This window comes from Gossypium raimondii, chromosome 3 (assembly GCF_025698545.1).
Source record: "Gossypium raimondii isolate GPD5lz chromosome 3, ASM2569854v1, whole genome shotgun sequence".
NCBI classification, from domain to species: domain Eukaryota; kingdom Viridiplantae; phylum Streptophyta; class Magnoliopsida; order Malvales; family Malvaceae; genus Gossypium; species Gossypium raimondii.
The window spans coordinates 40234130-40306218 of NC_068567.1; the positions used below are offsets into that span (position 1 = coordinate 40234130).

Consider the following 72089-nt stretch of genomic DNA (forward strand, 5'->3'; position numbering starts at 1 on the left):
CGTGTGGCTTGGCCGTGTGGCCCAAGTTAGTGAGTTACACGGGCATGGACACAGGCTGGGACACGGTCGTGTGTCCTCATTTCAAATGCCCACATGACCTAAGACATGGTTGTGTCTCTTGGCCGTGTGACCTCTACAACTTTGAAAATTTTTAATGTTTTTCAAAAAATGCTTTAAGTTTCTGATTTAGTCCCGACTTGTTTGTAACGCGTATTTAGTGCCTTGAGGGCTCGTATAAGGGACAATATATATATTTTTGATTGGTTTTATTATGAATATCAATTTGTTATGAAATGTTTGAAAATTTTTTCTGTTTAAATTGTAAACTCCAGTAATGCTCTGTAACATTGTTCCGACGACGGATACGGGTTAGGGGTGTTACAAAGGGTTTCTTAGTATTTATGTAAGGTCACAGGGACATTTATGTTTGCAACGGTTTAATTATATAAACCTAAAAACTATGCAAGGTAATAAATCTAACTAAATATATTATGAACCTCAACTTAGTCAGGTTTAAGGATCTAAGTTGAGCATTGCACTTTTCAATTATGTGTCTACTAGTCATCGTCTAGTTAGGATCGCTCAGCTAATATGAGTGCACCCAGTCACGTATTAATGAATTGAATCATGATATTAATTGAAAACATGATTGATTAAGGCCTAAACATGTTAAACAAGAATAAAATAAATCTTATTGGATTAACATAATCATCCTAGAAAATAGGATTTAAAATATCATTGTTGATGTCAAAAACAATAAACTCAAAGAAAACATAATTAAAATAAATAACAAGAGGAAAGAGTAAACTCTATTCATTTCAGCAGCCATTTGGATCTATTCTGACTTATGCGCTCCGGCGTTCTGCTCGATGCTTTTTTTACTAAGGAGTTCCTCAGGTGGCCAACCAAAGAATGCTTTTGACAAAGCTTTTGTGACTGAAGGATGGGAAAGAGATGGGCGGCTATGCAAGGGAAGGAAAAGGGAAATGAAATATAAAGGAAATGCTAATCAGAGAAAAAAAATGAGTTGTAAGGGATGAGGGATTAAGGGATTGATGCATGGTACTTATAGGTGAAGGTAAGGGTTAGAGTTTGCTAAAAATAGATTTCAAATCCCTTTATTTTCTATTACAGATGGCCGACCACATTTCATGGAGAAGGGGATGACTTAGTCTCCTCATTATGAATTCAAAACAAGACTATTAAAAGCCATAGGGTGGATGGTTTCAATAGCAAGTTGTTGGGCTGATTTTTTATTATTTTCAAACTGTAAGGACCTTCAATTAAATACACCAAAGCTTGCTTTTGGGCGGCCAACTACTTGTGTCGAAACTGAGCTTTAGTCCCCCTTTGTTGAACGGTTTCTCAGTCCAATAATGTAGCAAACATGTCCACCTTTTAGCACATCTTTTACTGGGTCAAATTATCAACCTCATGACCCAAGTTGCATGGTCTTGTCATCCACATGAATTAATTTGTGCGTGTCCATGTTTCATTTAAATTAATCATATCTTCAATGGTCCTCCTTCATAGTGGAAAATCACATATTAATAAATTAACATGAAGTAATATAAAATATGTACAAAAAATCATGTAAGTAAGCACAATTTCACATACTTAATAAATTCATGCCCAATATTACTATTATTTTAATAACAATTACTCAAGATAAATATATTTATTAAGTAAAAATGTGGTAACAATATATAGAAAAATCCTATATAATTTTGAGTTTACACAACCCCAAACTTAAACCATTGCTCGTCCCAATGTTCATGCAGAACACAACTTTTGCTAAGGCAATTTGCAAATTGATAAAGTAGCACCAATCTTCGTACATAATCACGCATTAACAAAATCATGCTAAAAACTACTCTTTATTAATAAGTAGCTCGAATGCAAATACTATTTACAAACTTTATACTAAGTACATCATAATATCAACATGAATCATCGTTTGCATTCATTTTCAAAGTCATACATAACATTTACCAATCAATATGCTTTCCTTATCAACTAAACATAGCAATCCCAAGGTTTAATTAGTGGTCTTCATAAGTTGAGCTTAGTAATTCCTCTCCACTAATGTAGTCAGTATAACCATCTAATCAATAGGTCTTTTATTAGGTTGTAATGCGGCTAGGCTAAAGGTAGGGATAAAGAGAAGTGAATTTTAAGGTTCAATCATCTTAACCCTAACTTATCTTGGACATTTTTGTGTCACAACCTTCATAAAATTAACTTATTTCGATCTCATGCTCAACCTTTACTTTTCAGACTTTTAGCAAACTTTGCTCTTTATTTTTGAGAATTTGAGCAACTTTTCTTTGCTTTTTATTCTTTTAAACAAATTTACCTTTGTTCTTTCATTCCTGTTTTTTCAATCATGTGAAAAGCATGTACATTTTTTCATATTTTTCCTTAAACTTCGATCACCAAGTCAAATTCAATTAAGATAGGTGCAAAAGAATAGGATAAAATCAGAAAGATGATAAAGTGGCTTATATTGTAGGTACTTTGTAATAAATAGGCCATTAAGCTCAAAAATTAAGTTTCAAGGGTTAAATTGATAAGGTTGGCTTGAAAGGCTCAAACGATCCAAAGAAAGTGTGCCTACATCATAATAGATTCTTATACCTCCTAGGATTTCACCTCAAGAAAGTTACAAAGTCAATTCTAAAGACTTAAACCTTCATACATGTCTATTTCTAAAGAAATCAAATTTTCATGGCAAATACTACATAAAACTAAAGATCATACAAGCATTTCGTCACTCAATATAACAAACAAATAACTTAGATAAAATCAGAAATCATGCTTGCATTTGAACAAACTTGTGAACAAAATTCTTTCTGAACATTAATTTATTTCAGCATACTTAAGTAAAAAAGATTAAAACATACTTTATAATTCATGCAAAATGCCTTATTAAAAATTCATGTGAAATGCGTTAGCCCCCTTTAAAAAGAAGCAATGTTCTTATTGTGAAAACAAAGTAATGAATAAAAACTGAAAACCAGGTAGGGTTGCAAGAAAAGAGAGGTGAGTCATAGAGACTGCCTAAGTATCAAGTCTTTCTCCACAATCCAATCCTAAATATGTTCATTCCCATTACCACATCACTTTATTTTTTCTATTGAAGAGGCATTGAGCTTATTTATTCATGATTGCTATTTTATTATACGAAAGCAAAATTCTAACTAAGAAAATAAAAATAAATACTTAAAAAGAAATAAAAACTAAAGATAAGAAATTCCCTCTTTTTATTTATTTGACTTATCATCCTCATCTTCCTTCTTTGATGTTTCATCATCGCTTGCATTCTCATCTCCCTTCCATTACTCGAAGATATAATCTGGGAACTCCAGAACAAAACTTCTAGAGATATTTTTAAAAGTATTTCTTATGAATCATCTATAATCTTTTCATATTTTCAATAAGCCTGATGTTGTTTATGCATAAATTCCATCATATCCATCATAATTGACAATTCTGATTTCTTCACAATGTTTGAAGAAGTGGGCATTGGAATAGTCAACTCAAGATCAACACTTGGTTCAACTGGCTCATCAGCATTTGGCTCCTCTCTTGGTTCAAAGACTTTTGGTTCCTTTATCAGTTTAAGATCATTTGGTTCTTCCTCAGATTTTGCTTCTTCTGTCTTAGTAACTAAGTTAGCCTCCATTTCGTATTCACTCGATGACTCATCAATTTCTAGTTCTATTGGCTCGCTCAATTCACGTGGGTTTAGTTCATAAAAATTCTCCACTAATCTTTCAAGATCATGTGCTGTTATGCAACCTTGAACATACAGGCCCTTCAAGTTTGCTTTTGTTTTAGCTTGGGCCCTTAAGGAAAGTGAAGTTATCAATGATGGGAAGTAAACACTTACAGTCTTCTTTCTAGCACAATCATGAATCTCTTTGAGAATGATCTTCCTATCATAAATAGATCTTTCTGTCATAGTTGCATACAACAAAAGTATTCGCTCCATCGAGATGGTGGAACTATGTGAGATAGGCATGAAGCTATATCGAACAAAGTAGAACCATACCTTAGCCAACGACTTTAGATATTCCCGTTGACAAGAACGGCTACCATACTTTCTTATAATCCATTAGGATCTCAGATTTGTCACAACATTAAGCACTTGTTGAGGAAAATCCCAAGTTATAATTGTCATCATGGAAAAGTAATCATCTTCTTCAACATCTGGCTTAGTCAAGTTGGCAAAGAACTCTCAAACTAACTCCCCACCAGGCAATGATCGTGCATCGCAAAAATAATTCCAATTGAGGGCATAAGCACGCTAACCAGTGTTGTTGCTTGATGTTTAGGCAAGTGCCAAGCTATTGGTTGAATGGTAATATGTTTATTTATATGATGAATTGAAATGGTAAGTACTTAAGTGAAAGTATGCTAGTGCTCATGAAAGAGTGGTAAGGTTTAAATTATGAAATTTCTTATGAAATTACTTATTATGTGATTAATTCAAAAAAGGCTTTGTTTAACTGCACTAGCTTGAAATCGTGATTGAATGATATGTTTATGAATTATGGGTCATGTACATGAAATGAGTATGGAAAGTAAAGAAAAGCAAATGAAAATAAAATAATTTGGAAGAGTTAAAGTTATTTAAAATCCTATTAAGTTTGGGATAATATGTACAAGTGATGCTGTGAATTATTAACCTCTTGAGTTGATGAATATAGCTTCATGTTGGATTATTCTTGATATGTATGAATTTCATATTTGAAATAAATTGATATGATTAAAGATTATAGAGCTTACAAAGAATTCATTTCTTATGTATTTGTTTTTATTTACCTTACAGATTATCGAAAGCTCGAATGGGTTGGAAGCTTGTCGGAGCTATATGACACTATCCATCAGTTCTATTGGTAAAATTTTGGATGATCTAATTCTGGTTATAATGGCATGTATAGTTTATTTTGGTTAAATGTTAGCCTATATGTGTTTTGGTATTTTGGTATATGCACAATTTGCCTTATAATATTGATGTGTGAAATGATTTGTGGTTGAGTGACGAAAGGTAAAATAGTAGTCGATTATGCATATGAGGTGCCTAAAATCATATTGGTTGTATGTGAACATATAGGTATATTAATAATTGGTTTCAAGTAGATTACTTGGTAATAATATACACATTTATGTGTTTGGATAAATAGGTAAGTTTGGATAATTGGATATATGAGAAGATATTTTATGTATAAAATTTGATCCTGGCTTAATTTGAATGCCTTGTAATGGCTTGGTGATGTTCTAAAATGTTTGGTTAGTTTGGTGACATGTTAGGTGAGAAATGAGGCTTGGAAAGATGGCCTATTTCATCCACACAGGCAGAGATAGGCGCGTGTGTCTCAGCCATGTGTGACACATGGCCAGGTGACACGGTCGTATGTCCCCTGTATCTATTAAATTGAGCAAAACATAATGTTCACACGGCCTAGCATGGGCGTGTGGCTTAGCCGTGTGACCCCTGCACTTATTTATTGCAAGTCAGTATGCTCACATGGCCTAGCACGGCCTAGCACACGGGCGTGTGGCTTGGCCATGTGACCCAAGTCAGAGAGTACCCTAATATGGACACCGGCTGGGACACGGTTGTGTGTCCCTATTTCGGAGGATGCCCACAACCTAAGACACGAGCATGTCTCTTGCCCGTGTAAGACAAACGGCCTGACCATACGGGCGTGTGTCCCCTGCACCTTGGAAAATTTTTTATGTTTTTTGAAAAATTCTCTGAGTACTCGATTTAGTCCTGGCCTATTTCTAATGTGTATTTTGGGCCTCGAGGGCTCATATAAGGGACTTTATGATTGACTTCTGATATGAATACTACATGATGTGAAATATTTGTTTACTTGATCTGTAAATTCAGATAATGATCTGTAACTCTGTTCCAGAAATGGATACGGGTTATGAGTGTTACACACATGGCCTACCAACACGGTTTGCAAATTCACACATGGTCATGTGCCCCACAGGGCTTGCAAAAAAACACACAGTCGTGTACCCCACACGGCCGTGTGGTGACACATAGCCTGTCACACGGCCTGCACACACGGTCATGTCATGCTGGGTAATTTCAAAAAACAGACTAGTTTCATGATTAAATCGAGTTTCAGACGAGTTTTTGGGTCGATTTCACACACCTGATTGTGTAATTGATTAACCACGCTATCAGGAATTCACGAATCCACTCAAACGACAATGCCAACACGAGACCTACTCCGCTGGAGGATGTTGATCTCTGATTCCTTCGCACTTGCTCGAATTATGTCCCTACACTTGACTCCACACAACATTTTAACAAAAGCAGGAGATGACAGGAAACAAGAATAAGGTGGAAGAAAGAAAAATTACAAAAAGGAAAAAAGAGCCAAAGAAAAGAAAGAAGGAAAATAGGCAAAGAGAAGAAAAGAAATATGAGAGGGAGAGAAAAGTTGGATGGTTGAAAAGGGTAAGGGAAAATAGGGAATGGGATTTATTTAAAAATAAAAAAATAAAAGATATCCAAACACCTTATTTCAACCAAATTCTAACCCATCCAACCTACTAAAGTTCAAATTGAATTCAACCTCCAACCATATGGCAAATAACAAAAAATACACTCTCACACAACCCACGACTCGAACACAGGACTAAGAAGTAAATTCAAACCTTACCACTGAACCACTAGGTGCATCGTTGTCACAACCCAACAAAGAAAATTATTTAAGCCCTAAGGTACCAGCTTAACATAAAGCCAAAATAGAACGGAAAAATTCAAAACAAGGGAATTGAACTCAGGACCTTAAACATACTTCCAAGGCACTTAACCAACACACCATATCAAATTATTCAACATGCTTACACAAATTAAAATAAAAAAATTTTGGGGGCGTTACACTATGCCAACTAATTCTATAGGAAAACTTTATCCTCCATTAATCACTCCCACATCCACTCATTAATGTCCCCTAAGGGAATTAGCTACTCATGATATTCATAATCTCAATCTCAATGTAAATAAACATGTAAGTAAACACAATTAAATCAAAAGAGAAAAGAGATAAAGAAATAATCTTGTTTGATATCAATGGAAGCACAGAATAGTAAATCTCTTGTTTGGAATAACGATAATCGTAGCTTGTAAAGAAAAATAAATTGAATTACTTCGATATTATAAAAGAGATCTTGGATCAAAACTGATTCCAAGAAAAAGGAACAAAATATTTTAGAAAATCAAAGAAAAAACTAAACTAAAACTAATCCTAAATTGCTAGGGTTTTCAGATGTGTCCAAGACGACTTAGTTACATCAAACCCCAAAGGTCTTATTTGTAGAAGTGTTAGAAGCCCTACTTAGGTCATCAACACATCCTAGGTCTATGTATAAGTTGGATTGTGTGAACAAAAATAGCCTTGAAGCGCTTAGGCTCACGTTAGGTCCTATGTCACGCCATAGACATTGCATGGCGCGACATGACGATAAAAATATGGGCTCTTGAGTCAGTTTCATCTTTTACCGGCTCAAAAAGCTTGTGCAACACTCGTCCTAAGTTCATATGTCAACGGGCTTAGAATTAAGCATCCTGCACACTCAAATTAACAGATTAGAACTACCTAAGGCCCGTGTCGGCCTAATAGGTCACTAACATTAACTTTTACTATCTAACTACTAACTACTAAAAGTGCAATAATTAATAATAAAAGTGCTAGAAAACAAGCTTCTTAAATGCGGAAATTTACCAAAATTACTACCACATTTGACGTCAGGTCATATACTCTCACACTTAAGTATTTGCTTGCCCTCAAGCAAACTAAACAAAAACAAACTAGAAAACCAGAAGAAAAATAAAAATAAGAAATTAATATGCAAGAAAAGAAAATGTAATTGAACTGATATCATACATGAAATTGAATAGAAATATATTAACAAGATAAAGTAAGTAAACATATAACTCTAGAATGATATACAATTGAATCGCAATTTCTAAAATTAATCAGTTGTTCACTAAATTACAAAGCGACAAATAAAATAATTTTAAGTTCAGGTATCCATCAAAATAAATATATAAATATACAACTATGTTCAAATGAATATAAGTGGTAAAAATATCAAAACTTTTCATCCATATAAAACACTACCTAGGTCACATAGGACTTTTCAGCTTGTAACATTTTATGGCTTAGGTTGGTTCGAAATTTGAGAACAAGCTTGACAAAACGACTAAGCACAAAAATAGTTTGGCACAATATATTGTCCTTAATACTCCCCCAAGTGTAAATTTAGCTCACCACCTTATATCCACTTTTTTCACCTTACTTATTTCTCCATCACTAAGGCCTAGTATGGCATTCACAAGTACAATCATCCGAACTTGACTTTTTTAATAAATGTGAGCGTACTTTTTTTCCAACTTATTTTTCTTTTATTTTTCTCTTTTTTTTCTCCTCGAGATTTTCTTGATTGGCATTTTATCTTTTTCTATATATATATATATATATATATATATTACAAGCTCAAAAATGTTGTACTCACTATACCATACAATTTCTTAGTTCACTCATTTTTTTCTTTTCAAACCACTGTAATGTATCTACCTAATCCCAGAATATCATTGGTCAAACATCTAAATCCATGCAATGACCAAAAAAATAAATGATAAAATAAAATATTCTTTAGGCTTAAAGTTTCATGTCTGGTTCATCAAGAAAATGGATTCATCATGAAAATGGATTCAAACTTCAAAATAGGTACTAGGGAAAATATTTTCAGGATAGTTTTTTGGCTCAAAAAACTGTCTACCAAACAATGCCTTAGGTTGTCCCTAGGTAATTCCATACATAGATTAAACCAACCAAGTCTATCAATTTCTACAACTTATAATTCAAGTAAACATGCATGTTATTTATATGTCCATTTATCATTTGGTATACTTAACATCTTAAATATGTTCAAAGTGTTATAAATTGCACTAATTAGCCTAAAACTAGGTAATTTAGAATCAATTATTATCAAACTAAATTTACAGTTTATTCATAAAATCCTATTAACATGCTCCTAACTAATCGATTGTATTTCTACAAGCTCAAGCACATATAAAACACAAAATAAAAATTTAAAAACTACTAAAATAACAAAATAACAAAAATTTTAAAAATTTTTCCTAAGTCACCCCCACACTTTGTTCGTCACATTGCCCTAATGTGCAATAAAATATAAAGGTAAGAGGTTGGTCGATTAGCTTCAAAAGTCCATCACAAATGGTGGGACTAACTCCTCCTTGCAAATTTAGCTTAAATTTTAGTGCCTTCAAAAATTATAGGGTTCCTACAAAGAAAAAATAAACACACAAAAATATATATAATAAAATATAATCATAATTAAACTAAACAAAATAAAAATCATCCAAAAATAAAAATGTAGGTCCAAAAAAATGTTCAGAACAAGTCGGAATCAAGTTCTGACTCCTCCATAATCTTTTCCATGACCCTCTCATGACCCACCGATGCTTTAGAAGTCTTCTTTCCTAAAGCCTGGGCAGGGTTGTGTTGGCTCATGTCGTGGATCGCCACGCCCTTAGACGATGGGCGTTCTGGTCAAGACACCCTCTCATAATTTGGTGGCACGATAGGGGTCTCCTCCTCGTCATCATCATTCTTCTCTCCTCCATCGTCATCGTCTCCTCTCCTAGAGGTGGGGGTCTCACAAAGATGTTCAAAACTGGCGTTGGCATTGACTTCCATTTTGTTGCGCGAAGCGAATCAAAGTATCGCCCATGTCTAGCATCCAACGCGATCGCCATTCCGAAATTGGCATGTTTGTCAATCTCATCATCCTTTACGTCTATGCTTTAGTCTTCCTCTTAATAGGCCTTTAAGGATCCCTTCTATGTTTTGTTTATTGTTTTGCTTCCCTATTTTGCTTCCATTAGAGCTCCACGAATTGTCCATACATGTTGTCTCTAATCACACTCCTCGTTGGTGCGTGAGTGGCTCGATTGGAGACATTGGAACTTCTGTTCGTTAGCATATGGCTATGATTAGACCTAGTAATGGGTCAGGCCACCCATCCCAACCAAAAAGCCCTCACAAAAAATGGGAGGGTTTGAGTACAAATATAGGCCCAAAAATGGGCCTGGGCAAAAAAATAAGGCCTGTTTAAAAAAAGGGATGGGCCTTGAGTAAGGTGTTTTTGGCCTGGCCTGAATTCACAAAAGGATAAAAAAAATCTGCTTTTTTGTTGTTTTAATGTTATTTTATTGTTTTTTTCTCCCTATTTTGCTACCATTTCACTATTATGTTACTACTATTTTGTTGTTATTGTTTGGATATTGTATAACACTTTTTTTATTGTTAATGTTGTTATTATTTAAAGGCATTTGCTTGTTAAGCTGCATTTATCTTAGTGTTATTTAAGTATATATATTTTTTAAATTTTATTTTATTTTGTTAAGAACTATTTATTTTAATGTTTTTAGTATTTTTATTTATTATATATATAAATTATATAAAAATAATATAAAAAAATTAATACAAGCGGGCCGAGCCCAGTCCAGGTTTTAGCATTTTTATCTAGTCTGGGCTTAGGAAAAACTTTAGGCCTACTTTCTACGTCGGCCCGAGCATAGAAAATGGGCCTAAAATTTTGGTTGGGCTCGGCCCATAAACACCTCTAGCTGTGATCAAGTGCAGAAAGTACATGTTTTTCTTGCAGCTCTATATGCACTTTAGCATTTCTTTGTAAATCCAATGCCAATGCAAATCTGATCTTTTTGTAAAATAAAGTAAAGCATAACGCTATATACGCGATAATGTCAAGTGCACTTTATTTAGGTGCCAAGTGGCTGCAAATAAATTGCATCAAAATCATTGCCATTTGAGACATGATGGCTTGGTTAAATTTCAACGGCACCTCGGTGTTGTGATGGCAACTCCACTCACCACAACCCTCTATCAAATAATTAACTATCCCCTCCATATCTAGTTCCTTAAATGTAAAAAAAATAAATTTTCTAGATAATGTTAGGTGTAATACGAGGCATCATAATATATACAGATTTCTCGAGGCGCAACCAACATCTCTTTTCTCTGGACAGTAGCACGGCTAATCGTCTCACCACTTTTTCTATGATTCTCCCTATCCTTTAGGGAGGCATAAAATTCATAAACCACTACGTCGATCATTGGTTTGGTTGGGTTCGTGCAAATTTTTTTCCATCAGTGGTACTCTACCAATTCCAAGATTTCGTCACAGGCAGACATGGTGGGATTAAACCCGCATACTTGAATAAATGAACACCCACTCATCTGGAGATAAAACCTCTCTACTTCCAAGTTACAGAAGTGATTGGCATCGAAATTAATTGGTGCCTCAGTGGCGCGTATTTGTTTCCTGGGTGCAATTAGAAAATTAATAGTAAAATAACAACCCAATCGATAAAATGAATGAAGAACAAAGTTAGAATTCTTAACCTTCCATTTTTGCCGAAAAATATCATTTCGTGACTGATCTGAAAGCTAAAATATGAAATTGAAAGAGGAAAAATAGATAAATACAAAGAAAAAGAGAAAAGGAAGAGAGAGGTTGGAAACATGAAATGAAGCTTAAACACGGAGAAGGAGGTGCAGCGGATAAAGGCTCTTGCTACTCTTTCTTTTTGGTACTTTGGAAGTGTGATTTTTAGGTTAGAACTGGTGGGAATAAATAGAAATTCCAATGAGCTTTTAGCCTGAAATGCATTGAAACACACTAAAAACGCAAGCATGTCGTGCCATAGCTTGTGCATGGTGCGACACAACACCCTAATTTTCCCCAATTTTGGTTTGAAGTGGTTGTGTCGCGCCATAGCCTATCCATTGCACAACACTTCATGAAATTTTCCTATTCTCAATTTCACAAGGGTCGTGTCGACCCATAGCCTTGGCATGTTGCAACGCGCCCTTACTTCCACTCCTTCAGAATGTGTCAAAGTCCTCCGGTCATCCATTTTTGTCCCCAGTTAGCTTCTATTTGTCTCGTTACATTCAAAAACTTGACTCTTCCAATTCTAACATGTAATTAAAAATATCAGTCCTAAAACCTAACTACAAACTAATATTATAATTAATTTACACTATTTACAAATTAGTTTACATCTAGTGGTTTGATCTATGTGATTCCATCAGACTTGTCAAGTGTACGATTCCAATGCTCCTCAAATTACCATGCCTCTCCTTTAATTTCTAATATTTATCTACATTCTAAGGCTTGTTTTTCAACTTTTAATTCAAAAGTACCTCCAAAGTATCATTTCAATCATTTTCTATTCACTAGGGAGTTTTTTCCATCTTTGGTCATAAGTTCCACAACACCATAGGGGAAGACTCGGTCTATCATAAATGGTCATGTCCATCTTGACTGTAACTTGCCTAGAAAGAGTTTTAATCTAGAGTTAAAGAGTAGTACCTACTGGCCTGGTGAAAAGGATTTCTTTTTTATCATCGCGTCTGCCTCTTTTTATCCTTTTCTTTGTAAAGTTTGGCATTTTCATATGAACAAAATCTGAACTCTTTTAACTCATTTAACTAGAATTGTCTTGCTTCCTTGGCTAAGTTTGGATCCAAATTAAGTTCTTTGATTGCCCAATATGCCTTCTTTTCTAATTATATTAGCAAATGACAGTTCTTCCCATAAACTATTTTATATGGTGACATACCTAATGGCAAATAACAGTTCTTCCCATACAATCCTTGTGGTTTGGATTTATCACCTTTTCCAAGATCTATTTGACTTCTAGATTGGATACTTTAGCTTGCCCATTGTCTTGAGGGTGATACACTATGGTAATTCGATGTCTAACTCTATATTTGGCTAATGCACCTTCCAATTGTCGACTGTAGAAATAAGAACCTTCATAACTGATTAAGGCTCTTCGGCTCTAAATGTGCAAATATGTTCCTTCTTAAGAATTTCACTACTACTTTTGTGTTGTTAGTTGGTAAAGTAGTCACTTCTACCCACTTCGAGACATAATCTACTGCGAGAAAAATATATTGATTTCCAAAAGAACTGGGAAATAGTCCCATGAAATCTATGCCCCATACATAAAAAATCTCCACTTCCGAAATCCCATTCTACAGCATCTTATCTCTTCTTTAAATGTTCCTTATTCTTTGGCATCTGTCACATCTTTGCACAAACTCATAGGCGTCTTTGTTTATAGTAGGCCAATAGAATCTGGATTGCAACACCTTTTGTGCAGTTCTCTTGCTTCTAAGGTGGCCGCCGTACAGAGATGTATGGCATCCCATTAGAATATCTTCTACCTCTTCTTTAGCCACACAACTCTGGATTAATTAATCAGCACATTGTCAAAAAACATATGGTTCCTCCCATGTATATTTTCTAGCATTGTACTTAATCTTCTTATTTTTCGTCCATGCTGCGCGCACTGGAAGAATGACTTGGGATAAATAATTGACAATTTCTACATACCATGGTGCTTTGGAAATCGCCTTGAGTTGGAATAACTGCTCATCGATGAAGTTTTCATTAATTTTCATTTCCCCTTTGCCTTTAACTTCTAATTCCAATTGCGACAAATGATATGCAACTTGACTTTTTGTCCATTTTCTATCAAGAATCCATAAGTCAAACTCTTAAAGAAATAACACCCATCTCATTAATCTTGTCTTTGTTTCTTTTTTTCTTCATTAAATACTTCAGTGCTGAGTGGTCCATATAGACATAAACACGGTTTGCCATCACATACGGTATGAATTTCTCGCATGAAAATACAAGTGCTAACATTCCTTCTCCGTAGTAGTGTAATTGCATTGATCTAGATTAAGTGTCCTACTTGCGTAATGAATGACGTGAAAAACCTTATCTTTGTCTTGTCCCAATATTGCTCCAACTGCAAGTTCACTTGCATCACACATAATTACAAAAGGCTTTGTCCAATCAGGGCTAACTATAATGGGTGCTGGAACTAATTTTTGATTTAGAATATCGAAAGTTTCAGTGCATTTTTCATTGAAATCGAAAGGGACATGTTTCGACAGTAGCTAGCTCAAAGGTTTTAAGACTTGTAAGCCTGCGTGTCCTAACAAATTTCTCACTCTTCGAACATTTGTTAGGTACATTAATTTCTCTATAACTTCAATCTTGGCTTTATCAACCTTCAGACCTTTTTTGGAAATCTGATTCCTGAGAACAATTCATCCTTTTACCATGGAATGAAAATTTTCCCAGTTAAGCACCAAATTGGTTTCTTCACATCTTTCTAAAACTTGTTTGACATTGTGTAGACATTCCATGAATGATTCTCCATAAATAGAAAAATCATCCATGAATATGTCTAGTCTTTCTTCTAACATGTAGGCAAAGATAGCAGTCATACATCACATGAATGTAGTTGGACCATTACATAGTCCAAAGGGCATCCTTCGAAATGCATACGTTCCAAAAAGACATGTGAATGTGTTCTTTTCTTGATCATTCAGATATATAGGGACTTGATGATATCCTAAATATCTATTAAGGAAACCATAATATTACTTTCCTGCCAATCGGTCAAGAATTTGGTCTATAAATGGCAGCTAAAAATGATCCTTTTTAGTTGCATCATTCAGTTTCCTATAGTCAATACATACTCGTCGTCCTGTAACTGTCCGAGTAGGAATCAACTCATTCTTCTCACTTGTCTCCATGTTACTCCTCCTTTTTTAGGAACGTATTGTGTTGGGTTACCTATTCACTATCAGAGATGGGGTAGACAATTACTGCATCCAACCACTTTTTGAACACTTTCTTAACCATCTCCTTCATTGCTGGATTCAGACGTCGTTGAGCATCAACTACTTGTTTCTTTCCTTCATCCAATCTTATTTTCTGCTGACATAGAATTGGGTTGATTCCTTTAATATCAGAAATAGTCCACCTAATAGTTTTTATATAAGGTTATAGCATATCCAATAGTGTTTTCTCCTGCAATAACTATTAGTAAAGTGTTGTTGTCACCCAAATACCCATATTTCAAGTGCGTAGGAAGTGGTTTTAATTCCAGCACAGATAGTTTGAAAATTGACGAAGTCATCTTTTTTGGAAGATTCTCTGATTGATGAAAGGGTTCTTTATATTGTCTTTTCCAATCCAGTTGATAAATGTGTTCCAACTACTTTTCGAGCAATTTTTCAGAAAATTCGCCTTCCAGGATTTCTTCAATATTTGAAGTGCAATCTTCATCTTTCCTCAATTGCTCTTTCATACTTTCCTCATTGTCTTCATCCACCTCGTCGATTATATTTCTCTTATTTTTCTCCAAGTATAATCGTTAATACTCACTCTCTCAAGGAGCATAACAATTTCTTGAGCTATTTTTAAACAAACACTTCCTCCAACCATTATGCCAAATTGCTTTTTGCTCTCCTGATCTAAGCCTACATAAATTTGTTGTAATTGAATTTTATTAATTCTGCCCCCCAAAGCCTTTTGTACAATTATCTTGAATCTGTCCCATGCTTGACCAAGCATTTTGATGGGATTCTGTTTGAATTGAAATAACTCCTCATTTGTTTTTAACATCACAAGCATGGGTATGATCCTTTGTAAGAACTATTGTACAAACTCTTCCCATGTTTTAATAGTTCCCGAGGGTAATGCTTCTAACCATTCTCGAATATGACTTCCAAGGGTGAAAGGAATCAACAGTAATTTGATTGCTTCTTTTGAAACTCCAGCATATCCCACCGTGCTACATATTTGATCAAATCGTCTCAGAAAAGCTATGGGATCCATGGTTAAATCATTGTTAAACTGCACATTAGTTGATAACCAAGTCGATAAAGTTGGATTATTCTCAAATGGAATTTTATTATTTACTGGTCTAGCAATACTAGGCTTTAGCCAATCTGTATCAAATATATTTCTACCAACAAAGTTGCCATCATGTTCCTTCACTAATTTCATTAAATAATATTAAAATAAAGGCAAATATAATATCATATCTATAGTTTTTAACTTTCCAACTTATTCTATTAATTGTAAAGATATTTTCTAAATTTAATGTCGAAACCTCCCTAGCGATGGCGGCAACAACTTGACCGCCACCAAATGTGTGAACGTTTGACTGAAAAATACTACACCAAATTTATATGAAATTAAAACAGCAATATCTGCATGTATACGGGTCAAATTGTAATATAGTATTGTGTTACAATGGAACATAGGGAAGTAATCTAAGGTTCGTACCCAAAGGAGGATGAATTAAATCTATTGAAAACACTTTTACAATAACAGGTCTAAATTGTAATAATTAAATACTATATTATGACAACCAATAAACAAAGGGAACATCATAAACTAAATAACTAAAATAAATAACCAAAAGTAAAACACAAACAGCTAAATCAATTAAACCAATTAGGAAGGTTAACTCGTTTCAGTGGTTGTAATTAACTTTAGACTCGGGTTTTAGGGTGAATTAGCTATTAACTAACCAATTATTACCTCTCGACCTCTAACTAATTAATTAATTGATTGATACTCACTTATCTCTCGACCTCACTTTCTCAACCAGGACATCTCCCAAACTCGTTTATCCTTTGATTACTTCTTAGGGTTGTCAAGCCTAGGATTTAAGAATGCGTAATCTATGCCAAATAATTCTATAAGAAACCCTTAATCCTTCGTTAATCACTCCCACATCCACACTTAATCTACCATTAGGAAATTAGCTAGTTATGATATTCATAACCCTAATCTCAATTGAAATAAACATGTAAGCAAATACAATTAAATCTAAAGAGAAAAAAGATAAAGAAATAATCTTGTTTGATATACATGGAAGCATAGAGTAGTAAATCTCTCGATTGGAATGACAAGAATCTCCGCTTGCAAAGAAAAATAAACTAAATTAATTCGATATTATAAAAGAGATCTTGGATCAAAATTGATTCCAAGACAAAAAAAACAAAAGAGTTCAAAAAATTAAAGAGAAAACTAAACTAAAACTAATCCTAAACTACTAGGGTTTTTAGATGCGTCCAAGACAAGTTAGTTACATCAAACCCCTAAGGTCTCAATTATAGAAGTGTTAGAAGCCCTAATTAGGTCATTAGCACATCCTAGGTCTTCGTATAAGTTTGATTGTACAGACGAAAGGAGCCTTGAAGGGCTTGGGCTCATGTTAGGTTTTATGCCACACCATAGACATTGCATGGCATGACACGATAAAAATATGAGTTCTTAAGTCCATTTAATCTTTTAGTAGCTTGGGAAGCTTGTGCAACACTCGTCCCAAGTTCTTATGTCAAATGGGCCTAGAATTAAGCATCCTACTCACTCAAATTAACATATTAAAACTACCTAAGGCCCATGTCGGCCTAATAGGTCACTGACACTCAGAAAATGTGTTAAAAATACTTATTTTATTAATTTTTACTACCTAACTGCTAACTATTAAAAATGCAATAATTAATAATAAAAGTTCTAGAAAACAAATTACTTAAATGCGAAAGTATACCAAAATTTCTACCATATTTGACTCAGGTTAATAGTACATGAATCATAGTGATATTTCCTCTAAAAATTTGAGCAGTATCTTCCATGCATCATGATATATGAACATACATGCTTAACATTGGTTAATTCAGGGACATCTTCTCTATCATCAGACAAATTCACAGGTTGTAAAACTGCAAAATATATGAACATACATGCTTAACATAAACTTGAGACAAACATAAATCACAATTTACCCATGCAAACTATGTAACTAATGAATCTAGTGACATAAAAATTTCTTATGGACTAAATTTGTAATTCAATTATATTCACTTTATAATAGAATTATAATTTTGTTTCTAAGATAAAATTCTATCAACATGATAAAATTATTAAATTGATTTTCATAACTCTTGTGGATAATTTTGTCATATATTCCATACATCACACTAGATAGATATCATATTCATGGAATACGACTCATATTCCCCAAAAGTGGATCCCACTCTAATAGCTCATTGATTTTCATAACTCTTGTGGATAATTTTATCTTAACATTAATAGCCCATTGTTCTTGCATTTGATTGTAACCTTAGTAATGGTATTTAACTAAAGATGTTGTGGGTAGTCCTTAATTAAATAAAATTATATAAATCACTAGGTAGTAGTAATCTAATTCAAGTTCATTATGCAAAATATCAAATGTCTATAATCCTTATGTGATCTTAAAGACAATATATAATTTTATTTAAGGCTTAAGGGTGTAAAAGCCCTTAAACTTAAAAAAATAAAACAATATTAAGCCCTCCTTTTAAAATCAATAAGCTTAATTGTTTTTTTTTTAAAAAGGTTTGAGGGTTTTTTTGATACATTTTAAAAGTTCAAATACCCAAATGAGTGCAAAAAAAAAAAGAGAGAGAGATAGAGAGCAGGGTTTTGATTTTTTTTTTTAAAGTTTGAGAACTTTTTGCACCCTTAAACATTTATTTAAGTAAGGTTGTTGTGGTTAATTCCTAATTAAATAAAATTATATGCATCTATTCTAAATTTTATTGCTAAAATTTTATACAATAAATTTAATTTTATGCATTTATAAGATTTTTCAAAATTGTATGCATAAAAATAATTAGACAATACATATACAATAATTAATAACTCAAATAATCAATAAAATTTCCTAAAATTTTCAAAGAGACCCAATAAAAATCCCTATAATATATTTCTATAGAAAACTTAAGATTTTAAAACACAAAATTTCCCAATGATTCCTAACAAAATTTAAATAGAAAACTTCACACGATTTTTAACCATTTTTTATAAACTCAAACAGAACAAGGCAGAGGCAAGAAACAATGCTCTGACAACAAATGTTAGCAAATTCAAGCAATTCAAAAATAAAATAATGAAAGAATGATCAATTATTACCTCCAAACATTATCGAAGTAAAAAAAAAAAAACCACTTGAAATGAGAAGAATTACAACACCAAGGAGCAGGTGAATTTTGCAATATAAAATAAAATCGTCAAAATCTTCTAAACATTTGAAAACACCTCATTAAATAGTATAGTTTAACGACATGAAATTGTTTTTTGCTTAAGGACCTTGATTCGCTTTTACACATATTTATACTAGTTCTATTATTAAGAACTGCCATAATCATTTTCTCCTAATTTCATGACCATAATTAGAAATTACGAGTATGTAAATGAGAATATAAGAAGTGCTTTTATATTCTAGTGGTCCTACTAGAGGTGCCCATGGGCCGGGCCCAAAAAAATTCGGCCCGTTACCTAGGCCCGGGTCCGGTCCGGCCCGAAATATAGGCCTGAAATTTTGTCTAGGCCCGGCCCGAGAAAAATTCCTAAGCCCGAGCCCAGCCCGGCCGGACCCATTTTTTAATAAATACCAAAAATTTATTTTAAAAATAAAAAATAAAAAAAAGTATTTTAAAATAAAAATATATATGCCAAAAAAGTGGTGCCCGAGGCCCGGCCCGTTTTCTAAATAGGCCTCGTTTTTTTGCTCAAACCCATATTTCGAGCCTATATTTTTACCTTAACCCTCCCATATTTCGGGCGGGCAGTCGGGCCAGGCGGCCATGGACACCTCTAGTCCTCACAATATGAACCACTAAATCCACTTAAAACAGTTCTCACGTTAAAAAAATATATAACATAATATAATTAGAGAACAATATTCAAACTAATGGTATTTTGTGTACCATTAATGAGTCCTCAAGATAATTTATTATGTTTTATTGGTCTGGCAATGAATTTGGTGGTGAAGTGAAGGGTTGGTAAGGGTTTTGGTCTCCTTAAAATGAAATTTTTTATTTAGATTTCTTTATAATTTATAAAATTTTAAATTAGTAATGATAAAATGATACTTAATTTAATCTTTTGAAAATTATAAAATAATAAAATAATAAAATAATATTTTTAGTATTATAAAAATATAGAAGGAGAATGAAGTTGCCAAAATTTAATATATCATGTTGTTGTTTTCTACCCAAAAAGTGGAATTGGAGTTGCTAAATTCTAATTGATTGATAATTCCATCCTACCATTTCCATATTTCTTTGACAATTAATTTCCTAGTTTTGACAGCTTACTAAGGGCAAATATATGGGAAATGATTTATAAGGACAAAATCCAAATTCCTTCTTATATACATGATTCTTTTACCTTTATGTTTATATTTCAAATTATGCCAACTTTTAACTTAAAAAAGGCATCCCTGTTTCAGGAACGAAACTTTAAACATTTCATATCCATTTTTTCTAACATTTCACACAATCTTAAAAAGCTGCCGACTTTTTTTTTTTTTTTTTTTAAAAATAAAGTTAGAAAAGTGATGGGTTTTAAAATATAAAAATTTCATTACAACTAAGAAAAAGGAGTCAGGACTCAAGAGGTACCTTGGAAATTGTCTCCTTTTCCTTCCCAGGGATTGTGGATTAAATTTTAATTTTGAAGCATATTAGCTTGTATATGATTAGTCTTTGATTTATAAATTTTAAAAAAATAATGTTACAATGTGACTTAATACACCAAAATTTGTAACTCCAAATGGAATGTCTTCAACATTACTATTTTATCAGTATGAGTTTGGCATATATAGAGAAACCAAGGAAATAGAACCTAAGAGATCTGGGAATAGGCCTTGGAGGATTCGGCCCTGAAAATTAATCTTATTTGGACCACAACATTTTGCAATCAGACCCAAAAATGGAGCACTAATCTTGGAATTTTGGATTGCATTCTAATCTCAAAAACCAAGTGCGTCGTCGTTTCTTACCGACCTCTTCTATAAGTACATTGTAAACCCTAATTCCTTTGTCTCTCAGAGATCTTCTCAGGTATGTTGTATTTGATTTTCAAATTCCGGCAGTGTTAAGCACGAAATAGCCCCTTGCTTCCTAAAGTTTTTAGTTGCAAGGAATACGCGAGAAAAGGGTATTGTGCAAAATTGAAGTTTGTTGGCGCCACATTTCAGTTTTTTGTTTGAATTTGATCTCACTAAAACGATGTTTGGTGCCAGAAAATTGGGTTTTCTTTCATTTGTTCAGTTGTTTTTTTTTTGTTCAGAATAATTGCAAAGCAAAATGATGAAAGTAATTTAAAAATCTGAATTCTGTGTGGGAATCCCATTCTGGGTCTTCAAAGTTCTCTGATTGCTTTGCGGAACTATGTGTTTTTCTTCCATTTGTTGTTTGCAAAGATGGGTTGGTTTTATTCTCTTTTTTTTTTCTAATAAAAAAACTGTATAGTAAGCAAGATGAGGAGATCCGTTTGACAGCTGAATTTAATGTGGAATTTCTACAGTTCTAATGGTCTTCAAAGTTCTCTGATTGCTTTCATACTTAAAAATACCAAAGTGCTATGCTTATAGCTAAAGAGCTGCTTCTTTTTGGCATTTTGGCTTCCACTAATTTGCTATTACTGGTTTTAAGTTGTGTTGCATAGGGAAGTTAAGGGGCAAAATAATTGGGCACCAAAATTCATAGTCTGATGTGTATATATTACTTCAGGCTATACGAGCATGGTGCGATAGAAATTGTTTCTTCTTTATGTTCACTCATAGCTGGACTTGGAAATATCAAATGACTGGTGCAGCAAGAACCGTGAAGAACACATGCATTGCTTTTTCTTGGTTTACATCTTGTTTATATCATATAGCTGGGATGTATCTCTCGAGTCTCTACTTGCATCCTTGAAAATAACTTGTCTCTTGTGTCAATGCTACTTGTTCGACGTTGGAATGAGTGATTTTTTCAGGTTGGAAGTGCTGATTTACCCTTTAAAATGAATGGCCACAATGTTCCTGTTTAGGGTATTGGATCTAATTTGTTACTTGTATCTGCTGGGAAAGAAATATGACCGCTTCGACCACTATATTTTAAAAACTATATAATATGCTTGATTTGCACTATTTGAAGAACTGTACCTTTGAAAATGGCATCTTTTGTGAGGCTTAAGATATGATACCATGGGAATGGATTCTGATTCTTCGCTTACTTTTTAACTTTGAGCTTGACATTTTAAGGATGCAATAAATGTTTCTTGGCCTGGATTTCTATCTAAAATGAGGATTTGACTTTTGTCCTATTCAACTTAATTAAATACATTAACAACTTACATATTGTGAATGTCTACAATCTTTTAATACAAGTATTACAGATGAATCATTTGGGAGATTCTGGAGATGGTATGTTTGTCATTGATTATAAATCAACAGATCTCTAACATTCCCTTTTTCTTGTAACTTAACACTTCTTAAACCGGTCACAAATTGTCTCACTAATCGGATGATGGGAAGAGGGTTCTCTAAATGAACAGCATGCCCGCAGCTGGGCACCACAACCATCTGATGGAGCTTGCTCACTGCATCATCTCTATCATGCCCGATTTCATGCCACATTTTCTGAGCCACCCTTTTGAATTTCTCATCATTCTCTCCAACTACAAGCATAAGAGGCACTTTGCAATGCTTCAAGTCTTCCCATAATGATCTGTATAATAAATTGAAAAAAAATGTTAAAATGGGAACATGCATTTACAAGTTCAACCACTTAATGGCCTTCAAGGTAGACAATCTATGTCGGAAATCAGAACTGATGCATGGCTCTTCCATTCTTTGTACCATGCAGTCATGCACTTTGCATTAAAACTTCAATAAAAGCTTTTGCTCAAAAATAAAACATGGGTTGGGACTATTAACAAGCTAAAACTCTAACCAAAATGAAAATGCAAAAAATAAACAAATTAAAGTAAATGAAAGGCTTACAGCTGTCTTCCAGGGCAAAAATAAAACATGGGTTGGGACTATAAACAAACTAAAAATCTAACCAAAACGAAATAGCAAAAAATAAACAAATAAGTAAATGTAAGGGCTTACGGCTGTCTTCCAGGGCTTAAACCAGACAAGACTCTCGCGAGACCTTGCAAGTCATCGTGCACCGACCGTCTAACAACAATATGATTAAAATAGGGATGGCTCCTCAAGCTGTTCAATGGATATCAGCAAAGAGGTGAAGAACAGCACACTAGAAAAGCACTTTTAATATAATTATCAAAAGCTGAGAACAGAGACAAGAAAAGCACCTCTTCCACAAGCCTCCAGAATACCAGGTGTTTAGGAAGAGCTGTAAACCATGTGTAACGATAGAACGAGCTTTAGAGTCATCTTTGACCCTACGAATTTTTCTTGCCACTGCATCTTCTAATCCAGGACTTCCCGATAATATAACAGCCCCTTCAATCTGAAAAGGTTTGCCTTCAATAATGCAAATATAATAATTTACTCCAGAGACTACCGGTATCTCATACTCCATAAATTTACCTTATCACTGAATTTCAGCGCCATGTACAATGCGATCCTTGCTCCCATAGAATATCCAACGAGAGTAACTTTATCAGGAGTGACATGTTCAATTAATTTCAACAGCAAATCTGCAATAATCTCGATTGATAACAGAGATCGCAGCGCAGCTTTGTCATCACCGCAATTCTTTATCTTTGTTGCCCCATGACCAGGCAGGTCAACTGAAATGCATCTTGCAGATCCTGAGATGGCATGCATGATAGGTACCCACTCTTCATTAGTCCCAAGAAAACCATGAAGAAATAGAATTGTGCTACCCTGCATTGGCAAAGGTAAGGTGTGGTTAGCATTCGAGAAGGAAGCACAAAAAATTATGCCCTGCATCATTCTGAAAGCAATAGCTACAGTATATCTCAAGCTTTCTTTCATGCATGGCCATTTTCCAACCACAGATATGCAGTGAAGACAAATATGTGCAATGAATTTCACAAGCACTAATATTTTGAGATAAACATAACCAAAAAAGAGATGAATCAGATCAATTTCATATTTGCCGCCTCCTTGTGGATAAGAAGATGGCATTGAAAGATATTTCCTTTCAATATGAGAGGAAAGAAATAGAGAAAGGGCAAAACAGGGTATGTAGATGTTACCGAGTTCCTCACATTATTTCTTTGACCAATCTCTTGTACGTTGACGGAGAAAGAGAAATCATTTGAATCCAGATCCAGGTGATATCCTAGGACCTTTTCACCAGTAAAGGTTCTATGAATAAAATTGTGGTTCATTTGAAATTTATGCAAGAGATGGGTGGCATCAGCAACAGATGCTTCAATAAAGCCAGTACTTGGATTACGACCAATGCCAAGCGGATCAGTTGTTATATCTTCTTCAAGCCAGCGATATGTCCCAAGACCATGAGCGACAGAAGAAGCTGGGCTATTATTCATCAATTTGCATGTATCAGCATTCTGCAAATCTAGATAACAGGAAAACAGAATATATGCTGACAAAGCTAGGCCACTTTCAAATGCAGCACTAATTATGGCCATCTTTCCTTGTATATGTGCCCATTGTGCAATCATTGCAGCCTTTTCAAATCCACCAATTACAGTTGGTTTAATGACCTGGAAGGACAAATAAAGCGAATGAAGACAAGGATTTTACCAAAAAGCCACTTCGAGGTGAAAGATTTTGATAACATTGGTATGCCCTAAAAGATGCACAAAAAATGAGTAGTTTACTTTTATCAAAGACATGGTGTGCCTCCTCCCAGTTGTAAGTTATGCTGGTAAGTTGGCCCCAGTTAAAATCTTACACAAACTCCTATCAGAATCATGCCGCTCTTGACAATGGTGATTATGATTTATGATGACTACAGAAATAAGAAGGATGGATACTTAACAGAGCAATGCTCCCGTAAAGCTAGAAATGAGATCAGTATAGAATTCACTCTTCAACTTCTCATGGATTAGCTTAATTGCTGATTAATTCTGTAGCATACATTGTGATACCAAAAAAGCCTTATAACAAATGTGCTTATCATTATGATTCCAACAAAGTGATTGCAGAATTCTAGCTCAACATTCTTACGATTTGCCTGGTAAATTTAAGCATACAGGTTGAGGTTTAGAGTGATTCAACTTAATCAATAAACACATTCAACTAACAGTGCCTCACCACTACATAAAGTATGTCACCAAGGGTATATGGCGCATGCCCTGTTGATTTAATAAAGTTAAATTTAATGTCACTCACCAAAGCAACTATCTGATGGTGGTTATACTTGACAAGCACATTCAGAGGATTTTCAGGGCAATTATCAATAGTTTCATCCAAGGCCACAGGCAAGCCACTTTCTTCACAGTACCTTATAATATCAGATTCATGTTGAACAGGCTCCTGAAATATATCAATGTTAAAGTCACATAAAAAATGCCAGAACTGTTATCCAAATCAGTAAGACAGTAGTCCAATTGGCACAGATGAGGGAGTAAACCAGTCAAGTTTACAGAGTTGTACCTCAATATATTGCAGGTTATAATCCTTGACCAAGAAGCCAAATTTAATAGCTTGCTCATAAGTCCAGTTACGGTTGGCGTCAACACGAAGATCAATGTGGCAACCGACCTTCTTTCTTACTTCCTGTATTACAGCAGCATCTTCGACTGGATCTGCCCTACGTGCGACCTTTTGTAGAAGAATCATCAAAAAGCAAATTAAGGTTTATATATATATATATATATATAACAGACTCAATAAAACTAACTAAACATATGCTGCATCACTCTAGGCAAAAGTACTGGAAAAGACACCAGTTAATATAAGTGAATTGCAAAATCAAAAGCATAATCACTTAGGTTTAGCTCACCTTTATCTTAATTGCAGTAAATCCTTCTTCAACAAGATCAACAGCAATACGAGCAACCTCTTCTGGAGTACCACTACTATCAATAAGAGCACATATCCGTATGCTAGCCAAATTTTCAGATTTTTCTTCAGTTCTTTCCCTCAAAGGATAAAGTATGTTCAATAAACTTGAACCATGGCTCATTGCTATAGCATTGAGAATGGCCATCTCCAGACCACATCTGACACTTGGAAAGAGCGAACATACCTGTATAACAAAAACTAAATAAGCCAAGCATAGAATATCAGGATCCAATCAAGAAATGTTAAAGATACATGCGACTAGGAACAGCCATTCTTCTAATCCTTTTACCGACATTTTTCCTTTCTAATATCCCTATTTACTAGATACACATTTTATTAATAGAATGTAGATAGTTCTACCTACCGGAATGCCTAAAGTCTTCCATATCCAAGATGAAAATGAACTCTTGAGCATTGGTAGAAAATAATTAATGGTAACTCCTTTCATTACATGAAAAAGAAAACGAAGTTGCTCTTCTACATCCAGCAGATTTTCTTGGGAAATTTCAAGAGGCGCAACCTGTTTGCTTACAAAAATAAATAGGATTGAACAGTAGCTTACACAAGAACAAGTATAACAGAAATTTAAAGGAAAAAACAGGTAAAAAAGATGGAATAATTATTTCAAGAAAAGATAAAAAGAAACAGTGATAACAACATACAGACTCATAAACAAACAAACAAAAAAGAATTTAGCAGAAACTAACCTCTCCATACCCTATACTTCCATCTTCAAGAGTCAAAGACAAAATAAAGCCTTCTCTATAAAATATACTACGGTCATGATAGAGCGCGCTTGAAGTAGGTGGAGCACAAAGCTGAATCCTGAACCACACAAAATTGAAAGATGTATACTAAATAATCCCTGCAACTGCCAAAGTTAAGAAAGTTTCAAATCTACTCTTCTTTCAAAAGCTATACCTATAGACTGAATAACTAATTGATTGGATTTTGCAGTGACACCCTTGTGACATAGATTCTGGGGGAGAGAGTTTTGAAATGACACCCAAAGCATGCTCAGCTGCTCGGCAAGCAAATTTTCTTATATAACTGAGAAAAAGAGAGATATGTCAGTAGATTGACCAGATATTTACCTGTTAACTAAGAAATCATAATTGCTGAATAAACTTTAGAACCTAACTACCTGTGGAAAGTGGCATTAGAATCAATGGAGCTCTCAACTTCAATGACACAGTCTGTGTCTCCTTTCTGAGATGAGATTAAAGCGTCATGTAATTCCATTTTCGTTTTTACTTCCAAATGCTTCACCCTGTATATTCAGCATCAAATGAGAACTTTCCAATGTAAACCCTCATGAGAAGGCTTGGAACTAATTTGCTACAGTGAAAGGTAAATCATAAAAGATTTATTTAATCCCCAACACAAATAAAGACATACAAATCAATGAATATGTATGATGTATCATCCCTCAATGAACAAAGTCCAGAACGACCTGGATGACACATATTCCTTAAAATGAGGTCAAAGCTTTTTTTTTTTAATACAATAGACTAAGAAAAAACCTAAACAATGTATGTGCATCTTTTTCTCACCACTAAGCTCTATTAATAGTCAAATGAACACATCGTAATAATGCTTTATCTTGCAGCTTTAGCTCATATTCCACTTTCACCTGGAAATGGCATGAATAAATTCATCCATAGTACCCGCTTTCAGCTCGGTAGATCAGCTACCTATATTTGTTATGACCAATAAAAACATTTAGGAAATGATTCCTATCATCCCCATCATAAGTCTACATTCATCTTTAACTCACATTTGATTGCCACTCTATTTCTTCCTGGATTCATACTCATTTGAACCAATTATTGCCATTTCAGCTATTTCTTTTCTACTAAAGTTTGTAACCAGCATTCAACATTTACTTCTGTTGTTGAGATATTCAACAAATCATAATCTTCTAACAAACCATTTAACTGAAACATACACTAGTACAAAATTGTTCAGAAAGAAGGATTGATACAGTTGCAGAAGAATAGCATAAGAGTTTGAACCTCAAAAAATGTAAAAGATTTGAAACAAAAAAAAAAAAAACATAATCATGAAATATTGTTGCCCTTAACAAATTGTTTAAACAGATGAGATGTGTAGGCATTAAGCTGACACAAACCTAATACATTCTGCTTTTAATATAAAGCACATGCAACTCAATACATATAGGGTGAAAGCCCACTGCACTCATGATAATTACATGATTACTTGTTGACTAATTGACAGTGTATAGCAGATTTTTAGAGATTATAGCTAATTGTTAATTATTACGGATAATAAAATTATTTAGTTTCCTTTTCTTTCTCTATTGAATGTGTATAAATTGTTTGTAATTCTTCACAACTGGGTTATCAGAAATCAAAGAAATTCTTCTCCCACTCTTTTTTCACTGCTCTTTTCTCTGATTTAACATTCACTTATCGTAATTGCCAACAAAAAGTTGAAGGAATTACCCGTGTGCCTCACATAGCCCGTGGACTGAAATGTTATGGGAAGTATAGAAATACTGATTCAACACTCTTGGATCAGTTCTATCTGCAACTGGGAGGAGGCTGAATATTGCACCACCACGATTATTGATCACAAGTATTGTCATTGGTTTTCGCAACATCCTTTAAACAAAAAGGTTGAAAGTTAAAATGTTTCCATGGTCAGTACGAAATAAATAAGGATAAATCAGTTTTTTTTTACAACCATTTAGAGAATGCAGACCATGCATCTGACATTCATATACATTATTAAAATAGAGAAATTTAACAGAAAAGAGTTAACTAACAAGACTCTAGTGATGTCATCCATGGGCAGGTCTAGTCTAGCATGTCATATCTCAATCATTTGTATTTCTAAATTTTTGAATAAAAGATCTATTAAGGTAATTATAGGAGAGAAGTGTACATAATATGTCAAAAGAGAAAGACTTCACGAAATTTATTGTTCAAGACACAAAGTTGACTTTTACCTATTATTTCATTGAGCTTTCAAATGCTTTAAAATTTACAACTCTTTCTTTCTTTCTTTCTTTCGGTCCCTTCTATCATGTACTTCCCATTATTAGGTACTGGAACACTGCCAGTTTTAGATTCTTCTTTTTTTAGGTTATTGCTTAAAAACAAAGAGAACAAAGAATCCTACCTCTGCTTCAGAATTGCCAAGCCATTTGTATCATGAAGGAATGAAATATCTCCAACCACACACAGCACCTACATATATTTTTTTCTGTAAATATCCTTAAAATGGAATGGGAAATAGAAACAAAAAGAGAAACTAAACACATAATATAAGCCATGGGTATGACAGGAATTTTATTGTTTACAGGAAGAAGAAAAGAAGCAAGAACTTAACAAAGTTTTCCCTAATTCCCTATGAAGTTTTAGCATCATTAATTATGGGCAAATGAAAAAGTAAACTAAGAAAAGCATCTGTTTAAGGAAATTCAAAAGTTTCAACAAGTTTTCTATCTTTATGAAAGATGTCATTCTTGCATCCCAAGTCAAGAAAAACAGGAAAAGAATAAGAAATAATAGTACCATAATGAACACATTCTACCAGAAGTAATATGTATAACTGCTTCCGAATGTCAAAAGGACTAAAGTGAATACATACTCGCTTATTGCATCCTACAGCAAAACCAATAGCAGTGCTAAGCAAACCGTCAATTCCACTAGCACCCCTATTTCCAGCAACTAATATCCCAGTACATGGTAATTCTGTCTTTAACATCATATCTGCGACACTGTGATTATCACTTGTCCAATTGCATCCATACATGTCTGCATCACGTATTACCATGCTGTTTCCAATAAAAAGAGCCGACTCAGCAGAAAGTGCTTCTGAGATTATATGTGCAATATAAGGTTCTGACAAAGAGTGTTCAACAGAAAGATGAAATGATATCTCCTGTCCAACCTACATAGATGGCAAGAGTACTTCAGAGATACAGAAGAATACAAAGATGACAGACCATAATATAAACAATTTACAGAGGGCAAATTATCAGTCATTTTGGTAGGAAGCAATAAAGAATATATATTTATCATAGTACATTCATTTATCCTACCACTGGATGTAATCATATAACATCCATGCCAAATAAGGAAAAATACCAAAAATATGTAAAATCACAAGATACTATAGAGAGACTGTAGAGTCTTCCGTTTAGACCAAAAAAGAAAATCAAGCTAAAGCCTAGAATAAAGATGAAAATGAATTTAATGCCCTGAATACGGAAAAATATTGAATTAATTCATGCTGACAGTTACAGAATGGCATAAAACAAGGCAACAAGTATCCATGACAATAGAATAACATCATATGCAAAGACTATTCTAGTTGCATTTTCAAATTTTGCTTTTACCAAATTGTTACGAGCTAGACCAACCAAATGCATGGTCCAACCATATTCAACCTATTGATTAATTTATCCTAATAATCGACAAGAAAAACATAAAATGAAAATGGCAGACCATGCATGAAGCATTAAAATGCTCAACACGCAGCTAAACGAAACATGGAGAGAATCACAGCCTTAGATCAATACCATCATATTTAATGCTTGTAGATAATAATGCCATTTTCTGCTTCTATTTGGAATTTGGGCTTTCATTAAAATATTAGCAAATTCAATGGCAGAGCTTTGGATTCTATGTGTTACAAAATGTGAAGGATCATGACGGTGCGGATGATTGTCAACCAAGATATATGAGCATGGGAAACATTTCTCCAGCATCTGAGAGATTCGATTGCTTGTAATCCGACTCCCAATCTGTTAAGAATTGGAATCAGAAGAAATCATAAGCAAGAAAGACATAAGATCATGAATGACTTGGTATCAATGAAGAAGTACCCACTTAGATACAAGATATTAACATTTATTCATTTAATCCATGTGCTGTTACCTACAGTAAATGAAAGCATTTTCCCTTGCATGCAATTGTGTATTAAACCCTGTGAAAGAGGAAAGAAGTGATGTCCCACCTGAACAATTACATCAAACTGGACCAAATCCCTAACCGAATCTGAGAGCAATGCATGGTCAAGATAGTCAACGAAAAGGATACTCTCTTCAACTTCAGGAGAGGAAGACAAGAGCTCTCTCAACCTTATCCCAGATAATATGTCAGCCACAACAGGCCATTGAAGGTATTTTGCCATGAGAAGAACTGCCCATACCTCATCCTCTGCAGAGATGGCACCAACGACTAGGATCCCTTTGTTAACCCTTCGAATTTTTTCTAGAACCTCTTCCATTTGACCGCGTGTAGCAGTATTACATAAATAAGAATGCTGCACTATAATATACTTAGTAAATGGTTCAGTATTAGACCTCCAAGTATCTAATCCTTCCAAACAACTTGATTTCCAATTTTGTGGACAATCATCTAATGGTTCCCTAAAAGGACAGTTAATATGAACAGGACCAATTGGTGAAGATGTTGCCCAGTGAACAGCAGAGTCCAGCGTGGTAAGCACCATCCGTGCAGGGATTTGATCAGTAGGAGGAGGAAGACTGAAGAAGAACCTTACGAAAGAACCAAAATGATTTACCTAGCACACAAATTAACAGAAAGATGTTAACAAATAAGCAGATGGATATGCGTGTGTATGAGTGTATAGTGTAAGATTAAGAGAATATTCAGTTGTGATACAAGCAAAAAGATAATAAATTCTCATAAATAAAAAACTGTTGTATGTGTATATATTTAATGTAATATACTGACGCTATAAATAACCCTGATACAAGAAAACTCAAAACAAATTTTGAAAAGAAGTTATTCAATTTTGTTTCACCTGATTGATTGATTGGTTTGCTCCACAATCCTGAAGCTCCGGCGGACGATCTGCTGAGAGTACCAGAAGGGGTACAAAGTCTTCACTGGCTTCAACCACCTTAGGTATGCCAAATATTTGCATCAAGTGGGCAAGGTTGGTGGAATGAGAAATATAAATGAACATTACTGGTAAGTAAATGATGAAAGAGGGTGCAAATAAAGACTTCACTTCCACAATGATGATTACACTAGATAGAATGTCGTAACGAAATATGTAGTGAAAGCCCTATAGGCATATTGATTAATTAAAAAATGAAAAATTGTTGACCATATGATCTTCCTAGACTGGAACTGCACTTTTCATAGATGAGCATGAAACTTACAGCAGGAAAAAGGTTTGAAACTGCAGTCCCTGATGTAGTTATGATGACTGCCGCTTTTTGAGATCCTCTTGCATACCCAATAGCATGAAATGCGAGTGATCTCTCATCAAAGCAAGAAATACAGGTCACAAAGAGATGAGCAGAAGCAGCAAGAGCAAGGGGGGATGACCTGGATCCTGGAGCTACACAAAAATACTGCAATGAAGAATTATCAGGCTGATGCAGCAGAGTATAGACATGTCAGATCAGGGATAAAACTCACGGTCAAACCAAGGCGAAAACATTCTTCAACTATAAGTGAAGCCCAAACAGCATTGATATTAGCACGATCTTGAATGGTATAGGCCATTTCACTGGCATGATCCAACTGACAATCAGAAAGAGACATAAAACTTCAACAAGCATCATCCAGTTTGTTTATGGCAACATTCTATACAAAGGTCCTATTACCACATCATTTTCTGCATTGACTTGGAAAAACAAGCAGATTTTGGGTTATTATCTTTGATACACGGTAAGATTAAAGATGATATTGATACCTTTATTCGGTCAAAATAATAAATAGCCTTCAAGTTCTATTACATGAATTGCCAAAGCAACTAATTGCATGCATCTTAATTATTTTATTCCTACTTCTTTGGATAAACAAAATTACTCGTGCAAAAATATATTATGCCATGTTTCCGTTCAATCCGCAGAGCACCATCATTTCTTTACACAAATGAAGCAATTGGTAACCTTTGCAATTATGTTCAATGAAATACCTTTTAAGAAATAATGTATTCGAACAAAATGCTAACTGAAAAATGAAACTGATACAAATAGCCTATCCACCTCCTTGAACTTAGTATTTAGAATATTAGAATGATATATTTCTTTTAACTATTCACAGAAGCTGCCCAAACAGAGTATTTAAAAGCATGTTCTCGAAAGTAACCAGCAAAAAGCATTATACCATGTTGCAGGCAACACCAATCGTTGGTGAAAACTTGAAACAGAACTGCTTGAAAAAACGTGCGTCTCTCTGCAATAATATATTAGTACATAAGGCCATTCGAATGACAATTAATTTTAACCAAGAAAAGTACACAATAGTTGGACTTATTGAAATGTATATAAGTACCCAAAAAAATATTCAAGCAAATTGAAATACGAATAATAAAGAATAAATAATTACCAGGAAAAAGGAGATACCAGTTCCATGGTGTGAGCTTCAAAATCCCTTCTGCCCAACAGGATACCATTCGTGTATGCCTAGCAAAACACTGTCATCAATAATAGCACCTAAAAACAACACTGACATGACTCTCAGTTATGTCCCTTCCTAGAGACAAACTCAAAAATGCATACAAAGAATTTGCTTGAAGACATATATCAGAGTCATTTGTCTTTACTCTTCAACATGAAAACCAGAAAAATCGGTAAATGTAAATACAAAATAATTACAATAAACGGAAAAAAAAATGTTATACAGCAACTCAGACAGCTTCAAGAAACATAGAGAAAGGCTGCCAACAGAATAGAACAGAAAAGAACTAGGCTGATGTGAAACATTTTAGCTAAATGAACAATAAGGCATTCAATTCTCAATTCTCTCACCAAGGAGATAAGAAAATTGTTGGGATCAAAGACTTAAAACTTACGCATAAATCCTCAAAAAGTTGAGAATTTACAGATTACCATATTAAAGTATAATTTGCTGGAAGCAAAATTGTTCAGCATCCTCAAACAAGTAAAGATCAAAAGTTCAGATAGCATAAAATAATTCATTGAATCCAAACAAGAATCTACAAACAAGACAAAACTTGAGAAAGAAAAAGGAAAGCAGAGTGTAGAATGCATACCATTTGCACTGTATTATCCTCAACCACATTAAGTTTTCTAATGGCAGTTCTTACACGTTCAGAGTGGCATCTCTCTGTAGTGGGCCAAAAATGAGAAGTTGCCTGAACAAATTTAGCAACAAATATTTTTAAAAAGGAAAAAGACTCAGAGTGAAAATCATAAACACCTCAGGAAAAGAATTCCAACCAGGTGAAGAGCAGATAATCAGGGTTTCAACAACTACCATTGACTTGGGACATAAGTATATTTGCAACTTTAAAATCAAGAACATATTTTACATGAAAACCAAACACTCACACATGCTGAAGTAGCTTCAGTTTTAGCTTAAATTTCATATTTAATTCATTTAACCAAATTTTAGAATGCAAACAGAATGAAAGATAATTATGGGCAGTTAGTTAATTTTGAAAACTATGAATAAGATCATATAATTCCTAGCAATAAATACAAAAAATGTTTCATGTAACAAAAAGTTTGTTGGACATGTACAGGTACCATGTCATGAAAATTAAGAGTCAGCATAAAAAATCCATGCTCCTTGGTTTAATTAGTCCTATCAACTTGGCATCAAAATACTAAACATTGTAAGGTATGGAAAATTATGAGAACCTGGTAAAGGGCTGCTTCATACGAATGAATGGCCTGCTCAAATGTACACAAGCAAGAGTCACTCCAAACCAATGTGGCTGCTAAAATAGAGATATCCTCGTGCTCATCTAACTCAATCTGATGAAAAAAGAATCAAAAATCATAAATATATGCAGCACTTTCAGAAGGAGTTTGACAGTGATCAAATAATAACAATCTTAGATCAGCAATTATGCCAAAAAATGGTATTAGCTGCAGAAAATACATGCTAACTCCTAAATGCAAGCAGGCTTACCAGAGGAATGAAAAAGTAGAAAGAACCAGCCTTATGCTTCACAGAAGACAAGTCTGTGTTGAAATTAATATCCAGAAAACCATAAGTTGACATAAGGACTGAATCATTTGAGAGAAATCTGCAAACAGGCTATAGTATATTCTTTAGTGTGAATTATTTCAAAAAGAATGATGAAGTAAATAATAAAGTATTCCAGCTAATCTAACACAACCTGAAGAACATTGGGTAAAAAATACATAAAAGGAAAAAAATCTGAACTTCAAATCTAAGTTACTATAAAACCATAATTCAAGACATTAAACTTCTTGGTTCAGTTTCCTCCATTTGGTGTTCATACTCCAACAAGATCCTTCAGAACTGAAACAGTGTGAGTTGCATTCATATCAGACATGCAAGTTGGAGTCGAAGTTGAACTAGACACAAATTTTCCAGGTCAAACCGGACAGAGACACTAACTTCCTAGGAGATTAAAGCATGACCATTCTCTAGTTACTTCATTACACACTACTCATTTTATGAATTTTGCGGAATAAATCGGATGTATGAATAAAGGGTTCTTGTGTGTTTTATCTTGTCATAAAGCAATAAGCTAAAACTAGGGGCAATACCATTTACTAGTAAAACTAACAAAGAATCAAAAGGCACCTCGAGAGAATCATTTGATTCACATGGATATCAAGAATATTAACTCAAATTTTGTAGGAAAGCATGTTTACTACCCAAAAATGTTAACAAGTAAAAAAAGAGGAAACACATGTACAAGAAAGAATGGCATTAACCTCTTGGTTGAACTTAGCCCTCCAGGGATACAAATAGAGTTTGTAAAGGAAATAGCAGCTCCAATTCCAAAAACACCACGAACTTTGTTCAAGTATAATGACTTACATGTTGGGCTGATTGTCTCCTTAGAAAGAAAAAACATAGGAAAAACAGCCGAAGATTCTGGTTGAGAGCAAAACCAATTTAAAGCTTTTGCACTTGGGGGCACAGCAACCTGCAAAGACAACAGTAACATTGCATTGATTCTAAAAAACGAATCAAAACAAATAAATTAATTAACAATGTAATTTTCAAAATTTATTTTCTTCATATCCTGAAGTATAAAACACTTCAACTATATAAGTACTAATTTACTTACATATATACTAATATCAAACAAATCTACAACCATAAATTTATGTAGAAGATACATCATGATTCATGAATAAAGTTTCATTTCTCATTGGAAACCACCTTGAGATCTGATTTTAAAAAATGGAACTTTAAATGAAGAGGATCACATTGTACTTCCAGAACCATCATGAATTAGAATTATTCTAAAAAGGGAACATGATGTCAATACATTCATAACTCGAAAAAGAGCAGCAACACCATACTATCCTATACTGCATGTAAGTAAAATCTTGTGTGTTGTGTGTGCGCTATACCTGAAATCTCAAAACTCCACTAGAAGCACAAGGAGGATTAAACTTCAACTCTTCTACAGCCTGTTTAATACTCTGGAGACCATGCTCAAGGGTCAAAGCAGGTGGCAAAGTGCGAGTGATGCAGGTCTCCACCACTAAATCATCATCTTCCAAACCAGTAGCATCCTTTACGGAACCATGAACCCTCGCCCCATTGACCATCTAAAAAAATCCCAACAACAAGAAACCATCACAACCCGTTTATTGACCAACTATAAGTTCGAAGAATATTAAAAAAAGAAAAGGGTAAAACACCTTAAGATTGCAGGAGACGAAATCATTTTTTAGTGGACGTCCTGGAAATGGGATTGCTTTTTTGGCGCAAAAAACATGGTTTTTAAGGTGCGGTTTTGGTGTTAATGCAAAAAATGGCAGGGAAATGTCTCTTTGTAATAACATCTGAGAATTTTGGAGATTTTTTTAAGCAGAGAAGAAAGAAACGTTTTCAATGGAGTTAAATTTAGAAGATAAAACGAGACGGATAGATAAGGAAAACTGATTGCCTCAGCTTGGCTTGCCTACATGGCGGAGCTGGGCCGTTTTCGGGCTTCTCTAGGAAGCTTAATTGTTGTTTAGTCTGAAGAAATTGGAAAATAGACTTGTGAGTCGGTCCGACACCGGACTTAATAAAAAAAAGTGAAGTCCAAGAAGTGTCACTCAACTTTGAAGTTGTTTCTATTTTGTTCTCCATTTTTTTTAATCAGCCTTCTATTAGTTTTCCATTAGAAGTCTAAGTAGGATTTAGTTTATTCACATTTACAAATTTTATTAATTTAATCTTAAATCTAAAAATTTAATAAATTTAGCCCTTAATATTTACAAGATTTGTCATTTTAGTTCTATTTATAAAATATTTAAAAATCTTAATATTTTAAAAAGTAAAAGTAAATGTATTTTTAAGATTTTTGTATCCAGTATGATTTTCAATAGTATATTTCACTTTGTTCTTTCTTTTAATAAATTGATGAAGTTGGAAATATCTAATGCTATCACCTTAACCTACAATCTCTCTCCAATACTTGAGCTAAGAATGATAAAGATGCAAGAACACCAGAGCTTGAAACTAGTACTATCCCTGTAACAAAGAGTAAGGGGATCAGAGTTGGGGTCGTCAATTCAATCATTTTTTGGGGTTTATGAATTTCTTAATTTTAGGCTTCTTTATGAGTTTTGATTAGGCATTTGAGATGAATAATGTAGCAAAAGAAAAAGGGACGAAGTCAAAATAGATTGAATTAAAAAAAAGCTTTAATTTATTTGCTAATGAGAAAATGTGTAACAACCCAAAATTCAAATGTGTTGGAAATGGTGATTTCGAAATCCCATTTTCGATCCATAAATATTAAGTATTATGAGGTTACTATGAATTTTAATTAAAGTTTGGCTCTTTAATTTTGTTAATTGGATAGTTAGTTAAGGTACAAGTGTTTCAACCTTAGAGTCAGTGGTATTGGAAAAGGAGGTATCAGGACCTCGTTTTCATAAACCGGGCCCCGTGAATGTTTATATTAAATAATTTCGAAATTATATTATAAGTGAATTGAATTTTGGATAGTCAGTTTTGTTGAATTAGTGTTTAATTAAGGTTCAATGACTAAATTGTAAAAATAGTAAAAGGTTAATTGCTAAAGAATCTTTAATTAGAAAATGAACAAGGGAATTAAGTGGCAATTAAACCACTTTGCTAATAATGATGGTGGATGGATTAGTGATGATTAATAGTATAAAACTTAATTAATTAAATAAAACATAAAATAAAACAAAAGTGGTGGAAAGAAAGAGAAAACATTTTCTCTTCTTCTTTCCCATGCACCGAACCACTGTAGATGAAAGAATGAAGCTTTCGACCTAAGAGTTTTGAAATTGGAAGCTTAAATTGGTAAGTTTAATTTAGTTCCTTGCTTGTAATTATTATGTTTTCGAAGTTTCGGGGGTTTGATTTAGCTAACTCGTGTGTTAATTGTTAAAGTTATAAATATTTCCATTATTGGATATTGAAGCTTTTGGTGTTCAATGGTTAGATTTAAATCCTAGATATGAAAAAGAACTAGTTTGTAAAGTGAGAGTTGTTAGTTTTGAACATAGGGACTAAAGTTTAAATATTTCAAAATTGGTATGAAATTTTTGTAATTATGGATAGTAGTGGTTATAGAAGGATGAAAATGAGATCAGTTTCGAAATCGAGGCTCAAATTTAAAAGTTATAATTATTTTGGTTTTTGGGAATAAATTGAATAAAATGAAAAACTTTAGGAGCATTCAAAAAATGAAACCGATTTTATACATGTTTATAATGGGATGAAATTGAAATTGATAAATTGAATTGAATAATTGTCTAGATCAAGTATTGGACCCAATCGAAAATAATTAGGAAAAGACAAAATTGGTGAATAGTCCTTAAAGTTTCAACTTGTCTATTATTGTAACCAAGTGAGTTCATAGGGTATGGTTATATATAATTGTAACATATTCTTGAATTATGAAATTGTTTTTGCATGGTTGTAATTTGAATTGTTTACAATTTACTACAAAATGTGTGATATGGACTAAATCATAAAGAAATGGTAAATTGAATATGATAAATTACAAATTGAGATACTTAATGAACTGGTATTTGATTATGATTGATCTAATAGGATTGGTATGAATTTCATTGATTATCGAGATAGATGATTAAATTTAATCATTTGTAAAATATGTATGACTTGAACTTGAATGTGTTTTAAATAGAATTTCATATTATACCATGACTGAATTATTATTTGTAGCTAAAAACGATGGAGGATAGTTGAAAAGGAAAGGGAAGGCGAAAGTCGATGACGAGTGACGCGAGCTTTCGATTTGTATTTCTACGACATGAAACTAATTTTAGTTAATGCTTATTTATGATATATTGCATTATATAGCATTAAGGTAAGCTATTAATAGATATTATGTCACACCCCAAAATTGGGCCTAGAAGTTTCGAGGGCACCACCACCAACAGTGGCAAATGGGGATTATATTGAAAGCTTATTAAAAATATTTTTGAAGGCTAGAAAATTACCAATAAAATCATAAAAAATCACCCCAATTGCAAATCTAGAAAATTGAATTTTATTTAAAAATATGATAAGAAAGCAAAAGAAAAACGACACTTACTCTAGCAAGAAGAAAGGGGCGGAAATGGAGACCTTTTGTGCAGTAATGAAAACCAATTTTGAGTGTCAAAATTTTTAGATTTAAGACTGGAAAAATTATGAAAAAATGGAAACAAGGAGAGGAAGAGAATGGTGCTAAAACCCGTTGTTGAAGAATGAAAAATGGGCGGCGGAGCTTGATGGTTTGGGTGGCGGCACACAAGGGAAAAAAAGAGAAAAATTGAAGAGAAAAAAAGAGAAGAAGGGGGTGGGCGGCAAGGGCTGATTAATAATGACTAAAGGCTGAAAAAAAGTGATATTTATACCTAGGTTTACTATATTTATACCTAGGTTTACTAGGTAGGGGCGACACAAAATTTGGGAAAGGGAAAAATTTTAGCAAAATTTTAACTATTTTACAAGAGAAGAGATTTGAACTTGGAGCGTAGGTCTAATTATCTTGGTTCATTATTTTCCTTTAACCACTGGGCTAATTCATCATCTTTAAAGTAATTTCACAAAACTTTAAGCTAAAATTTGAGATGTTATAGTTGCAACACCAAGGAGTCAAGGAACTTACCAAGGCCATGATCATAGCGAAGTCCCTTGTCAAGTTTGGTCTAAAGAAAGACAAGTTCGAGTCTTCCAAGCCCAAAAAGATGGAATTAAAAAATAGCTTTAATTTATGAGTTTTCCACATGTTTTGTTAATGAGAAAATGAGCACAATTGATGAGTAAAAGTAAATATAAATTTTAAAAGCTTAAAAAGTAAATATAAAAATATTTTAAAGATTTTTAAGCATATTTTAGCATTTTCAGATTTAGAACTAAAATGACAATTTTGTAAACATTGAGGGCTAAATTTGTTAATTTTTTAAATTTAAAATCAAATTGAAAGAATGTATAAACATTGAAGGATAAATTTATTATTAGGCAAATAAAAAACCCATAATAGATTTTCGTTACCAAGTTAACGATAAGTGTTACTAAAATATTTAATTTTAAAAATTAAATTTTTAATCAGAAAAAAAGGGTGAGTAACGGTTATATTATTTTTGAATTGAAGATCAATCTCGTTACTTGCAGGGCTAAAAAATCTTGTGCATTTAATGCTTCAAACGATCATTTTTCATCCCCAATGACTACTAAAGGTCATAAACTTCTTCCTTGGTATAAATGGATCTCAAGAACACTTCAAGACACAAGAGAGACATATACAAGCATCAAAGTCAAAAGAAAAGCTTCAAATTCTTTATTTCTAATTTTTCTCTTGTACATAGTCTTTGTACTTATCATAAAATCCTTTCTTGCTCTCATTTTATTTATTTTAGTGAGCCAAATTTTATAAACGCACACCTTCCTAGAGGTTATTTTTGTTTACTTCACCATTTTTATTGAAAGGTTACTAGTTGAGCCATAAAAACTAGAGGGGTTTAGTTGAGGCATAAAAACTAGAGAGAATATTCTATCAAAGCCTTTGAAAAGATAGAGTTGTAAATATTATACATTTTCCTCAAAAGGTATCAATTCAATAGAGTGAATTGGAAAATCCTTAGTTGTGGAAAGCTAAGGTAGTGGATGTAAGCAATTGGGACAGAACCACTATAAATTATTTCTGCAAACTTTTCTCCTTATTCTCTTTTATTCTTAGAAAATTTTTAGATATTTTTAAATACCAATCACCCCCTCTTTATCAAGATTTTATTTTTCAAATGAAATACATTTAATTTTGAAGGTTTCTAGATCATTTTCAACTTTTCATTTTTTTACTTTCATAATTTATTTAGTTTTTAAAAGAAATTGTTTTCTATTTTGATCTTTAAAATCATTTTCTTATGTTTGGAATTCATGGCCTCAAATTCCAAAGCTAACTCATCAAAAACATCTTGCAACTCATTAAAAGAATATGTTTAAACGAATTTTGAGAAAACATCTTGAAAAGATAGAATTTTTTTAAGAAGTATACCCTTATATTCCAAAGCTAACTCATCGAAAACATCTTGAAAAGATAGAATTTGTTTAAGCGACTTTTGAGAAAATGATTTAAATATTTTGAGAATTTAGTTTTAAATTTTCTTAGACAAAGAGAATTGAAAAACTTGCAAAGCTTTATGTTTTGCTATTTTAAGTGCAAGTTTACTAGACTCTTAGCGATTCGTGATCAAAATTTGATCTTGATGATTTTTGCACATTGAAACCATTTGAATATTCTTAAAATATGTTATAAATATTTACTAAATGGTTGAAAAGGATTTAAACTGTAATGACTCGGAAGTCAGTGGTGTCGGAAAGTGTGGTTTTGAAACCCAATTTCATAAACCGGACTCATAATATTTTTATTAAAAATTTACAGAGTTAAATTAGAAGTGAATTGAATTTTGGTCAAGTAATTTTGTCAAAGTAGTGCTTAATTAAGGTATAAGGGTTAAATCGTAAAAATTTCAAAAGTTCAACTCTTAAGGAATATTTAATTAGAATAGATTTAAGAAGTAATTATACCCTTATATTACATATAGTGGATGGTAACTTAAGTTAAATTTAAGAAAAATGTGATAAATTTTATTAAATAAAATAAAACATAAATTAAGTAATATAGATAGTGGAAGGAAAAGAACAAAACATTTTCATCTCTCTTCATGCAATCGAAACTAAGAAAAGGACTAGCTGACCCAATTTGGTTAGTTTAATTTAGTTCTTTTCCTGCAATTTTTATCTTTTTGGAATCTCGGTACTCCGAACTAGCTAGCCCATGTCATAATATTTTGGAATTGTTAAAGATTTAGGATGTTACCATTGTTGAATATTTAGAGTTTGAGGTGTTATTTTGATAAATTTTAAGTTTAGAATTGATAAATGACTAGATTGTAAAGTCAATTGTTAAATTTTTGCAATAGGGACTAAAATGATAAATTTAGAATTTAGTGGTAGAAATGTGAAATAGAAAGTTAAATTAGGCCTAGAGTGAAATTGGTATAAAGTTTGGGGGTTAAATTTGAAACTTATGATAGTCTCGGTTTTAGGGACTAAATTGAATAATATGAAAAAGTTGTATAATTTAGCAATTGAATGCGAATTTGGATATGTATTGGTAATTTATTATAATTGTTTTAATCCGTAGCTAACGTCAACCCCAAGTCCTCGAAAAAGAAAGGAAAAGATAATGTTGTTAACGAATAGCTCGAAGTTTATGGTTTGTGTTTTTATAATCCGAACTATTTCAATTGTTGCATTTACACATTGCATTATTTGGTAAGTATATAAGGTGAGTTAGTCCTTTGGAATAATGTTGTGAAATGCTAAATTTGAATTGAAATGATGTAATCGAATGGTTATTGATGACAAGAGATTAAATTGTGTAGTTGTAAAAATGATGTACATTGTATGTGAAATTAAAATTGATATGGAAATGAGACATGTTTTTATGTATGTTAATGGATGATTGAATTGTTGAATTCGTGATATAGAATTGAGGAATTGGTTTACAAATTGAATTGAGAAAACCGTTACCCTATTAACTGTTCAGGCAGGGTCGGGTATAATTGGCATGCCATAGGATAGGAAGAGTTCAGGGTTTTATGACTACGTGTCGGGGAGTGTTGGACACCCCATTTGTTGGTTATATCGACTAGTGTTGGGCATATTTATTGTTAGTTTTACCAGCCAACGCAAGGTGCAGTTCATTACTACAAATTTATCCGTCAGGCACTAGGTGCCAAATTGGTGTGTTGGTTGGGTCCGCGTATCCGTCCGAATCCGAGTCATATTAATAGGGAAAAATGAAAGTGGAAACTGAGATTATAACTTGTGAAATAAATTGAAATAAAGTTGATTATGAGCTTTAGTTTGCATAAAACGACGTTGAGATGAAATGATACATCAACGATGATTTTTCAATGAATTTGAGTTGAAAGGGTGATTATCCATGTTAATGCTTTGATTTTGGTTAGAAATTTAAGCTAGGAAAATGTGAAAGTACATGTAAAAAGTGCATACTATTCATTACATTTAACTTATACATTAGTATGTATCATATTATGTTTAATATTCAAATTATAGAAATACCACTAAGTTATACTCAACGTATGGTTTTTTTCTCCGTGCACTGGTTAGGTACTTCAAGAATCGATTGTCGATCCAAGATCCAGCGACAATCCTGAACTCAAGTGTTGGTGAATGGTTCTCTTTGGTCTTGGCATGTACCTAGGATGTTAAATGATTTATGATCATTTTGAATCTTATTGGTCTTTTATGAATATGTAATTAGTTATAAGTGTAGTGAAAATGGTCATTTTGTGGATGATTTGATAGATTGCTTCGATTATATGCTTAAAATCTTCATATATGAGGTAATAACATGCTAAATATTGTGTTGTTGATGCTTTGAAGTGGGATGATAATTGTATGCTTAGTTCAAGCTTATCAAGGGGTTGGTAAGTTCATGTTTATATTTATGTTATGTTTGAAAAAGGTTTGGTAGTTCAAATGTTTAGGTTATAAAGCTGATATGAAATCAAATGTTTAATGCTTGAATGCTTGAATATTTAGCTTGATATTGAGGTGCTATTGAAGGAATAGTGGTTAAACATTTAGGTTGATTGTGTAGGTGATATTGAGATATGTCTTTGGTTGATATAGTTAACGGTTGATTGGTATGTGAATTGGGCATGAAATGGACATTTTAAAGATAGGATTTTACCATTTTTGAGCTCAAGTATCGATACTTTGGCATTTGGTATCGATACTTGACCATATGAATAGTTTTATAACAAACAGAATGCCAAAATAATATCGATATTTATATGAGTATCGACAATTTTTCATAAGATATCGATACTCTTATTTTTGTAAATAAATGGAATCTTGATTTGGTATCAATACCAAATAAAGTATTGAAATGGTATCGATGCCAATAAATTAAATATCAATACTAACTTTAAAATGTTGAAATTTTACAATTCATCCCTATTTCATGCTTGGATTTCACGATTAGGTCCATATAGAATACAAATATTTATTATATTAGATTATATGTGATTTGATTATAATTAATTGAGATTTTAATTAAAAAATACATGTAATTTGTTTGGTTTTTGTTCGTGACATCCTGTTAGTCGGGTCCGGCAGTCGAACCGGGTAAAGGGTGTTACATATGTTATAAAGATTTACTAAATGGTTGAAAATGACTTAAAATGCCTTTTTTTTACATACTTGTCCATCAAGAGTCCAATCTCAAGGAAATGTATACTTTTAAGGTTTGATTTTGAGGCTTCCTTGTTAATTAGGTTATTTGATTACTTAAACAAGTTTATTTCATTGTTTAAAAGTTGTTGGAAAAGCTTAAGTTGATAAAAAAAAAACTAATTTTAAAGTTTTGACTATTTTGATGGCCATTTTCAAGCAAAAATGAGTGTTGAAATTTTAAAGCTTTGTTTGATCCATGTAAATATTGTACATTGTATTGTAAATTTATTGTAAATAGGTAGTTCGAGGCTTTTATAGGTTGTATATAGGTGCATTTGTATGCAAACATGTTTAAAATATGCGATTTATGCTTAATATGCCATATGTCAAGTTTTTGTGCCTTATTTGAACATTTTAGAACACCTAACTATAATGCCCCAAAAATCCTTTATATATCTATTTTTGTATGTTTTTGACACAAATATATGTCTGCTTCAGTGGTTATGTGTTCTAGGAGTATCTGAGAAGTCTTAGGTTTAAGCCTTGACATGGGAATTTTTTTTAATTGAATAAACCTCTATCCCTAACTAGTAGACTTATAAATAAATATTGGTGAAATATGTTAGAATGGGCTTACTAGTCTAGTGGTTAAGTGGAGTGATAATGTTGTAAGAGGTTTGGAGTTTGAGTTCCTGCATAGGCAAATGGGATAATTTTTGCCTTTTGTTTCGACAAGAGGTTGTTTTGACTGGGTTTTTGAGTAGTAGGGGCGTGGTGGGGGAATGTTGGAGTGATTTTAGGAGGAAAATATGATATTGGAGTGTTTGAGTGACTTTAGGAGGAAAATATGAGATTGTGGAGTTATCCCGATTTGGCGGACTGATAATTTCGGCTCTCACCTCTCTTTCTCCCAATTCCGGTCATTTGGCATAGTTTTTTCCTCTTTTCTTTTTGCTCTACCATTTCTCCTCTGTTGCTGTCGACTTCCTATTCATTTTCCTTCTCTTTATTGTGCCGAAATCTATCTCTTCCTACTCCATTCTCTATCGATTTCTTTTGTTTTACCTTCCATCTTCTTCTTTTTACCTCTGTGTTGAATACCAACTCCGTAGTTTCGTCCCTCCTATATCGTTCGTGTGCTATCGGTAAGTTGGTGAGTTTCGAATTATTTTAAACGTTTTCTGGTTAAAAGGTTAAAGAGGGGTTTTGCGTTTGGTGCTAGGAACTAATCAAGGGGTTGTTCATCGTCCATCGACGTTCTAGGCATGTGGAATTCCTGTGCTTGTTCAAGGGTAAGGTTTCTGATGGCTATTTGTTGAATAACTCGTGGTAATTTCATTTAAGCTCTATTAGTATCACTAAATCGGGCTTTGGTTTATCGATTTTAGGTTCTGGAGTACTCGTGGTGGAGTTAGCAGTGAAATCGTATCAGGTGTGTAAACACAACTTTGAAAATGAAAACCGGTGAAATGCCGAAGAATGTGATTGCTGACGCCACACGGGCATGCGGTCGCCCGTGTGGTAGGGCTTGTGATCATCGAGGCTGGCCATGTGCGATTCATGGGCCAGGCCGAATTGGGCCGTGTGGGCTACACGAGCGTGTGGGCCCCACACGATTAACCACACGAGTGTGTGGGAATATTGGGCCAGACCGTGTGAACCACACGGCCAAGGCCATTTTGGGCCGTGTGGGCCTACATGAGTTTGCAACATGGGCCTGTGGGCCCATTTTCACTGTTTGATTGCTAAGGTTGCACGGGTCACCCAAGTCGTAGGGTCGGTAAGTTTACCTAGACCCCCTAATTAACTGAAATGATTAAAAAGACTATTATATGCCTATATGAGATACATATGTATGTTTGTATGATGAGCATACTAAATACCCTATACTGATTATACATGATATTATGACATGTCTTTATGATGCATTGCATTGGGTGGGGATTGATATTGATTGGAGGAAGTGTACTGGAAGGCTTCAAGCCTAACTTACTGGCAGCTTAGCTGCAACTACTGTCTAGTTCCGCATTCGGTACTATTTAGATTGTAGGGATGGGTGGGTTGATTATATCCCCACATGGAATGTAAGGTTGGACGGAGATAAAGTGTAGAGGCTGGTTGGGTAGGATTTTATGACTGCATAACTATCACTGTTACTTTACTGTGATGGGATAAGGCCGTAATGCTTACTGATACTGAAAAGGGTTTTGGCCCAAACTGAGATTATCTATTATTGTTTGTTTATTTGAATGGGGATTACACACTGAGTTCACGTAAACTCACCCCTTCTGTTTAATCTGTACATGTAATCCCTAGACATAGGCGGATCGGTGCGGCGGAGGACTCAGCGATGGCCACACGACTCTTTTTTGCTAGTTGATACTTATTTGCAATTTTAAGTTTTATTTTAGGGTATTGTTCTGTAATAATGGCCCCTCTGGATTTTTTACCTAAAATTTGGATTTTATACTGTTTTCTATTTATATCTGCTAGAAATAGGAGAAACTCGGGTTTTCAAAAAAATGAATATTTTATCAAAATACCACGTACAAGCAAATTATTTTTAAAAAAGCTTCCGTAGAGTATAGCGTTTTAGAAATGAATCACGATTCGAGAATTAATAAAAGATGATAATAATAAGATCTAAACAGAAAATGGTTTTAGCAATGATACGGTTTTCAAACGCACTTCCATGTGACATCGCCAGATTCAGCCATAATATCCAGGCTGGGTTTGGGTGTTACATTTAGTGGTATTAGAGCCAGGTTGCAAAACTTGGCTGTGGATTTGGGTTTGAAAACTTGGTTTTTAAAGCACTAATTTTTGAATGATTTGAAACATTTTTACTGAATGTGTGGTACACCGAGTCTCCGATGCCGATCTTGTAAGTTCTCTGAAGCCTTTATGTGTTTTAAACTGAATTAACTTGATACTGAAACTATTATAGATAGTACAAACTGAGACTACTATAGGTAGATTGTACGGAAAACACTCAAGTTAGTTTATACTAATACTATAGTAAAACCGATAGACACTAATAGACACTGCGTTGGGCGAAAACAAACTTTACACTTCTGATACTGCCTCTCATAAGATATCTGTTATTGAATACTGAAATTGTAAACTGATGCATAAAACTGTTAATACCGATTAAACGCAAATAGACAATGAGCACAAGAGGTACTCGCGGACGGGGTACAAGAAGCCGTGGTAGAGGCCGTAGAGGTGCTCGAGCTGGGTTTTCGTCATCTGGCAATCTGCCTAATTTGGAAACTAGTGAGACATTGGCTTCACCTGTAACTGAGACTGGGTCTCATAATCGAGCGTCTGGGGAAGACGCACTGTCCCAAGCCATGTTGAGGATTTTAGAGAGGGTCTCTTAGCCCAATACTGGAGCTGGAGGCTACGGGTCTATTACGGAATGACTCCGGTCTAATGGAGCTGAGCTTTTCAGGGGTATTGCTGAAGTTGCCCCTAATGTGGCCAAATACTGGATAGAGGCCACAGAGAGGATTATGGATGATTTGGACTACACTCTTGAGCAGAGATTAAAGAGTGCTGTACCTTTGCTACGTGATGAGGCGTATTAGTGATGGCTCATTGTTAAGGAGGGCACTCAGCCCGATCGACTGACCTAGGATTCCGTTAAGACTGTTTTCTAGGGGAAGTATGTGGGGGCCAGTTATGTGGATGCCCGTAGGAGAGAGTTCTAGAATTTGACTCAAGAGGATAGATCATTGGTCGAGTATGAGGCCGAGTTTTTACGACTGAGCCATTATGTGGTGACGACTAAGTACGAGTGATGTGTTCGGTTCGAAGATGGCCTCCGAGATAATCTGAAGGTTCTGATAGCTCCATAGAGGGAGCGAGACTTTGCTGTATTGGTTGATAAGGTGAAGATCACTGATGAAGTAAAGCGCGCTGAGTGCCAGAACCGAGAAAGAGGTAGGAATAAGAGGGATTCAAATCCCTTGAGTTTTGTTCTAAGGCCTAAGAAAAAGGCCAGAGTTGATGGGTCGATCAAAGTTAGGGCTCCCATTGCTGCTACTAGACAGCTACTGTGTACTGACTGTGGTAGGCGCCATCAGGACGAGTGTTGGAAAAGAACTGGGGCATTTTTGAGGTGCAGTTCACTAGAGCACCGTATTAGAGAGTGTCCATAAAGGTTTGATCAAATGCAAGCTCCGGGTAATAATACTGCATAGCCACCAAGAGCAGTTCATCAGACACTAAGAGGCAGGAATTAGGCCAGAGGTGGTAATGGTTTGGGTCGTGGTCAGAGAGCACCCGGCAGAGGTGCTAGACATACTGAGGTAAGGCAGCTGACTCTAGTTTATGTTACTAGTCGTTGAGAGGATGGAGATGCTCCAGATGTCATTATGGGTACGTTCTTTATTTATAATGTACCATATACTGCACTGATAGATATATGATCCATTCACTCCTATATAGCTTGTACTGTATCTAAAAACTTGGGTATATCGGTTGAGAGCACTACGAGTGAGGTCACTGTACTGAGTCCATTGGGGTAGTCAATAAGGGTTAACAAACTATTTAGAGATGTTCCTCTAGAGGTTTAAGGAGTTATCTTTTTGGCTGATATGATGGAACTAACTTTTAGGGAATTTGATCTGATACTGGGAATGGATTGGTTGGTTAAACACCGAATGAGCTTAGATTGTGCTACGAAAATGGTTATACTGAGAACTAGGGAAGACAGCGAGGTAGTCGCAATAGAGAGCGCAAGAACTACTTATCGAATGTGATTTTTGCATTAAGGGCCAAAAAGTTAGCTCGTAAAGGATGTGAGGCGTATCTTGCTTACATCAGTGTTTCAGATTTTAGAGATTCTTCGATTAAGGATATCAAGATGGTTAAAGAGTTTCTAGACTTTTTTCCTGAAGAGCTACCTAGGTTACCTCCGAATCGTGAAGTAGAGTTTGGGATTGAGCTCCTTCCTGGTACAACTCTGGTGTCCATCGCCCTTATAGAATGACACCGAAAGAGCTTGTGGAGCTTAAAGCTCAAATTCAAGAGCTACTGGATCGTGGGTTCATCCACCCTAGTGTGTCTCCGTGGGGAGCACCAGTTCTATTTGTGAAAAAGAAGGATGGATCCATGCGTATGTGTATTGACTATCGGTAACTGAATAAGTTGACCTTAAGAATAAGTACCCCCTACCGAGGATAAACGATCTGTTTGATCAGTTCCAAGGTGTTTTAATTTTCTCCAAAATTGACCTTTGATTGGGATATTATCAGTTGAGGGTTAAGGAGACTGATGTGCACAAGACAACATTTAGGACTCGGTACGGTCATTATGAATTCCTAGTGATGCCTTTTGGATTGATGAATGCACCAGCAGCTTTTATGGACTGATGAACCGAGTGTTACAGCCCTATTTGGATCGGTTCACAGTGGTATTTATTGGTGATATACTGGTGTATTCGAAAATTGAGGGTGAGCATGACTAACACCTCAGAGTGGTTATACAGATTCTGCGAGAGAAACAATTGTATGCCAAGTTCAGTAAATGTGAGTTCTAGTTACGAGAAGTAACGTTTTTGGGACATGTGGTTTCTGTTGAGGGGATTAGAGTCGATCCTCGAAAGATTGAGGTTGTCTTGGATTGGAAGCAACTTAAGACTGTATCTGAGATCCGTAGTTTTCTGAAACTGGTAGGGTATTATCGATGATTTGTGGAGGGGTTTTCTCTGATTGTTGCACCCTTAACTAAGCTGCTACGTAAGGGTGTGTCGTTTAACTAGACTGACGTGCAGCAAGAGAGCTTTGAGAAGCTTAAGACTATATTGACGGAAGCCCTCGTTCTAATACAGCCAGAGTCTAGAAAGGAGTTTACTGTGTACAGCGATGCGTCATATGTTGGTTTAGGATGTGTGCTGATGCAAGAGGGTAAAGTGGTAACGTATGCGTCTCGTCAGCTTAAGACTCATGAGGCAAATTATCCAATGCATGATTTGGCATGATTTGGAGTTGGCCGCAGTGGTGTTCGCACTGAAAATCTAGAGGCATTATTTGTATGGTGAGAAGTGTATCAATTACACCGATTACAAGAGCCTCAAGTACCTCTTCACTTAAAAGGAGCTGAATCTTAGGTAGCGTAGATGGATTGAGTTGCTAAAGGACTACGACTGTACTATTGAATACCACCCTGGTAAGGCTAATATGGTGGCCGACGCACTGAGCCGTAGAGCGATGACTGACTTGAGAGCGATGCTTGCGCGCCTCAGTTTATTTGATGATGGTAGTTTGTTGGCCGAACTTCAAGTTAAACCGACATGGATAGAGTAGATTAAGGGTAAACAGATAGAGGATGAGTCGTTAGGTCTTCGTTTCTGATAGGTTGAGCGTAGGAATACTGAGGATTTTGGATTGAATAGTGAAGAGGTGCTCTGTTTCCGTAGGAGAATCTGTGTACCAAAAGATACTGAATCGAGGCAATCTATTCTGAGAGAGGCGCATAGTAGCCCTTATGCTATGCATCCGAGCGTAAATATGATGTACTGTGACCTTCGTGAGTTATACTGGTGGCCAGATCTTAAGCGAGAGGTTACCAAATTTGTGGCTAAGTATCTAACTTGCTAGCAGGTTAAGGCTGAGCATCAGTTACCTTTGGGTTTGTTGCAACCAGTCAAGATTCCACTTTGGAAGTGGTAGAGAGTGACTATGGACTTCGTTAGTGGGTTACCCCTCACACCTACTACTAAGAAGGTTTCTGTATGGCTCATCGTGGGTTGATTGACCAAGTCCGCCCATTTTATTCCAGTTCGTACTGACTACTCTCCACAGAAGCTGGCTAAATTGTATATGTTTGAGATAGTGAGACTGCATGGGGTACCGATTTCAATTATATCTGATAAAGATCCTCGCTTCACGTCTCGGTTCTGGAAGAAGTTGCATGAAGCTTTGGGTACAAGATTGGACTTCAGTACTATGTTCCATCCTCAGACTGATGGTAAGTCAGAGAGGGTGATTCAGATACTCGAGGATATGTTGAGAGGTTGCGTGATTGATTTCTAAGGCAGTTGGGAGGATTACTTGCCGCTAGCAGAGTTTGCTTATAACAACAGCTATCAGACTAGCATTCAGATTGCACCTTACGAGGCTTTATATAGTCGTAGGTGTCGTACACCTTCATGTTGGACTGAGTTGGGCGAGCGGCGTATTCTGGGCCCTGAACTAGTTTTTGATATCGAGGATAAAGTTAGGTTGATTCGAGACCGACTAAAAGCGTCATTTGATAGGTAGAAGTCTTATGCCGACCTGAAGATTCAAGAGATTGAGTATTCGGTGGGCAACTTCATTTTTCTCAAGGTCTCGTCGTGGAAGAAGGTACTGAGATTTGGTCGCAAGGGTAAGTTAAGCCCTAGATTTATTAGACCTTACCGTGTGCTTAAGTGAGTGGGACCAGTTACTTACCAGTTGGAATTACCTTCGGAATTGGATCAGCTTCACGACGTGTTCCACGTCTCTATGTTGAGGTGCTACCGCTCTGATCCTACGCATATTGTTTCTGTTGAGGAGATCGAGGTTAGGCCAGATTTGACCTTTGAAAAGGAGTCGGTTCAGATATTGGAGCGAGATGTAAAGGTTCTAAGAAGAAAATCCAACCCACTGGTTAAGGTTCTTTGGCGTAATCATAGCTCTGAGGAGGCCACGTGGGAGCTTGAGGATGCGATGCGATGCGACAGAAGTATCCTCATCTGTTTTGATCAGGTAAAATTTCGAGGCCGAAATTTCCTTTTAGGGAGTAGAGTTGTAACGCCCCAAAAATCCTTTATATATCTATTTTTTTATGTTTGTGACACAAATATATGTCTACTTCAGTGGTTATGTTTCTGGGAGTGTCTGAGAAATGTTGGGTTCAAGCCTTGATTTGGGAAATTTTTTTTTGTTTTCATTGAATAAACCTCTATCCCTAACCAGTGGGCTTATAAATAAATATTGGTAAAATATGTCAGGATGGGTCTGCTGGTCTAGTTGTTAAGTGGAGTGCTAATGTTGCAAGAGGTCTGGAGTTTGAGTCCTTGCATGGGCAAAAGGGATAACTTTTGCTTGTTGTTTCGGCAAAAGGTTGTTTTGACTGGGTTTCTGAGTAGTAGTGGCGTGGTGGGGGAGTGTTGGAGTGATTTTAGGAGGAAAATATGATATTGGAGTGTTGGAGTGACTTTAAAAGGAAAATATGAGATTGTAGAGTTATCCCGATTTGGTGGACTGATAATTTCGGCTCTCACCTCTCGTTCTCCCAATTCCGGTCATTTGGTATAGTTTCTTCCTATTTTCTTTTTGCTCTACCATTTCTCTTTTGTTGCTGTCGACTTCCTATTCATTTTCCCTCTCCTTATTGTGCTGAAATCTATCTCTTCCTATTCCATTCTCTGTCTATTTCTTTTCTTTTACCTTCCGTCTTCTTCTTTTTGCTTCTGTGTTGAATACCAACTCCGTAGTTCTGTCCCTCCTATATCGTTCGTGTGCTATCGGTAAGTTGGTGAGGTTCGACCTTATTGTTTTAAACATTTTCTAGTTAAATGGTTAAAAAGGGGTTTTGCGTTTGGTGCTAGGAACTAATTAAGGGGTTGTTGATCATCCATCAACGTTTTAGGCGTGTGGAATTCCTGTGCTTGTTCAAGGGTAAGGTTTCTGACGACTATTTGTTGAATAACTCGTGGTAATTTCATTTAAGGTCTATTAGTATTACTAAATCGGGCTTTGGTTTATCGATTTTAGGTTCTGGAGTACTCGTGGTGGAGTTAGCAGTGAAATCGTATCAGGTGTGTAAACACAACTTTGAAAATGAAAATCGGTGAAATGCCAAAAAATGTGATTGTCGACGCCACACGGGCGTGCGGTCACCCGTGTGGCAGGTTGTGTGATCGTTGAGGCTGGCCATGTGGGATTTATGGGTCAGGCCGAATTAGGCCGTGTGGGTCACACGAGCGCGTGAGCCCCACACGATTAACCACACGAGCGTGTGGGAATATTAGGCCAGAGCGTGTGAGAATATTAGGCCAGACCGTGTGAACCACACGGCCAAGGCCATTTTAGGCCGTGTAGGCCATATGAGCGTGTGGGCCGACATGAGTTTGCAGCATGGGCCTGTGGGCCCATTTTCACTGTTTGATTGCTAAGGTTGCACAGGTCACCCAAGTCGACTGTGAACCTACTGTAGGGTTGGTAAGTTTACCTAGACCCCTAATTGACTGAAATGATTGAAAAGGCTATTATATGTCTATATGATGAGCATGCTAAATACCCTATACTGATTATACATGCTACCATGACATGTCTTTGTGATGCATTGTATTGGGTGGGGATTGATATTGATTGGTGGAAGTGTACTGGAAGGCTTCAAGCCTAATTTACTGGCAGCTCCGCTGCAACTAGTGTCTAGTTCCGCATTCAATACTATTTGGAGTGTAGGGATGGGTGGGTTGATTATATCCCCACATGGAGTGTAGGGTTGGACGGAGATGGATTGTAGAGGCTGGTTGGGTAGGATTTTATAACTGCATAAATATCATTGTTACTTTACTGTGATGGGCTAAGGCCGTAATACTTACTGATACTGAAAAGGGTTTTGGCCCAAACTGAGATTATCTATTTTTGTTTGTTTGTATGGATGGGGATTACACACTGAGTTCACGTAAACTCACCCCTTCTATTTAATTTGTATAGGTAATCCCTAGACATAGGTGGATCAGTCCGGCGGAGGATTCAGCGGTGGCCACACGACTCCTTTTTGCTATTTGATACTTATTTACGATTTTAAGTTTTATTTTGGGGTATTTTTTTGTAATAATGGCCTCTCTGAATTTTACCTAAAATTTGGATTTTATACCATTTTCTGTTTATATCTGCTAGAAATAGAATAAACTCGAGTTTTCAAAATAGATGAATGTTTTATCAAAATACCACATACATGCAAATTATTTTTTAAAAAGCTTCTGCAAAGTATAGTGTTTTAGAAATGAATCACGATTCGAGAATTAATGAAAGATAATAATAAGTTCTAAATGGAAAACAGTTTGAGCAATAATACGGTTTTCAAAGGCACTCCCATGTGACATCGCCAGATTCGGCAATAACGTCCAGGCTGGGTTTGGGGTGTTACACTAATAGTTTGATTTAAGATGCTTTTTGCTCACACAAAGAATTCACCTGGTGATTTTGAGCTTCAAGCATGTTTGTATTATATTACTTAATTGTTTATAATTATTACATGTTTATACATTTGTTAGAATACATTTTAGAGGTTTTAGGATCGATTTTATAGACTTTTAAGATTTTTTATGTACATTTTTCTATAATTTTCTGCAGGGGATCGACCCTTATTGATTACGGATCAATCCTATCGATCTAGAAATACCTAGCTTTATGCATTTTTTTCACTTGGAATTGCCCTCCAAAGCAAGGGATCTGTAACACTCCATACCCGGCCTAGTTGTTATGGCCAGATCTAGAGGTATTATGCTTCCCGTTTGAAAACCCTAACTAAAAACTAGCTTCAAAAATCGTGTAATCTGAAAACATTATTTTATGCAATACGTTTATATGTTTTTTTATTTTATGGAAAACTCTTAATTTAATACTTAGTTTTGTAGCGAAAAATTTCAGAGTTGATAATTTGAAAATCGTGATTTTGATAAGTGAAAACGTATAGTTTTGCTGATTAAGCATATTCTGAAACTTTCGTTATTAACTTTCATAAAACTAATTTCAAATTTGCAGTGGAAAATCCTTAGCTTTTTTAATATTGAAAACCAAGCATTTATTTTTAATTAACAGAAATTATGCAAAAAACTTTGTTTGAATAACAAAAACCACCACAAAACCCGAATCAAAATTAAATAAGAAAATTAGTCCAAAAACCAAAAGTTCAATAATTTTAATTATTGACAAATGAAACCATTTTATGCGAGAAAACTAGTCCGAGTTCCCAAACGTCGCCCAATCCTAATTCTGTTGATTACCGGAAATGGTGAAATAAAAAGGGGTGAGCTATAAAGCTCAGTGTGCAACCTAACTCAAGCAGAAACACAGATAACATAATAAACAGACCAAAACATCGCAGAGAATTTCATCAAATTCAAATGAGCAAAATTGTGCATGCATGGTTATGTCAATGTAGTATTTTTGAAAAAAATGTAATGCAGATTTTTCAAAAAATTTCCTACCCAACTTTACTACACACCAAAAAGAGTTCTCTAGAACTCGTCCATCCAAAAGTACACCAACAGATAATTGTAGACAATGCAGCTAAATTTGCAGTTAAACTGCCAGATCAGATATATGTGGTCAAGCCACTATATTGTTGTCAAGCAGCCAGAATAGATATATGCGGTCTAGCCACTATAATTGCAGTCAAGCCGCCAGAATAGATATGTGGTTAAACCACTAGATAGTTCAGATCATTACACTGCGAAAACTTCCTCCTTACCATATTATGCCAACCCCATGAAATGTGACATGAAATGCAAATACAGAATTAGAACAATAAGCATGTTGAACAAGAAATCATATATTTAGCAAAATTTAGTAGGCAAGAGATTTCATGCTTTGCAGAACAGATATGTTAAATTTCAATAATTACCGAACACTTAAATCAGAATAACCACAATATCACATGCCATGAGAATTGGAACAAAACTTATATCATTAATAAACGCATCTAATTAACTAATCAGAAACACGCTAACGATGCTTACAAATTTACATATCAGAACCAAATTTTATGAGGCGATATACCTCTAGAATTTAAGCAACCATACCAGAACAACAATTCTCATTTAACAAACATCATACATATCACTTAACAAATCCTACAAAAGTATTGACCTCGAACCGCACTTCAAAACACGACCCTAACTAAATTATACTAAAAATAGGCCCAGACGCCCATGTGGCCCACATGGCCTAACACATGATGTGTGGCTCACACGGCCTTGTGACATCGACAGTGAATTTTTCCGCTTCGCGTTGTTCGCTATTTTCAAGATTATCATTACACACCTACCGTTTTTCGATACCGACAGAAAAGAAAAAACTCTAGTACCTATAACGACATCAACCATATTGATTAACACTAAAACATCGAATTCGAACAAAAATTTTACCTGTATTCAAACTAAACATTTAACCCAAAACATTAAGGCATTCATCCCTAGCAACAGAATGCACAACCAACCTCCAAACTAACACATTTAGGTACTTACCCAAAGAAAAAACGCCTCCTAAAGCACTCAACCCACCGAAGGAGTAATCGTCACAACACTTTCACCTAACAGAAACATAGAAACAATCAAAATCGACTCCAATAGATACCTTAATTGAAAACTCACCACAACCAACAATGAAGAACAATGGCAAGACAAGGATACGTAAAAGGGAAAGAACAACAGAAGAAAATGTGTCAAAAGAAAACTCAATACACAAGAAGATTTGGAAACAAAAATAGGGAAAAGAGGAAAATGGAAATTGAGGGACGTGGGAGTGAAGAGTGGGAGAGAAACAACAGTTTTGGGAGAATTTTAGGGAGAATATTTATCTAAAAATTTTAAAAATAAATATAAATCAGATAAAATCTTATTAAATCAGAATTCAAATTTCTCCCAACCACATTCACATGGGCGACACAACAAGAGGGAATAAAAATATTTTCACTTTGCACACACAAAAGATTCGAACACAAGACCTCTCACACACAAACACTACGCTTAACCACTAAACTAGATCAATTCACTTGACATAATTACACAACTTTTAACTAAAAACAGGGCGTGACCACTCTTTTGGTTCACTAACCCAATTTCTACTAACCCAATTTTTGGGATGTGATAGGAGCGATCATCTGCTGTTTGTGTAGTTTTTCAATATGTTAATTTGTTCCTATATGTATATAGGATTGTATGGTCAATTCATACTTGTACATATACTAAGGGAAGTATCTTAGCTTAATTTTTTCAATGAAATTGAAAATACATTGTATTTTAACGAACTTTATCGAAAATCTTTTGACTTTTCAAGAAAAATATGAAGTTTAAGGATTTGATATTTTGAATTTTTAAAATTAAGGTCATATGATCATTTGAACAATTTGTTTTAACTATTAAACTTTGTTGGAAATTTTCAAGATGATCAAAAGTGCTTTTATCTGTTATGAACTTTTGATGGCCATTTTACAAAGTATTAAAGATTTTAAACTCTTTACTTAAGCTATGATTACCTGTCACCTTCAGTTTTGTACAAGGTACTTTTACATACTTTAGAAATAGTATAGAGTCTTAGAATTGAACTTATGATTAGGATTAGCCTACAAACTTAGAATTAGTCTTTAAGACTAGTTGAAAACTATAATTAGGATTAGCCTATAGATTTATTTTATAACTAGTTTTAGGATTTAACTTAGAATTAAGTTTAGAGTAGATATAGAACTAAAATTAGAACTAGAGTTAAGATTAGGAGTTAGACCTTCTTTCATTGGTGTCTTGCTATAGATTAACATGTTCTTTTAGACACATTTGTTATGACATATTTTGTACTTTTACTTGATTTTTACTTGTATAGATATGTCATGATCACCATCCTCACATCTCACTTTCTTTTGTATCCATTGTTGGAACATTTTCAAATATTTATAGTGTTCCAATAACTATAAATGAATGGGTGTAATTAATCAAAAGTTATATTATTTGATTTTTGAAAAGAATTATAACTATTTAAATAATATTATTTGAATAGTTATAATATTAAATGAATAATTATGTGTTTATTTTAAAGACATTATTATTCGAAAGACACCTATTGAAAGATGTCTCTATGAAGAGACATGAAAATTCCTATAAATAGGAATGAGATTTTGTTTGGAAATCACACCAACAAATTCTAACATTCTTTCTTTCCTTCCTTTATTTTCTAATATTATTAGATTATTCTATATAGTATTACTGTAGAAATCCTTTGCAAAAATTGAGTTTCTTGTTATACATTACTCAGTGCGTAGTGGACTATTCTCGTCAATGCAAAACGCAAATAGTTATTGGCTTTATTGTATCCTTGAGGTTAATTTGCTTGGAACTCATTTGCACACCAAAGATAGGTAGGGGCGAATATAACCTTAAAGATAGTGGCTTGATACACGCCTTGGAGCCTTGTCCTATTTCTTCTTTTTCTGTTCGAGTTTCGTTCGTGTGTTCGGGATTTTCCTCACTGGAGATTTGTACTAACAATTTTAAGGTTATATTTCATGATGACTACCACAACACATGAAAGTGGAGCACTAAGGGAGTTGGCTTCCAACTTTGTCAAACTTGATCAGTTTAATGGTGGCAATTTTTGACGATGGTAGAAAAAGACGCACTTCTTATTATCAACTTTAAAGATTGCTTATGTTTTGGATACTCCAAGACCTGAAGAGAATGAAAACGAATCTGTTGTTGCAACTCGAGAAAGGAAAAAATGGTACAATACTGATTACATGTGCATGGGCCACATATTGAATAGTTTATCTGATGGTTTGTTTGACACCTACCAAAACGAGGTCACCGCTAAAGAAATATGGGACAAATTAGAGATAAGATACATGACCGAAGATGTTACAAGTAACAAATTTCTTGTCATTCGTTTCAATAATTATCAAATGGTTGATGGTCGTTCTGTTATGGAACAATTTCGTGATATTGAAAAGATGTTGAATCAATTCAAGCAATATGATATGAAAATGGATGAAATGATTGTTGTATCCTCCATAATAGACAAACTTCCTCCATCTTGGAAAGGCTTTAAAAGAAGTTTAAAAAATAAGAAAGAGGAAATATCTCTTGAGGCTTTGGCAAATCATCTTCGTATTGAAGAAGAATATTGAAAGCAAGATCAGAACCTAAATTCTAAAAATTCCAAAGTGTATGTTACGAAGGACGTACAAAATACTAAACCATTCAAGAGAAAGTTCAAACAGACTAATAGAGCACCAAAGTTCAAAAAGAAACAAAAGGGCTTATGCTATCATTGTGGTAAGCCAGGACATTTCAAGAATGAATGTCGATTTTTAAAGAAGAAATCATCTTCTAAGGCTGATAGTAACAAAAATTTCGTTGCAATGGTATCTGAAATTAATAGGAAACAAGATGATAATACATGGTGGATTGATACCGAAGTAACCAAACATGTGTGCAAAGACAAAAGCATATTCGCAAAGTTCACACCATGTGAAAATGACAATGTCTTGTACATGGGAAATTTTTCCACCGTAGCAATCAAAGGCAAAGGGTCTGTTGAACTACAATTCCCTTCTGGAAAGGTTTTATCCTTAAATGATGTATATTATGTACCAGAAGTTAAGAAGAATTTAGTGTCTGGAAGTTTGTTGAATAAGTTTGGTTTCAAACTTGTTTTTGAGGTAGATAATTTTATTTTATCTAATGGAGAAATTTTTGTAGGGAAAGGGTATATGTATGTGAGTATGTTCAAACTCAATATTATTAATAAGAATAAAATACTATTTCTTATTATATGGTTGAATCTTTTATTTATGGCATTATAGATTAGGTCATTAGAATTATAGAAAATTGAATGACATGTATAAGTTAGATTTAATTCCTATTTTTAATAATAACATTGAAAAATGCAATATATGTTGACTAAAATTACAAGAAACCATTTTCCCTAAGGTTAAAAGGAAAACAAAATTGCTTGATTTGATACATAATGATTTATGTGACATGCATAATACTCCTACATTAGGTGGAAAGAAATATTTTGTTACTTTTATGGATGATTGTTCTAGATATTGTTATGTATATTTATTGCATTCAAAAGATGAAGCGCTTGATAAATTTAAAGTTTATAAATCTGAAGTTGAACTTTAGTGTGAATCATGTATCAAGGGCTTAAGATCGGATAGAGGTGGAGAATACTATAATCCAAGTTATTTTGAATCCACTGAAATTGTCCATCAAGTTTCAACCCCTTACACACCACAACAAAATGGTGTAGCTGAAAGGAAAAATAGAGTATTAACCGAAATGGTAAATTCAATGTTATCATATTCAGGTTTTGGATAAAGTTTTTGGGGAGAAGCTGTTCTAACAGCTTGTCATATATTGAATAGAGTTCCTAATAAGGAAACTAAAATAACCCCCAATGAATAATGGAAGAAATGGAAACCAAACCTTAATTATTTAAAAGTTTGGGGTTGTAGAGCTATTGTCAAAGTTCCAACACCTAAACGTAAAAAGTTAGGTGAAAGAGAAATTGAATGTATATTTATAGGATATGCACATAATAGCAAGGGATATAGGTTCATGGTAATTGAACCAAATGATTCAATTTCAATTAATACTGTTATTAAATCAAGAGATGATATTTATGATAAAAATAGATTAAATTCTATTTCAAGACAACTACAGCCACAACAATCGATTCATTCTTCAAATGAGAATGAGATTCCATTGGAACAAATTGATAATAATGATGAATCTTATCAAGAATTAAGAAAAAGTAAGAGGATTAAAAAGGTCAAAGATTTTGGACCAGATTTCATTATGTTTCTTAAAGAAAAAGGTGAAAGTATATGCAATAAAATACCTTATTGTTATAATACGAAATTTGATCCTATTACATTTGAAGAGGCAATGAAATCTCAAGACTTTGCTTTTTGGAAAGAAGCAATAAATGATGAGATAGATTCAATAATGGAAAATCTATAACGACTCGATAGTCACGGATGTCGAAAAGTACAGAGACTCAGTTACTGTAAATCGAGCACATTTATTATAAATATTTACGAAGCTAGTTGTGTGGTTAATTAGGTTTTTGTTAGTTGAATTTGCATCAATTAAGAGTAATTAGGTATAAGGACTAAATTGTATATAGGGTAAAAGTTAAATTATATATTAAAGAAAAATTAAAGGGACTAAAGAAGCAATTATGCAATTGGCATTAAATGGGGCGGCATGAGTAATATATTTTGAATTTATTACATATATTATAAAATAAATTTCTTAAGTATTAAGTATTATATTATTTTATATAATAATAAATTAATGCATAATAAAACAAAATTAAGAAAAAGAAATAGAAAAAGAAAAAAAGTGAAACGAAACAGAAAGAAAAATGAAAGAAAGAAGGAGAAAGGAGAAAGCTAGGGTTTCAATTGTTCAAAGCTTAATTGATTAGTCAAGTTAGTCCCTTTTCTTGTAATTTTTATGTTTTTGAAATCCCGGTATTAAATACTACCCGACCCATGTTAAAATTTTAGAAATTATTGAGTTTTTAAGTGATGTCTTTGTTGAATAATTTTAGTATTAGGGATTAAATTGATAGATTTTTAAGTTAGAAATGAAAAAGGGTTGAATTGTCGAATAAAATTGTAAAATTTGAGTAATAGGGACTAAATTGTAAAAATTAAAATTTAAGGATTTAAGTGAAATTAGAAATTTAAATTTAGTTTAAAGTGAAATTTGTGTGAAAATATAGAATTAATTGTGAAGAAATAAAATTAGTCTCGGTTTAGGGACTAAATTGGAATTTAGGTAAATATTGAGTAAAATTGAAATATTAAATATGAGATTGAATTGAGTTGTATTGATTAATTTTAATAGTTTTAATTTCGTAGCTAACGTCTTACCGGAACCCTCGACTAAGAAGGGAAAATATAAAGCCGACAAGGAATAGCTTAGAATTTCTGGTTTGTATTTCTATAATCCGAAGCTAGTTATTAATTGTTGAAAATTTTTATGTAATGTATATGGTAAGTGTTGAGGTAAGTAATTAATATTTTGATAATTGATTGAATGAATTGAATATATATACATTGAATGGATTGATTTTTAAGTTGAAAAAAATATGTGTAATTATGTGATTATATGAAAAATCAGTATTGGATATTGATTATATCTGAAATGTGAAATTAAACCCTACTAACTGTAGCGGGCAGAGTCAGATATAGATGGCATGCCATAGGATTGGAAGAGTTCAGGGATTTCTTCGACTTCGAGTCGATGAGACATTGGGTGTCAATTTACTACTTCGGATTAATTCGATGAGGCACTGGTGCCAATTTACTTTGGTTTAGCCGATGAGACATTAGGTGTCAATTTATTACTTCGAATTATCCGATGAGGCACTGAGTTCCAAACCGGTGTGTTTGGTTGGATCCGTGTATCCGTCCGAGTCCGAGTCGTATTAATAGGGGTAAATGAATATGTAACGCCCTGGAAATTGGGCCTAGAAGTATCGCGCCTTGAGCAAGGAAATGGTTTGGAAACTGTGTACAAAAGTATGTCTACTTTAGTGGTTAAGGGTCTTAAGAGGAGTTGGAAAAGTCCTGGGTTCAAACCTGGGCTTTAGCAAAAATTTTGGTTTTAAGTGGATAAAACCCTAGATGCTTGGATATAGGCCTTTTAAATTAGTGTTAAAAAAAATGTCATAAGGGAGCATGTGGTCTAGTGGTTGTGGCGTTATTAAGGTTGCAAGGGAGCCTGGGTTCAAGTCTTGGCTCTTGCAATTTATTTTGGTTTTTCTTTTAAAGGAACCTAGACTTTGGCCTTTTGACCTTTTAGTTAATTGAAGACAAAATGTGACCCAAAAAGAGCTTGTGGCAAAGAGGCAAGTGGCGTGAATTGGCTGAGGTGGTTTCGAACTCTGTTGGGTGAGAGTTTGAATGGGTATTGGACATTGTTATGGAGGATATCAAGTGTTCGAAACCACCTCAAACTCTCACAACAACAGAGTTGATTGGCACAGTGTGTAAACTTCCCACTGTAATCGTAGAACGACAAAAGCTGAAATACGGCATTTGAGAGCACATGAGCATGCGATCGCTCGTGTGGAAAGCCAAACTTGCGAATCATGGGCGATAAATTGTGGAGGCTTCCATGAGCATTTTCATGGGCTTAAGCCGTAATGGGCCACGTTGGGCCGTGTGGGCTCAATGGGCTTGTGGGCCTCACAGGGATGAAACCCACTATTTATGGCAAATACTAGACTGAGCTATGTAGATCTCATAGCCGTGGTGAAATCTGGGCTGAACAGGCCACATGAGCATATGGGCCCACTTGGGTCGAGTAATGGGCCTTAGGCCCATTTACACTGTTGTGACCAATTAGGTCACCTGAGTCGCTCGAGGTGACTGCGGACCTTTCGAGAGGTTGATATCTGGACCAAAATACCCTATAGGATAAAATGACCGTAATGCCCCTGTAGGGTAAAATAACCGTAATGCCCCTGTAGGGTAAAATAACCGTAATGCCCCTGTAGGGTAAAATGACTGTAATGCTCTTGTAGGGTAAAATGATCGTAATACCCCTGTAGGGTAAAATGACCGTAATGCCCTGGTGGGTAAATGACTATTTTTACCTCTCGAGGTCAAATGATTGTTTTGTCTGTGATTTGAATGACTGATTCTGAGCATGGCATTCTGCATACACAACATACTGCATGGGGTTGGGATATTGTTATGGAGGAAGTACTGTACTGGTGGCTCTGCCACAATCACTGTTACTGATGGCTTGGCCACATATACTATTATTGGCAGCATTGTTGTGATATTGTTGCTGGCAGCTTTGCTGCAAAACCACTGATGGCTTTGTGCCAATCATATTACCGTTACCGATGGCTGTGTGCCGATCATAACACTACTACTAATGGCTTTGTACCGATCATGTTACCGTTACTGATGGCTGTATGCCGATCATATCACTGCTACTGATGAATTTGTACCAATCACATTACTGTACTTATGTCTTGTAGCCATTTTATTTATAGCTTATAGCTATCCTGTTTACGGCTCTTAGCCATTCTGACTACTGGCAGCTATGTTGCGATATTGGTGTGAGGGTTGGGTGGGTCGACTCTGTCCCCACATGGTGTGTTGGGTTGGTACGGGTGGTGTGTTGGCTGGATTGGGATGGGTTTGCATACTTGCACCATACTGATACTGTATCGGGCTTAGGCCCACACTATTTTTGTATTGGGCTAAGGCCCATACTGTACTGTTACTGTTAAAGGGCTCTGGCCTAGACTGATTCTGTTCAATATGTCGACTGTTTGATAAGGGATTTACACACTGAGTTTTCGTAAACTCACCCTCTCCTCTTAACTGTGCAAGTAATCCTCAGCCATAGTTGATTCGGTGCTGCGAAGGACTCGGAGGTGGCCACACAACCGCATCAGCTTTCGTTTTTTGCTTTTGATTTATAAGTAATTGAATTTGGGTATTTTTATGTAAAAAGGCCTCTCTAAAGTTATAAACTTTAAATTGGGGTTTTTATTTATTTAGTTTGATATAAATTGATAGTTGTAGAATAAGACAAGTTTTCAAAAGGTAACCGTTTTCAAAGACACCAAGTTTTAGCAATAAATGAGATTTTGGAAATTTATAACGTTATAAAAGTGATTAGTTTTTAATGATGCACGCTTGGAAATGAACAACCCGTTTTGGAATCACCGTTTAATAACAAAATGATTAATTGATTTTAAAGATTTCAACAACAACAAGTTTTACGCTAAACACCTCAATATGACACTGCCAGATTCGGCCATAACTCCTAGGCTGGATTTGGGGTGTTACAGAATAATAAAATTTTATGATTGATATCGAAATGGCATGGTATGAGAAATGGAAGTGAAATAGAGAATTGAAAATATAGTGTGAAATATGTTGCAAATATATGGAATATATGAGTTTATATACTCATGAAATGATTATGGAATGGATAATGCAATTGTATAATGAAATGTGAAATAAATTGTGAAAAGTTATTTATATAGAAAGTATGAGAATTGAAATATTTGTGAAACAAATGAAATATGATATGGTGGTTGTAATAATTAAATATTAATATGTGTTAATATTTCAATCGTGTATTTGTAATTTCTTACCTTTAAATATTCGGATTATAGAAATACCACTGAATTTTACTCAACGTACGATTTTATTTTCCGTGCACAGGTTAGGTACTTAATTTTGATTGCCGATTCAGCATCCAACAACGATCCCGAACTCAATGTGGTGATGTCTATCTTTTGTGTCGGCATGTACCTAGGGCGTCTAAATATTAATCATTTTGTGGATTGATTGTAAATAAGATTACAAGTTAATATTGGATGGTTATATACATATAAATATGTGTTTATGTTTGAGGTCATATTATGGCATGTTTAAGTTAATGCTTAAATGAACATGAATTAGGCAAAATGGATTAAATTAGGTATGTTTTTAATATGGACTTGAATAATGCTTTGGTGATATGTTTTGATGATATAAATGTGGTACTTATGAGGGTACATTGGTTAGGCACCTAGAATGATTTTTTTGGCATGAAGATTATATGATACGGAATGTTTGAAATTTTTGTTTGTTTGATCGGTAAACTCTAATAATACTTCGTAACCCTATTCTAGTGAGGGATATGAGTTGGGGGTGTTACATTTAGTGGTATCAAAGCTTTGTAGGTTTAGTCAATTCTCGGACTAAATTGAGCTCGAAATTGAGTCTAGAGGTACGTGCCATAATTGAGTCAAATTTAGTCAGGATTTGGATGTTGATATATATATTTGTTTTTGTTTTATAGTTGAAAATGTCGGATGATTATAACGATGTTGGTGATTAAGAAATGTACATCGGATATGATGTCTCCAATGAATTAGATGAAACCGAATCGACAACACCAAGTGTTAATCCAGTTAGTACTCAATAACCTAACGTTGAGCGAGGTAATATTGAGGAAAGAAATGATTCACAATTACTTGGAGCTATTGCTGATGCTCTTCAGCGTGTGGCAGGAACCACATCCACTACGACATCTGTACCTACTATTCGTCGAGCTCCGATTAAAGAACTGTGTAAATATGGTGCAACTAAATTTTTGGGTTTGAAAGGAGTTGATCTTTTTGCAGCTGAATTTGGATAGAATCTACTAAAAGAATTTTGTAACAACTTGAATGCAATTCACGTGAAAGTTTAATATGTGTTGTTTCTCTACTACAAGGAGAAGCATATACTTGGTGGCAGTCAGTGACGCGTCATGTAACCACAGAATAGGTAAATTAGGAATTTTTCTAAAAGGAATTTCAAAAGAAATACTTGGGTGAATTGTATATCGAAGACAAAAAAACAAGAGTTTTTTATGCTGAAAGAAGGTGAAATGTCTGTGGTTGATTATGAACGAGATTTTTCGCTACGTAGTGGGTATGCTGCTGAGTTTGTGCCGACTGAAATTGACAGTTGCAAGTGATTTTCTCGTGGTTTGCGGGATAAGTTACGAGTGCAGTTGGTATCGCACAGAATCACTGAATTTACAGATTTAGTTGAGCGGGAAGAATGGTAGAGTAAGTTCTAGGTTTTGATAAAAAGACTGAGAATACTCGTACTGTTGGAAAACGTCCTGGAACTGCTAGTTCAAATCCACAACCGAAGAGATCAAAAGAATTCCGTGGTAGTTGGAGATCAAATTTTAAATCAGATAGAACTGATAGAAACCGTAATAGACAACCAAACTGTGTCTATGGGTAGTGTGCGAGGTCCATCCAGGAATACTTAAATTCTGAATTGTGAGCATTGCAGGAAAAATCACCGTGGTGAATGTTAGAAATTAACTCGAGATTGTTTAAAGAATGAAAATGCTACACCTGTTACTTCTCAGATATCTATGCCTGCTTTTAGAGGTCATGGGTCAAGTCTAAGTGGTTCATTTTCGAGAGGTGGTGCTAGAAAAAGAAATGATATTGTTACTCAACAGTCGGAGGCCAGAACGCCAGCTCGAGCTTATGTTGTGCGGACTCGTGAGGATGGTGATGCTAATGATGTTGTGATAGGTATATTTTTATTACATTCAAAACTTATTTATGCTTTGATAGATCCGGGATCTTCATATTCATATGTTAATACTAAATTGGTTGAGTCGAAAAGTTTAAAATCTGAGACGTCTAGAGTATCGATAGTGGTGTCTAGTCTATTAGGACAATCTGTGTTAGTGGATCAGGTGTGTAGGAGATGTCCGTTTGTGATACATAATATAACCTTCCCTGTTGATTTATTGATAACACCGTTTGGTGATTTTGATATAATTTTGGGAATGGGTTGACTTATAGAGCACGGGGTGATTCTGAATTGTTGTAAAAAGAAGTTTGTTGTTCAGAATGAAAACAGTGATAAGATTGAGGTGAATGATATTCGAACTAGTGGTTCAACCCGTATTATTTCAGCAATCCGAGCTAATAAACTTCTTCATCAAGGTTGTGAACCTTTTCTAGCTTATGTTATCAATTCAAATTCTGTTGATAGTCAATGCAGCAAAATTTGAACTGTTTGTGAATTCCCTAATGTGTTTCCCAAGGAATTACTGGGATTACCACCGAATCGGGAGGTTGAGTTTGCAATTGAAGTACTTCCTGGTACGGCTCTGATGTCAGTACCAAAGACGGTATTTCGTATACGGTATAGTCATTATGAATTTTTAATGATGCCTTTTGGATTGACGAATGCTCCGGTAGCATTTATGGATCTCATGAATCGTATTTTCCAACCGTATTTGGATCAATTTGTGGTAGTTTTTATTGATGATATTTTGGTCTATTCGAAATCTGAATTCGAGTATGAACAACACCTTAGAATTGTTTTGCAAGTGCTACGAGAGAAACAATTATATGGAAAGCTTATTATGTGTGAATTTTGGTTATCAGAGGTTGTATTTTTGGGTCATATTATCTCAGAAATATTAATATGTGTTAATATTTCAATCGTTTATTTGTAATTTCTTACCTTTAAATATTCAGATTATAAAAATACCACTAAGTTTTACTCTGCGTACGGTTTTATTTTCCGTGCACAGGTTAGGTACTTAATTTTGATTGCCGAGTCAGCATCCAACAATAATCTCGAACTCAAATGTGGTGATGTTTATCTTTTGTGTCGGCATGTACCTAGGGTGTCTAAATATTAATCATTTTGTGGATTGATTGTAAATAAGATTATAAGTTAATATTGGGTGGTTATATACATATAAATATATGTTTATGTTTGAGGTCATATTATGGCATGTTTAAGTTAATGTTTAAATGAACATGAATTAGGCAAAATGGATTAAATTAGGTATGTTTATAATTTGGATTTGAATAATGCTTTGATGATATGTTTTGATGATATAAATGTGGTACCAATGAGGGTATATTGGTTAGGCACCTAGAATGATTTTTCTTTGACATGAATATTATATGATACAAGATGTTTGAAATTTTTGTTTGTTTAATCGGTAAACTCCGCTAATGCTCCGTAAGCCTATTCCAATGAGGGATATGGGTTGAAGGTGTTACAAAATCAAACTTAGATCTTAGTTGCTCTTCCGCCAGGTTCCAAACCAATAGGTTGTAAATAGATCTTCAAAAAGAAAATGAAGGTTGATGAAACCATTGATAAATTTAAAGCAAGTTTGGTAGCCAAAGGTTTTTCACAAAAACAATGTATTGATTACTTGGATTCCTATGCTCCAGTAGCAAGAATTGCTACAATTAGACTCCTAATATCACATACGTCTATATATAATTTGGTTGTTCACCAAATGGATGTAAAAATTGCATTTTTAAATGGTGAATTGGAAGAGGAAGTGTCCATGGAACAACCGGGAGAATTTGTTGTTCAAGGACAAGAACGTAAAGTATGTAAGATTGGTAAATGTTTATATGGAATTAAACAAGCACCAAAATAATGACACCAAAAGTTTGACAAGGTTGTTTTAGCTAATGGCTACAAAATAAATCAATCCGATAAGTGCATATATACAAATTTGAAAATGGAAAAGGTGTCATAATTTGCTTATATGCAGATGACATGCTCATTTTTGGCAAAAATTTGGAACAAATAGAAATCACGGAGAAATTCTTGTTAAACAACTTTGCTATGAAGGATATGGGTGTAGCAGATGTTATTCTTGGGATTAAAATAATACGAGATGAAAGCACTATAGCTTTATCACAATCACATTATATTGAAAATGTGCTTAAAAAGTTTGATTTTTTCAACTGTATACCAGCATCTACACCCATGGATCCTCAAATAAAATTACTGTCAAATGCTGGTAGGAAAATTGATCAATTGAAATATGCAAGTGTAATTGGTTGTCTTATGTACATAATGACTTGTACAAGACCAGATATTACATATGTTGTTAGAAAATTGAGTAGGTACACAAGTAATCCAAAGAGTTTGCATTGGCAAGCTTTGAATAGAGTACTTAGGTACTTAAATAAAACTATTAACTATGGATTGTATTATAATGGATATCCTTCAGTTTTAGAAGGGTATTCGGATGCTAGTTGGATTACAAGTTTGGAAGATCATGCATTTACTAGTGGATGGACTTCATTCTTTGTCAAGGAGCCATTTCTTGGGGTTCCAAAAAATAAACATGTATTACTGATTCCACCATGGCAGCAAAATTTATTGCATTAGATGCTGCATCTAAAGAAGCAGAATGGTTAAGAAATTTGCTTTATGATGTACCTTTACGGCCGAAGTCAATTTCACCTATTTCTATCTGTTGTGATAGTGAGACTACTCTAGCAAAGGCATATAGCCAATTATATAATGGAAAGTCTAGACACGTTGGATTAAGACATAGCTATGTTCGACAATTAATCTCTGATGGAGTGATCACTATTAATTATGTGAGGTCAAGTGAAAATTTGGCGGATCCTTTGACAAAAAGTCTTACTAGAAATGCAATAAAAAGGACCTCAAAAGGGATGAGACTCAAGCTCATTAAGACAAAGTACATTATTAGTATGTGACTGTTAGCACTATAAATAAATCCATCCTAAGATTAAAATGCTAGGTACCCGAAATGATAAGGGAAGGATGAGGAATGTACTCTTAATAGACTCATAACATAAATATGTTAGAGTGTTATAAATACGGGAACACTCTTGATGGGATCTACCTATGTGAGTGGAAGTGTGGCCACTTCTAGGAACTCAAGTACTTGGCTTTGACAGCACTCATGAAAAGAGGACACAAACAAATGGCCATAATAGTGTCCCTAGATACTATGCATTGATCGATGTTGAAATCATTGTGTGAGATTTGTTTGGTTAATCAAATGGAATAGTTGGTTCAAAGCTTAGTCTACCATGCAATTTCGATTAACTTTAACATGTTTTCACTAAGTGAAGGTTCAATCGTAAGATACCTTCATTTATGCAAATTGATTTTGAAGGATATCAAAATCTAAAATATTTTGAAAATGCGGGGGAGATTGTTGGAACATTTTCAAATATTTACAGTGTTCCAATAACTATAAATGAATGGGTGTAATTAATCAAAAGTTATATTATTTATTTTTTTGAAAAATAATTATAACTATTTAAATAATACTATTTGAATAGTTATAATATTAAATGAATAATTATGTGTTTATTTTAAAGACATTATTATTCAGAAAGACACCTATTGAAAGATGTCTTTATGAAGAGACATGAAAATTCCTATAAATAGGAATGAGATTTCATTTGGAAATCACACAAAAAAAATCTAATATTCTTTCTTTTATTCCTTCATTTTCTAATATTATTAGATTAATCTATAAAGTATTACCACAGAAATCCTTTGCAAAAATTGAGTTTCTTGTTATACATTGCTCAGTGCGTAGTGGACTATTCTCGTCAGTGCAAAACGCAAATAGTCATTGGCTTCATTGTATCCTCGAGATTAATTTGCTTGGAACTTATTTGCATTCCGAAGATAGGTGTGGGTGAATATAACCTTAAAGATAATGGCTTGATACACATCTTGGAGCCTTGTCCTATTTCTTCTTTTTTTATTCGAGTTCCGTTCGTGTGTTCGAGATTTTCCTCACTGGTGATTTGTACTAACATCCATTATATGCTCACATTTCTATATTATTTAATTGGATGTCATTTCCATGTTATATCCCTATTAGAATTTTATGTTCAAACATAGTGTAAATGTGTAGCATATTTTTCTCCTTCTTATGAACTTCACGATTGGTATCATTGTAACTTTGATAAGCTTTTGATGTCCATTTTAAGTATTATTGTGCTTTTCATGCCTTTTTTTAATAACAATTGGTATTTTAAAAAGGAAATGCTTCAAGAATATGCATCTAATAAAGGAGAGTATTAGAAAGAAAAAACTGCATGTGATTTTCATGATTTATACTTTGTATGCAATTTTAAAATAATGCCTTGTTCACATTTTTTTGATAACAATTGGTATCTTTTTTTAGTATCAATATCGAAACCAACTTTTATTTTGAGAAACAAAAATTAGTTGTCGATGAAAATTTGGAGTCGCCACCAATCTTTTATTAAGGTGTGATTGGATCACCTAAAAAAACGAATTTGATCTACGAGTTTCAGAAAAACGGGTTCGGGAGTCAGTTACGTACGAGGAAGGATTAGCACCCTCGTAACGCCTAAAAATTGGTACCAAATTGATTAATTAGTGTCTTAATGTCGAGAGTTAAAAATATGATCCTTAGTAGAAAATTTAAAAATGCATTACTTATTTAGACTTTTCTCATTTCGGAAAAAGAAAATGTCACACCCAATGCGTTAAGGCACGATATTATATTTCTCCAAAAATGAGTTTGTCCAAAATACTCGTATAATAAAATTTAAGAGAATATTCATTTGTTTAAAATTTATAAG

The 72089-nt window shown here is 34.3% G+C and overlaps 2 protein-coding genes and 2 non-coding genes across 7 annotated transcripts; 3 read left to right on the top strand and 1 right to left on the bottom strand.

The window, feature by feature from the left end:
* The first annotated feature begins 21095 nt into the window (after positions 1 to 21095).
* Positions 21096 to 21175, top strand: LOC128040285 (small nucleolar RNA R160). The gene has a single exon (XR_008194941.1). It is a non-coding gene; the product is annotated as a small nucleolar RNA R160 (small nucleolar RNA).
* Positions 21176 to 21268: 93 nt separating this feature from the next.
* LOC128040286 (small nucleolar RNA R160) lies at positions 21269 to 21352 on the top strand. Its single transcript, XR_008194942.1, has one exon. It is a non-coding gene; the product is annotated as a small nucleolar RNA R160 (small nucleolar RNA).
* A 717-nt stretch (positions 21353 to 22069) lies between these two features.
* LOC105794273 (protein PHYLLO, chloroplastic) lies at positions 22070 to 36634 on the bottom strand. 4 transcript variants are annotated; one of them, XM_012623372.2, is made up of 28 exons: positions 36366 to 36633; positions 36072 to 36272; positions 35424 to 35638; positions 34645 to 34762; positions 34371 to 34487; positions 33761 to 33862; positions 33111 to 33170; positions 32872 to 32940; positions 32179 to 32283; positions 31917 to 32111; positions 31553 to 31651; positions 30740 to 31309; positions 30303 to 30527; positions 29369 to 29671; positions 28898 to 28965; positions 28219 to 28377; positions 26898 to 27023; positions 26675 to 26803; positions 26461 to 26578; positions 26118 to 26273; positions 25692 to 25937; positions 25343 to 25510; positions 25079 to 25222; positions 23974 to 24447; positions 23339 to 23638; positions 23101 to 23258; positions 22895 to 23002; positions 22070 to 22508 (listed from the first exon to the last, which is right to left on the bottom strand). In XM_012623372.2, the coding sequence occupies exons 1-28, from the start codon at positions 36507 to 36509 to the stop codon at positions 22214 to 22216; spliced, it is 5172 nt and encodes a 1723-aa protein (XP_012478826.1). In that variant the 5' UTR covers positions 36510 to 36633; the 3' UTR covers positions 22070 to 22213. The 4 variants fall into 4 exon arrangements, with proteins under 4 accessions (XP_012478826.1, XP_012478827.1, XP_052484318.1 ...); XM_012623373.2 differs by having other exon boundaries at positions 23986 to 24447; positions 36366 to 36631; XM_052628358.1 differs by lacking the exon at positions 26118 to 26273 and having other exon boundaries at positions 36366 to 36634.
* Positions 36635 to 48765: 12131 nt separating this feature from the next.
* Positions 48766 to 52477, top strand: LOC105795871 (uncharacterized). The gene is made up of 10 exons (XM_012625526.2): positions 48766 to 48792; positions 49121 to 49381; positions 49955 to 50086; positions 50177 to 50365; positions 50772 to 50998; positions 51061 to 51104; positions 51196 to 51339; positions 51451 to 51632; positions 51879 to 52145; positions 52391 to 52477. The coding sequence occupies exons 1-10, from the start codon at positions 48766 to 48768 to the stop codon at positions 52475 to 52477; spliced, it is 1560 nt and encodes a 519-aa protein (XP_012480980.2).
* Positions 52478 to 72089: the final 19612 nt, after the last annotated feature.

Coding starts and splice junctions, on each gene's coding strand:
- LOC105794273 (XM_012623372.2), bottom strand. CDS start 36,509: ATGTTATTACAAAGAGACATTTCCCTGCCATTTTTTGCATTAACACCA. Junction 29,672..30,302: donor TACAAGCATTAAATATGATG/GTATTGATCTAA, acceptor CCATCTATGTAG/GTTGGACAGGAGATATCATT. Junction 24,448..25,078: donor ACCATCAGATAGTTGCTTTG/GTGAGTGACATT, acceptor TTGTCCTTCCAG/GTCATTAAACCAACTGTAAT.
- LOC105795871 (XM_012625526.2), top strand. CDS start 48,766: ATGGAGATGCTCCAGATGTCATTATGG. Junction 51,105..51,195: donor AGAGAGTGACTATGGACTTC/GTTAGTGGGTTA, acceptor ATTTTATTCCAG/TTCGTACTGACTACTCTCCA. Junction 52,146..52,390: donor TCCTCATCTGTTTTGATCAG/GTAAAATTTCGA, acceptor AAAATATGTCAG/GATGGGTCTGCTGGTCTAGT.